This window comes from Phocoena sinus, chromosome 4 (assembly GCF_008692025.1).
Source record: "Phocoena sinus isolate mPhoSin1 chromosome 4, mPhoSin1.pri, whole genome shotgun sequence".
Lineage (NCBI taxonomy): Eukaryota > Metazoa > Chordata > Mammalia > Artiodactyla > Phocoenidae > Phocoena > Phocoena sinus.
This window is the reverse complement of record NC_045766.1, coordinates 34954955-35027043: the sequence shown is the minus strand read 5'-3', so window position 1 is coordinate 35027043 and position 72089 is coordinate 34954955. Positions and strand designations below refer to the sequence as shown.

Genomic DNA, 72089 nt, shown 5'->3' with positions numbered 1-72089 from the left:
TGTTTGAAATATTTAGGGATTTTGGGGAGGATCATAATTGAACTTAGTAACTTCTGTCCACCTTTTAACCAAGCCAAAAGAGATATTCAGCTGAGACTCTTGGTATCTGCCTCTTAGAGAAAATATTGGGTTTTTAGTATTATGATCTCTTGCTAGATTTAGAAATTAGCAAACAAAACAGAGTGGACTTTATATAAAAGCAATGCCTAGAAATTTTGATTGATATACATTTAAAATATATATATGACATATAGAAATTTTATTTCTCTAATAAATAGAGGAATTCATAATTTTGTAATATCTTTTATGAAACAAAATTATGACTCTTCAGTACTGAAATCAATGTACCTTTAAAATGTATTTTAGGCTGAATTTCCCAAAATTTATGTAGCACTTTTCTAAGTTGTTTGATCACAAAATCTTTTTTGTGGGTACACCATTCATTAATATGTATTAGAAAGAGGGATTTGTGGATCAGTTTTGGAAATGCTGACCTATAGTTTTGTTTTTGATTATAGTTTTTTGAAAGCTTTTCTAGCTCTGTAGAATGAATGGGAAACTTTAGATTTTTTTTTCCCCCAATGCTTTGAAAGTCACTATAATAATGCAAATAATTTGTACCTCTTTCAGTTTCTTCTCTGGTAAGATGGGCCAGTCAACAAGTCATTCCACATTTAAGGATCAATGAGAATTATTTATTGAGCAACACAACTTTCTTTTCTTCTTTTTGTTTCTTTTTTTTTTTTAAAAAAACAACTATCTTAAACAACATAATTTTTTTTTGTTTGATTTCCTGACTGGCAAACAAACAATTCAGAGGATAATAAAGAGAATTATTATTATTCTCTTTATTCTTCAAGGGGAATAAAAATTCATGATGGTGTGAGTGCACTGGGCTTTCTGGCACCACCTTTGTTCCCCATGGAGGGATGCTGCCCTCTTATGGCCTCAGCTGTCCACATGGAGGCAGGGGTCTGTTAGGTTGGACCCCAGGCAGCTGACTGACTGCCTGATATCACCTCCCGTGTTGGGGAAGTGTAGGTGGGTTCTCAGGAGTTTATACTAAAAATTGCATTTCTATTTTATTTAAACTATGTTACTTAGGCCCATTTTCTGGGTTCCAGATTTAAATTTTTTTGAGTACCACTTTGTACCACTGAAGTACCTAATATTTACCAAGTGCTTTTTATATAACCTAGTTTTTAATTTCTTACTGTGCTATTGTACCCACTTAAGATTTTGATGAAACAGGCCTGGCCGTGGTTTACTACACTGTGATTATTGATCTATATTTGTGCTTTTTTACTTATTTGGGGGTCACTTTTGAAAATTTATGCTGTTGAAATAAATTTCTAGGTCCAAGACAGATCAGCTCCTGCCCACGGTACTATGTCAGCAAACTGCACTTTTGTGCTCCTGTAAATGCTTTGCTTGACCAGAAACACAGTATATCCAGTCAGCCAATCCCCAAATGCCAAGCTAACTCTGGGCTTTATAGTTATTTCCTTGTTCCTTGATCTTTCTAGATAAGGTCAGATATGCAACCTCAGCCAATTAGCCCTGTTTCCTCATTGCTGCTTCTAATGCCCTGTAAAACTCACTCTCACCCAAAATCCCCGGAAAGAGTGAGCCACTTGCCTGGGAGGTACTGTGCTCCCCCAATCCATGGACTGTTTTCCCGTGAATAAAGGACATCAAACTTGTTACTAAACTGTTTTAGTTTTGCCATTTGACAATGCTTTTGCATAAAATTATTTACTTCATGGTCTTTTAAAAATCCTACTTCTCGACAGACTGAGCAACAGAAGTCCTGTCTTTTCTATCTCTCCATCCATGTCACCAGCAAAATGCCTTGCACACTGTAGATATTTTTAAAATGTGGTGAAACTGTGCCTATAGGTCAGTGTTGTCATTTTTTTTTAGCATCACCCAGCACACAGTATTGTGACATTGTGACAATAAGAAATGTGTATGTGGTCTTGTGCTGGGAACCACAGCACCAATGTGCTGTGGTTCCCAGCATGGTGGAGGTCCTAAAGCCCTTAGAATTTCCTGACTGGGGAGAGGGTAACATCTTTTGTTATTCATAACTAGACTCTTTCAACTAATACCTGAGTTTATGCTAATGAGGTGATTCTTGGAGCACGGGGGCCTTGTTGCTAGAGAAACCAACCATGTGATTAGAGGGTTGGAACTTTCAGCTCCACCCCCATGTGTCCAGGGAGGGGAGAGGGGCTGAAGATTGAGTTAATCTTTCAATCATCTTTAATCAATCATGCCTATGTAAATGAAGTAATGAAACCTTTATAAAAATCCTAAACAATGGAGTCCAAAGAACCTCTGGGCTGGTGAATACATCATGTGCTGAGAGGATGGGGCACCCAAGAGAAGGCATGGAAGCTCCATACTGCCTGCCATACTTTGCCCTTGCATCGTTTTTTTTTTTTGCGGTACGCGGGCCTCTCACTGCTGTGGCCTCTCCCGTTGTGGAGCAGAGGCTCCGGACGCGCAGGCTCAGTGGCCATGGGTCACGGGCCCAGCCGCTCCGCGGCAGGTGGGATCTTCGCGGACCGGGGCACGAACCCGTGTTCCCTGCGTCGGCAGGCAGACTCTCAACCACTGCGCCACCAGGGAAGCCCTGCCCTTGCATCTTTTCCATTTATCTGTTCCTGAATTATAAGATTTATGATAAACCAGTAATAGTAAGTAAACCGTTTTCCTGAGTTCTGAAAAATTAGCAAACCTGAGGGTCATGGGAACCCTTGATTTACAGCCAGTGAATCAGGAGTACAGAAAGCCCAGACTTGCGATTGGTATCTGAAGCGGGGGTGGGGGTGGGGCAATCTTGTGGAACCGAGCCCTCAACCTGTGGGGTCCGCACTAACTCCAGGTAGTGAGTGTCAGAATTGAATTGTAAGGCACAGGATTTGGAGAATTTGTCGTTGCGGGAAAAACCCCCACACATTTGGTGTCAAAGGTGTTCTGGGAGCAGAAACAGATCACGGTATTAGTAATAGCTATCATTTATGAAGGGCCAGATATTTTGCCAACGCTCACCATATATTGTTTCCAATTCCAATAATTTTTAAAGATCATTTTCTTGGCACCATTTTACAGATGAAAAAAACCAAGACTTAGTTACTCAGCAAAGGCTATATTTCTAATAAACTGGATTTTCAGTTCTCTCAGACTCACAATCCCTGCCTTCCCTCCTCTTCTCACCCGTAGTAGGCTACTACATGCCTCTATAACTATATGAAATCTACTATGGCCAATTTATTCAATAAATATAACTGAGTGCTTCCTGTGGCGTCATTGTTCTGCAGGATGCTGTGTGTGAGAACATACAAAAGGAGAATAATAATAATAGGAGCAAATACTTAATTGATCCTCACAAAATGGATATTTTTATCATCCTCCCTTCACAGAGCAGGACAGTGAGGCACAAGATTGCTTTGTAACTTGTCCAAGGCCACATAGCTAATTAAGCGGCAGAGCCATTGTTTAAACCCAGGACATCTGACTCCAAAGCTGAACTGCCTCTTGCGAATATGTGATCCTTTATATCAATGTGTTTTTCATTCAAATTTGGAAACAAAACAAACACATATGATACAAAGAACTATGATTTCACAGTGCCCATACAAATTTGAAAGAATCATTTATAAACTTCATATGCAAGGGATTCAAGATAGAAAAATATCTTCATGGATTTCACATGCTATTTTCAGGAGCTGCAATATGATTCAGTTGCTAATAAAGATCAGTTCAGTTACTACTTGGCTTAACTACCCATTCTTGTTCAGTGAATTTTTTATGTCATCTTTTGATTGAAATTCTCTAAATAAAAGAAACTCCTATCATGACTATTCCTGCTTTTACTAATCTCAAAAAGACCAAAAGGACCAAGAAAATCACATATGAGCCTCTGAATGGAATATAATATCTTTGGTGAAACGCAGTTGGCTCATTTAGACATAGTTCTGCCCAAAATAGCCTGGATGGACTGGGTGGAATTTATTGCATTACTAATGTTCTAAAGGCAGATTTCCCAGTAATAACTTACCCATAAACTCTACTTTAACAAAAGGCTACTTGATAGCATAGAATAAACGGGAATGCGTTTTTATAGCCAGAGATTTCCAAACCATAAATACTTCCATCCCTGTAAGCAAATGGGTCAAAAATATTTATGAGTCCCCCTGCATTTTTATCACTTCTGCAATGGAATACAGCAATTTCATCACGAGCACATTCTATCTCTACCTTTACTCTAGGCTGGTGATGGACTCCTTAGCATATCATAAGCAATCCATTAGTGAGAGGAACTTTGGCGTTCAGAAAGGAATGAAGAGAAAAATATCATATAGAAGTTGTTGAAACTGGTTATTTTTGAGCAATATACTATTCATGGCTAAACTAAATCCAGTAGTTAATTTCAGAACCGTGTCAATATAGGCAGCTGAGAAGATGATTGACGGCTAATTTAGTTTACCTGCTGATGGTACTAAAATTTATTTTTCTCCCTTATAGAAATAAACATGCAACTGGGCTTGGAAATTTCCAGATCACTGATATTTGGGGTATGGTGCAAGACTCATAATTTTTAAGTTAGCCTTTTCTTTTCCTTTTAAAGGAAGCATATGGAAGTATGCTTAAAAATATCTCTTCAAAGACGTCAAAAGGTCAAATTAAAACATTATGCTGTCAATCATTGTTGCTGTTTTGTCTCTTCCTTGTAAGAATGGTAGATAGAGAAAGCCAATATTTGATTTTACATTAATTTTAAAAGAATGATAATTTTGCTTTTTATGTAAATGTTGCATGCTTTTTATTTTAAAATTCAAGCAATTAAAAAATTCACAAAGAAGGAATCTTAAAAAATGAATTAGAAAAGAAACATAGATTACATTAGCTAATATAGATAAGAATATGGTAAGTCTAAGATATGAAATAAATATCGAGTAATACATACAATTTTGTTTTAGAAACAGTGCTTAAAAATCTGGTCAAGCATCAAATCTTGTTATAGTGTGACATAACATTGTTTAGAATAAAATTTGTAGATGCCCTTGTATTAACTGTTAGTTTCAGATTCTTCTAGTTCCTATTTTTTAAAAGGAAATATCACTTTGTATTAATACAAGTTTCTTTGTATTAATTAATATTATTAATTTATTGTTAATAAGCACCCATGAGCAGAATATTTTGTTAGTCACAAAGATAGCCAGACATGATGGCAGAGATGAGTAGGCACTCATCAAACTTATTTCCACTTTTTAAACACACAGCTAAGTTACATTTCCTGGCCTCCCTTGGCATTAGATACAGACATGTGGTGGAGTTCTAGCCAGTGGAATGTGGGTAGATTGACATACATCACTTTTAGGGAGAGCCCAAGAGTTCTCCCATGTACTTCTGTAAAGGCTCTTTTCCTGTCTTTGCCTCCCGTAAAGATCTATGGAAGATTTTGAAGCCTTAGGGGTAAGTGGCTGTAATTACAGGGGTAATGCCTGTAAGGAGAAGAGCCCCCCACTGCCAATCCACATTGGATTATGACAGAGGCAATAAACCTTTGGTATTGTCACAGAGACAGCAGGTCTTTTGTTTGCTTGGTTGGTTTTTTTACAGCTTTTTTCTTACCCTAAGCCAAAGGTTTCTCTACCGTGTGCTATTAACTTATTGGACTAGATAAATCTTTGTTGCGGGAGCTATGCATTATAGCATCCCCGGTTTCTACTCACTAGGTGCGCATAGCAACCCCCCTCTTCCAGCCATGATAATCGGAAGTGTCTCCAGACATTCTAAGTGTCCCCTTGAGGGTAAAATTGCCCCTAATTGAGGACTGCTGGTCTAATGTAGTCATGTTTCTGTTCTTAAGGTTTTACACAGAGAGTTCTCTACTTTTTTATATAATGAGTTTCTGAAAAATCTGTTTGAAGTCAAAAGTCTGAAAGGTGAACAATATATTTATGTGTTATAAAGAGTTTTGTTATAGAAGACAAATAAAAGGAAGATAAACATTTTTAACTTACCATTGCATTCAGTAGCACATTATGAAGCTGTTGTTGCAGCAATTTTTACATGTTTTTAAACTTTGCATTTTTCCTTCACAGTTGAACCCATACTTGATCACCTTATATCCAGTGAACTGTAGTTTGAAGCTAAAGAGTTATCACTTAAGACACAGGAAAGGACTTTCATCTGTGTCACAATTTTTTTTTTTTTTTTTTGCGGTATGTGGGCCTCTCAATGTTGTGGCGTCTCCCGTTGCGGAGCACAGGCTCCGGAGGCGCAGGCTCAGCGGCCATGGCTCACGGGCCCAGCCGCTCCTCGGCATGTGGGATCCTCCCGGACCGGGGCACGAACCCGTGTCCCCTGCATCGGCAGGCAGACTCTCAACTACCGCGCCACCAGGGAAGCCCCTGTGTCACAATTTTATAAGACCTGAGCTTTTTGTTTCTTTAATAAGGTACATTGCAATTTTCCATTTTCCACTCATTTTTATGAAATGGAAATAAATATTAAAATAATTGAATAAATATCTCTGTATAACAAAGATGGCCACATAGCCAGAATGGAATTGGTGACAGTTATTTTTCTTTTACAAATTAAATTTTTATTTTATTAGAGTATAGTTGATTTACAATGTTGCGTTAGTTTCAGGTATACAGCAAAGTGATTCAGTTATACATATACATATATCCATTTTTTTATTCTTTTCCCATATAGGTTATTACAGATTATTGAGTAGAGTTCCCTGTGCTGTACAGTAGGTCCTTTTTGATTATCTGTTTTATATATAGTAGTGTGTATACGTTAATCCCAACTCCTAATTTATACCTCCCCACTTTTCCATTTTGGTAACCATAAGTTTGTTTTCGAAGTCTGTGAGTCTGTTTCTGTTTTGTAAATAAGTTAATTTGTATCATTTTTTCAGATTCCACATATGAGTGATATCATACGATATTTGTTTTTCTCTGTTTGACTTAACATCACTTGGTATGATAATCTCTAGGTCCATCCACATTGCTGTAAATGGCATTATTTCATTCTCTTTTAATGGCTGAGTAGTATTCCATTGTATATATGTACCACATCTTTATCCATTCGTCTGTCGATGGGCATTTAGGTTGTTTCCATGTCCTGGCTACTGTAAATAGTGCTGCTATGAACATTGGGGTGCATGTATCTTTTTGAATTATGGTTTTGTCCAGATGGATGCCCAGGAGTGGGACTGCTGGGTCATATAATATTTTTCTTTTTAGTTTTTTAAGGAACCTCCCTACTGTTCTCCATAGTGGTTATACCAATTTACATTCCCACCAACAGTGTAGGAGGGTTCCCTTTTCTCCACACCCTCTCCAGCATTTATTGTTCCTAGACTTTTTGATGATGGGCATTCTGACTGGTGTGAGGTGATACCTCATTGTAGTTTTAATTTGCATTTCTCTATTACATAGCGATGTTGAGCATCTTTTCATGTGCTTTTTGGCCATCTGTATGTCTTCTTTGGAGAAATGTCTATTTAGATATTCTGCCTATTTTTTGACTGAGTTGTTTGTTTTTTGATATTGAGCCGCATGAGCTCTTTGTATATTTTGGAGATTAATCCCTTGTCAGTTGCTTCATTTGCAAATATTTCTCCCATTCTGTGGGTTGTCTTTTTTTTAATTAAATTTTTATTGGAGTATAGTTGATTTACAATGTTGTGGGTTGTCTTTTTGTTTTGTTATGGTTTCCTTTGCTGTGCAAAAGCTTTTAAGTTTAATTAGGTCCCATTTGTTTATTATTGTATTTCTTTTCATTACTCTAGGAGGTGGATCCAAAATGATATGTGATTTATGTCAAAGAATATTCAGCCTATGTTTTCCTCTAGGATTTTTATAGTATGTGGTCTTACATTTACTTAGGTCCTTAATCCATTTTGAGTTTATTTTTTCATATGGTTTTAGAGAATGTTCTAGTTTCATTCTTTTACATGTAGCTGTTCAGTTTTCCCAACACCACTTAATGAAGAGACTGTCTTTTCTCCATTGTATATTCTTGCCTTATTTGTCATAGATTAATTGAGCATAGGTGTATGCATTTATTTCTAGGCATTTAATCTTGTTCCATTGATCTAGATTTCTGTTTTTGTGCAAGTACCATTACTGTTTTGATTACTGTAGCTTTGTAGTATAGCCTGAAGTCAGGGAACCTGATTCCTCCAGCTCCATTTTTCTTTCTCAGGATTGCTCGGGCTATTCTAGGTCCTTCGTGTTTCCGTACAAATTTTAATTTTTTTTGTTCTAGTTCTGTGAAAAATGCCATTGGTAATTTAATAGGGATTGCACTGAATCTGTAGATTGCCTTGGGTAGTATAGTCATTTTGACAATATTGGTTCTTCCAATCCAAGAACATGGTATATCTTTCCATCTGTTTGTGTCATCTTTGATTTCTTTCATCAGCATCTTATAGTTTTCAGAGTACAGGTATTTTGCCTTCTTAGGTAGGTTAATACCTAGGTATTTTATTCTTTTTGATGTGATGGTAAATGGGATTGTTTCTTTAATTTCTTTCTGATCTTTCATTGTTAGTGTATAGAAATGCAAGAGATTTCTGTGTATTAAATTTGTATCCTGCAACCTTACCTAATTCATTGATGAGCTCTACAGGTTTTCTGGTAGCATCTTTAGGTTTTTTGATGTATACTATCATGTCATCTGCAAACAGTGACAGTTTTACTTTTTGTTTTCCAATTAGGATTTCTCTTATTTCTTTTCCTTCTCTGAACATTATGGCTAGGACTTCCAAAACTATGTTGAATAAAAGTGGCAAGAGTGGACATCCTTGTCTTATTCCTGATCTTAGAGGAAATGCTTTCAGCTTTTCACCATTGAGTATGATGTTAGCTGTGGGTTTGTCATATATGCCTTTATTGTTGTTGAGGTAGGTTCCCTCTATGCCCACTTTCTGAAGAATTTTTTTTTTATCATAAATGGGTGTTGAATTTTGTCAAAAGCTTTTTCTGCATCTATTGAGATGATCTTATGGTTTTTATTCTTCAATTTGTTAATGTGGTGTATCACACTGATTGATTTGCTGATACTGAAAAATCCTTGCATCCCAGGGGTAAATCCCATTTGATCATGGTGTATGATCCTTTTAATGTATTGTTGGATTTGGTTTGCTAGTATTTTGTTGAGGATTTTTGTGTCCATGTTCATCACTGATACTGGCCTGAATTTTCTTTCTTTGTGATATCTTTGTCTGGTTTTGGTATCAGGGTGATGGCAGCCTCATAGAATGAGTTTGGAAATGTTCCTTCCTCTGCAATATTTTGGAATACTTTTAGAAGGATAGGTGTTAACTCTTCTCTAAATGTTTGATAGAATTCGGCTGTGAAGCCATCTGGTCCTGAACTTTTGTTTGTTGGAAGCTTTTTTTTTTTTTTTCTTTTTGTGGTACACGGGCCTCTCACTGTTGTGGCCTCTCCCGTTGCGCGGCACAGGCTCGGGACACGCAGGTTCAGCGGCCATGGCTCACGGGTTCAGCCGCTCTGCGGCATGTGGGATCTTCCAGGACCAGGGCATGAACCCGTGTCCCCTGCATCGTCAGGCGGACTCTCAACGACTGCGCCACCAGGGAAGCCCGGTTACAGCTGATTTTCAATGCTCTGTTTCTTGCTGCTGTACTTCCGCTTGATTGATGTACAGAGAGACATCAATAAATTCTTTTTCAGATTCTTACCAGTCATATATATTCTTATCCGGTGACCTGAGTGTGCTAAGCACAGTTCTTTGAGGTACCGTGTAGGCCTTTTTGATTATCAATTTGGTATTTGGAACGGTACCTTTGCTAATTTCAACCTCCTGGATAATGCCTCACCCCTCCCCACCTTTCCCCTTTAGCAGCCTTATGTGTGTTTTCTACATATTTCACTATATTTCTGTTTTGTAATTTATTTCATGTGTAGCCATTTTTGATTCCACCTTTAAGTGATATCTTATGTGTCTTTTTTTTTCTGACTTATTTCACTTAGAATGATCGTACGCAACTCCTCCCGAGTTGTTGCAACTGGTTTTATTTCATTGATTTCCTGACTGAGATAATATTCCACTCTACATAAGTACCACGTCTCTTTTATCCATTTTTTCCTTCCAGGGACATTTAGGTTGTATCCAAGTCGAGGCTCTTAAACAGAGAGGCCGTAAATGTTGGGGTGCCTGTGTCCTGTCGATTGTTTTCCCCGAGATATATGCCCATGAGTGCAAGTGCCCTATGCTCTGTAGCTCATTTTTAAAGATTATTTAGTAAACACAATACACTTCTCCAGAGTGGCCGTTGGCAATTTACATTTCCACTATCAGCCTCACAGGGCTCCCTTTTCTCCTCGCCCTGTCCTGCATTTCTGGTGTTTACACTTTATGAGGATGGCTCTTCTGACTGATGCGAAGTGATACCCTTTGTAGTACTGATTTGCAACGCCCACCTGTTTGGTTGGTTGAAAAGGGTGTATGCCCTTTTTTAAATATATTCAGAAAAAACGCATACGCCCTTTTTGGCCAACGGCATCGTTGGCGATGTTCAGCCCCTTTTCTTGTGGCAAGTCCTTTCTACCTCTTCAAATCCCTTTCCTGCCATTGTCCCTTGCTTACAAGTCCTTTTTGGTGACTTACCTCAAGACATTTTTCGACAATAGATACTTTCAACTCTGCAGTTTCGTGAATTTTAGTGCCCCTGAGTTACATTTTTCAACTTGTATTTTTGGGAGCTGGCCACAAAACAGCGGGATTTCCTCAAGGCCTATTCTGTTTCCGGGGGTAATCTTACCTTTGGTCAATACGTCTTCCTGATTGGAAATTAGAGTGACATGTGCCTGTCCAAACACTAGAACTTGTCTCTCATTGCTCCTCATCCTTCCGCTTCATCCTCTGGACAAATTCCAAACTGTACGCAACAGGATGTTGACGGTGCTGACATCCCCAAGTGGGGAGATTGTTAGGAAAGACGCTGGCGGGGTGAACCCGACTACCTGGAGATGAGGAGATGACGTGTCTTTTCCAAACTCTTCTTGATCAAATGGTGTACCATCTTCTGGGTATCACAGGCATGTTTTAGCTGTAGGAAGGGTCCCGTCCATGTAAGGAGAGCACCAGGGATTTTTCCGAATCCGTGTCTCCCCGAACCCCAAACTGGGGAATTTTTAAGCTACGGCTACACGTATGTTCGTTAAGGGCCTTGGGCAGTAGTAGGCAGAGTCCGAACTTTAGATGATTGAAGTCTTCAGGGTCAGAAGCGCTCACCATCGGCCTCCCTTAGGTTACATTTTATCTGTCGTTGATTGATGATGTTGATAAAAATATCTATTTTTTTCAGATTATTTCCCCTTATAGGTTATTACAAAATATTGAGTGTAGTTCCCTGTGCTATACAGTAGTTCCTTGTTGATGATCTATTTTATACATAGCAGTGTGTATGTGTTAATCCCAAACTGTTAATTTATCCCTCCTCCCACCTTTCCCCTTTGGTAATAATAAATTATAAGATTTTATACTTCTCAGAATTGGGGGAGCTGAAAGAGAGGTATCATTTTCAATGGAAAAGCATTCAAAACAAGACTGAAGCTTCAGCCAAGATTATTAGATGTACATCCTTGGAAAGAAATCACTTCATTTCTCTAATGTTGACCTGACAATTAAGACAAACCTCTTCACTGAACTTGCTTATAATAAAGTGATGGAAATATCCAATGGAAGTGTTAGAAACATCTTATTTTACCCGAGCCTTATACACTGCTCTATGTTAATTACAGTTTGGCTCACACATCTGTTCATTGAAGTTACAATGTTTTCAATTTCTGTTACTGATCCTACAGAGTGGGCCCCAACAAGGGTCCCCCTGCCCAGTGTCATTGGAGTCAAAAGATCAAGACTGAGTTTTGTTCAGAAGCAAAGGAAAATTTATATTTTGATCAGAGAATGGAGAGGTGAGAGTGTGCGCTCCCCCGTGGGCTGCGGGCCGGGCTGCTGTGTAGGGATCCCCTCAGCGTCAGCGGGAGGGAGGGGGCGGAGCTCTCGAGGGCCGGGTTGGCTGCAGCTCAGGCTCTATATCGCGGAGTCTGCACGGGGGCCCGCGAGCTGAGGTGTCGGCCCAGCCATTTTGCACTAGGAAGTCAGGTCTGAAGTACCGGGTGTGGGACCTCTGCATGCAGAACCCTAAGAGCACGTGAAATTAGACAAAGCACAAAGGAAAAAAAGGTTAGACTCTATTTTATTGCCCAGATTCTATTTTTATCTCCCAGGAATTTTTAATGGGCTTTGCCTGGGACAAACCCCTCTTCTGCCTTTTGTCCCGTTCCTCATTGTTGGGGTGCTGAGGGTGCAGACCTCTCTTCTGTAACTGCTTCGTGCTGAGTTGGGAGTCCTCGTACCCGGGGGGAGGGGCAGAACTTCTCCCCAGCAGCCTCCAGGTGACGTTGATTGTCCCCAGGTCTCCTGACTGACTGCTCGTTCGCCTGAGCACCAGCATCAGAAGTGTTACAGATTCCAGTGACCTTTAAGGGTCCAGGAAAGAGATGCGCAGAGACGCTGGCGGGGGGCCGGTTTTACCCTGCCCAACATTTGTTCGGCCCCCTTAGGCTGACGGTTTCTGCCAGCCTAGATGCTCTGACCAGTAGTCTGTGCTTTCTGCAATTAGGCCCCTGAATTAACGTACAAACAGCACCAGGTGTCAGAGCCCTGCCTGCTCAACTCCCAGACAGTCCAGGGCCGGTGGTGATCCAGGACCATGACGGCCACTGAGTCAACGGCCTTTTGAAGTAGCCAGGAGTCCAGCCGGTCTTATTGGCCGCCGTCACCGAGGTGTCTGTAGGCTTTTCTATGGTGACAGCGTGATATACGTTTCCCATACCAAGCTTATTAGCTCCCCTCTGGGTGCAGTAAGTCCTGCAAGCAGTAGTCTGCTCTTTCGGGGCACACTCTTGTTGTTTTCTGAGGGAAACTCCAGGTCAAGTGATGGTCACACGAGTCGGCATGGGGGCCCGTTGCCGCCGGTTGTCTCTCTGGAGGCTGGAGTTGGAGGGCCTCCTCACCCGAGGTCAGTGTGCCCACGGAGCCACCCCTGCCACTTCAGGGCATGGTGGGTGGTTAGGATCACCACGTGGGGTCCTTTTCCCTTGGGAGGGAGCTGGCCTTGTGGGCTGCTGATTTCCAGGTTTTTAGATACCCCCAGTATCCTGTTCGGATGGGGCTGTGGGCCAAGCCCTTGGTGACCGTAGTTTATCCTACCTGGAGGGCATTCTTGCGTTGTTCCATTTCAAGTGGTCCCAGTTTTTGCACTAATCCTCCAAGGGCAATTCACCTTCGACCGGGAATAAAAAGGTCAAAGGGTTTAGCTAAATTAGGGAGTTCCAGGACAAGGGTCTGAATTGACTGCTCTTTCCATTCTTGAAAGGCTGCTTCTGGATTCTATTCAAAAGGATCATCATCTTTTCCTTTCAGTGTTTCATATAGAGGCCCAGCTAGTAGACTGTAGTTAGGGATCCAGTTGCAGCAAACCCCAGCCTCCCCAGGAACCCGTAAGCTGTCTTCTAGTTTTAGAAGGGGTAAGGCTTCAAATGGCTTCTTCCCTTTCCAGGGATGGGCTTCTCCGACCTTCTGTGAGAATGAAGCCCAGGCAGGTCACCTTAGTCTCTGATATCTGAGCCTTTTTCTTGGACACCTTCTATCCTTTATTGGCTACATAGTTCAGAGGATTCCTTAGTAGGGCTGGCGATCAGAATGTCATCTGCATATTGAAGAAAGGTTCCCTTTTCCAGAGGTAGAACTTTTAGATCTTTAGCTAACGTTTCCTCAATGATGTTGTGGGAATTTTTGAACCCTTGGGGCAGGACGGCCCAGCAGTATTGTTTTTGTTGTATGTTGAGTCCTGCCACTCACAAGCCAAAATTTCTTGTGACTCTGGGACTAATGGAATACAGAAGAAGGCATCATTGAAGTCTAATACAGAATACCATGTCCTGGTGGATGGTAGAATGACCAGCAGGGTGTAGGAATTAGTAACTACTGGATGTATATGCTCAGTGGCTTCACTGACTGTCCTGACATCCTTTATCAGGTCCCCAGAAGCCCACGGGGCTCTCGTGGTCAGGCCCCTCCCAGGGTATGGAGCTCCCCTGGGCAGGTACCCCGGCATGGCTGGGCACACAGGAACTGTGCACATAGCCCTCATTGCAGAGCACCCCCAGCCCACCTGTTGGTCAGAGCGGACACAGAGCACCTCAGAGCAGGACTTGAACTAACAAACAGCAGCTCCGACAGGTCTGTGACCCTGGGCATCACTCTGTGCGGCCTCCCTCCGCCTGGTCTTCAAGAGACTTCCACTGCACCCGGGCCACCAGGCCTCTGTCTCCACCCACCACCCACCCCTCCTCTCCCTGACTCCTGGGTTCCTCTCATTAGGAGAGGGTCTTCTTGAAATTGTCTCCCACTCATGGGCCAGATAAAATGATTAGAAAACAAGCCAGGGCTGCAGCCCCTTGTCTATCCTGACCCTCAGGACGCCACACCAGTTCCTTGGACTTGGCCGGTTCAGCAAGGTCCATTTTCTGCAACTGTGAGCCCCTGAGGGGTGAGGATTGGCTGACCTCGGCTGCCTGACCCTGCCGGCCAGCCCTCCCCAGGTGTGCCTGGGTTGAGGTCAATATAAACACCGCTCCAGGCAGCAAGAGCCCCTGCAGCTGTGCTTGACGCCATATTCTCTATCCTGTCAGCAGTCTCGGGGCTGGGCTGGTGGGAGGGAGTGAGGGGCCACGGCTTTGTGGGTGGCCCGGTGTGAGTGGGGCTCTGCTGGACTTTCTGCAGGAGTTGCCAGGCTTCCACCTGCTAAACAAGAGGATGTGTCACCCATACCTGCCGCTGGAATTTCTCCCCAGGCAGAGGTGAGGAAGGCAAAAAGCACTGGGGGCCGGGACAGGAGGGGGAAGGGAAATGGAAAGCTTCCAGAAGTGCGCCCGGGGCCGGGACCATCCTCGTTGGCCTGCAGGCACCAAGTCGGCCTGCGTGCTGTCGCTGGTGTGGCTCCACGGCCCTTCCTCTAAGCTTTCAAGTCCTTGCACACATTCAGGTGTTTTACCTGGGAAGGGCGGGAAAAGTTCAGCAGCAGCTGGCCTGGGGCTCAGCTCACGTTTACTCAGAGACGCCTCGGCATGGTCCCCCAGCTTTGCAATGAGGACGCTCCTTGCGGGGTTGCTGCTGGGTGCATGGGAGACAATTCCCCACCTCTGACCAACTTCAGCATTGTTTACCACTGGAGCAAGTGCCCTGATAGGGTTTTCCTCTGTATAACTGGTGGGTTCTGTTTGTTTTTTTTTTTCGTTTTTGGTTCAAGGTATATTTTATTCCTCTTTTTTGTATTTATAGATATAAGCATGGAAATAATTCATTCATATAAATACATCTATGCGAAGGGAAGAACTTTTTTTCTATTTTAGTTTTTAAAAAAAATTTTTAAATTTAATTTTATTTATTTTTTTTATACAGCAGGTTCTTATTGGTTATCTATTTTATACATATAAGTGTATACATGTCAATTCCAATCTCCCATTTCCTCCCACCACCACCACCCCAAGGCTTTCTGCCCTTGGTGTTCCATACGTTTGTTCTCTACATCTGTGTCTCTATTTCTGCCCTGCAAACCAGTTCATCTGTGCCATTTTTCTAGGTTCCACATATACGCATCAATATACAATATTTGTTTTTCTCTTTCTGACTTACTTCACTCTGTATGGCAGTCTCTAGATCCATCGACGTCTCTACAAATGACCCAATTTCATTCCATTTTATGGCTGAGTAATATTCCATTTTATATGTGTACCACATCTTTATCCATTCTTCTTTCTGTGGGCATTTAGGTTGCTTCCATTACCTGGCTATTGTAAATAGTGCTGCTATGAATATTGTAGTGAATGTGTCTTTTTGATTTATGCTTTTCTCTGGGTATATGCCCAGTAGTGGTGTTGCTGGCTCGGGTTTAGTTTTTTAAGGAACCTCCATACCGATCTCCATAGTGACTGTATCAATTTACATTCCCACCAATAGTGGAAGAGGGATCCTTTTCTCCACACCCTCTCAAGCATTTGCTTTTTGTAGATTTTCTGATGGTGCCCATTCTAACAGGTGTGAGGTGACACCTCATTGTAGTTTTGATTTGCATTTCTCTAATAATTAGTGATGTTGAGCAGCTTTTCATGTGCTTCTCGCCCAACTCTATGTCTTCCTGGAAGAAATGTCTATTTAGATCTTCTGCCCATTTTTGTATTGGGTTTTTGTTTTTTTTAATATTGAGCTTACTGAGCTGTTTATATATATTGGAGATTAATCCTTTGTCCATTGATTGGTTTGCAAATATTTTCTCCCATTCTGAGGGTTGTCTTTTCATCTTGTTTGTAGTTTCCTTTGCTTTGCAAAGCTTGTACGTTTCATTAGGTCCCATTTATTTTTCTTTTTCATTGCATTACTCTAGGAGGTGGGTCAAAAAAGATCTTGCTGTGATTTGTCAGAGTATTCTTCATATGTTTTCCTCTAAGAGTTTTACACTTTCCCGTCTTACATTAACGTCTCTAATCCATTTTGAATTTATTTTTGTGTATGGTGTTAGGGAGTGTTCTAATTTCATTCTTTTACATGTAGCTGTCCATTTTTCCCAGCACCACTGATTGAAGATAGTGTCTTTTCTCCATTGTATAGTCTTGCCTTGTTTGTCATAGATTAGTTGACCATAGGTGTGTAGGTTTATCTCTGAGCTTTTTTTTTTTTCCTTTTACACCTTTATTGGAGTGCAATTACTTTACAATGGAGTGTTAGTTTCTGCTGTATCACAAAGTGAATCAGCTATACATATATGTATATCACCATATCCCCTCCCTCTTGCATCTCTCTCCCACCCTCCGTATCCCACCCCTTTAGGTGGTCACAAAGCACCGAGCTGATCTCCCTGTGCTATGTGGCTGCTTCCCAGTAGCTATCGATGTTACATTTGGTAATGTATATATGTCCATGCCACTCTCTCACTTCGTTCCAGCTTATCCTTCCCCTTCCCCGTGTCCACAAGTTCTTTCTCTACATCTGTGTCCTTAATCCTGTCCTGCCCCTAGGTTCTTCATAAACTTTCTTTTTTCTTTAGATTCCATATATCTGTGTTAGCATACAGTGTTTGTTTTTCTCTTTCTATATTCTCTTTCTCTTCTCTTCACTGTGTAGGACAGATTCTAAGTCCATCCACCTCACTACAAATAACTCAGTTTTGTTTCTTTTTATGGCTGAGGAATATTTCATTGTATACATGTGCCAGATCTTCTTTATCCATTCATCTGTTGATGGACACTTAGGTTGCTTCCATGTCCTGGCTGTTGTAAATAGAGCTGCAATGAACATTGTTGTACATAACTATTCTTTTTTAACATCTTTATTGGGGTATAATTGCTTTACAATGGTGTGTTAATTTCTGCTTCACAACAAAGTGAATCAGTTATACATATACATATGTTCCCATATCTCTTCCCTCTTGCGTCTCCCTCCCTCCCACCCTCCCTATCCCACCCCTCCAGGCGGTCACAAAGCACCGAGCCGATATCCCTGTGCTATGCGGCTGCTTCCCACTAGCTATCTACCTTACATTTGGTAGTGTATATGTGTCCATGCCTCTCTCTCGCTTTGTCACAGCTCACCCTTCCCCCTCCCCATATCCACAAGTCCGTTCTCTAGTAGGTTTGTGTCCTTATTCCTGTCTTACACCTAGGTTCTTCATGACGTTTTGTTTTTCTTAAATTCCATATATATGTGTTAGCATACGGTATTTGTCTTTCTCTTTCTGACTTACTTGACTCTGTATGACAGACTGTAGGTCTATCCACCTCATTACAAATAGCTCAGTTTCGTTTCTTTTTATGGCTGAGTAATATTCCATTGTATATATGTGCCACATCTTCTTTATCCATTCATCCAATGATGGGCACTTAGGCTGTTTCCATCTCTGGGCTATTGTAAATAGAGCTGAAATGAACATTTTGGTACATGACTCTTTTTGAATTATGGTTTTCTCACGGTATATGCCCAGTAGTGGGATTGCTGGGTCATATGGTAGTTCTATTTGTAGGTTTTTAAGGAACCTCCATACTATTCTCCATAGTGGCTGTAACAATTCACATTCCCACCATCAGTGCAAGAGTGTTCCCTTTTCTCCACACCCTCTCCAGCATTTATTGTTTCTAGACTTTTGATGATGGCCATTCTGACCAGTGTGAGATGATATCTCATTGTAGTTTTGATTTGCAATTCTCTAATGATTAATGATGCTGAGCATTCTTTCATGTGTTTGTTGGCAGTCTGTGTATCTTCTTTGGAGAAATGTCTACTTAGGTCTTCTGCCCATTTTTGGATTGGGTTTTTTGTTTGTTATTGAGCTGCATGAGCTGCTTGTAAATTTTGGAAGTTAATCCTTTGTCAGTAGTTTCATTTGCAAATATTTTCTCCCATTCTGAGGGTTGTCTTTTGGTCTTGTTTATGGTTTCCTTTGCTGTGCAAAACCTTTGAAGTTTCATAAGGTCCCATTTGCTTGTTTTTATTTCCATTTCTTTAAGAGGTGGGTCAAAAAGGATCTTGCTGGGATTTATGTCATAGAGTGTTCTGCCTATGTTTTCCTCTAAGAGTTTGATAGTTTCTGGACTTACATTTAGGTCTTTAATCCATTTTGAACTTATTTTTGTGTATGGTGTTAGGGAGTGATCTAATCTCATACTTTTACATGTACCTGTCCAGTTTTCCCAGCACCACTTATTGAAGAGGCTGTCCTTTCTCCACTGTACATTCCTGCCTCCTTTGTCAAGGATAAGGTGACCATATGTGCCTAGGTTTATCTCTGGGCTTTCTATCCTGTTCCATTGATCTATCTTTCTGTTTTCCTACCAGTACGATACTGTCTTGATTACTGTACCTTTGTAGTATAATCTAAAGTCAGGGAGCCTGATTCCTCCAGCTCCGTTTTTCATTCTCAATATTGCTTTGGCTATTCGGGGTCTTTTGTGTTTCCATACAAATTGTGAAATTTTTTGTTCTAGTTCTGTAAAAAATGCCAGTGGTAGTTTGATAGGGATTGCATTGAATCTGTAGATTGCTTTGGGTAGTGTAGTCATTTTCACAATGTTGATTCTTCCAATCCAAGAACATGGTATATCTCTCCATCTATTTGTATCATCTTTAATTTCTTTCATCAGTGTCTTATAATTTTCTGCATACAGGTCTTTTGTCTCCTTAGGTAGGTTTATTCCTAGATATTTTATTCTTTTTGTTGCAACAGTAAATGGGGTGTTTTCTTGATTTCACTTTCAGATTTTTCATTAGTGTGTAGGAATGCAAGATATTTCTGTGCATTAACTTTGTATCCTGCAACTTTACCAAATTCATTGATTAGCTCTAGTAGTTTTCTGGTAGCATCTTTAGGATTCTCTATGTATAGTATCATGTTATCTGCAAACAGTGACAGCTTTACTTCTTCTTTTCCGATTCGGATTCCTTTTATTTCCTTTTCTTCTCTGATTGCTGTGGCCAAAACTTCCAAAACTACGTTGAATAAGAGTGGTGAGAGTGGTCAACCTTGTCTTGTTCCTGATCTTAGTGGAAATGCTTTCAGTTTTTCACCATTGAGGATGATGTTGGCTGTGGGTTTGTCATATATGGCCTTTATTATGTTGAGGAAAGTTCCCTCTATGCCTACTTTCTGGAGGGTTTTTATCATAAATGGGTGTTGATTTTTGTCAAAAGCTTTCTCTGCATCTATTGAGGTGATCATATGGTTTTTCTCCTTCAATTTGTTAATATGGTTTATCACATTGATTGATTTGCGTATATTGAAGAATCCCTGCATTGCTGGAATAAACCCCACTTGATCATGGTGTATAATCCTTTTAATGTGCTGTTGGATTCTGTTTGCTAGTATTTTGTTGAGGATTTTTGCATCTATATTCATCAGTAATATTGGCCTGTAGTTTTCTTTCTTTGTGACATCCTTATCTGGTTTTGGTATCAAGGTGATGGTGGCCTCGTAGAATGAATCTGGGAGTGTTCCTCCCTCTGCTATATTTTGGAAGAGTTTGAGAAGGATAGGTATTAGCTCTTCTCCAAATGTTTGATAGAATTCGCCTCTGAAGCCATCTAGTCCTGGGCTTTTGTTTGTTGGAAGATTTTTAATCACAGTCTCAATTTCAGTGCTTGTGATTGGTCTGTTCATATTTTCTATTTCTTCCTGATTCAGTCTTGGCAGGTTGTGCTTTCTAAGAATTTGTCCATTTCTTCCAGGTTGTCCATTTTATTGGTATAGAGTTGCTTGCAGGAATCTCTCATGATCTTTTGTATTTCTGCAGTGTCAGTTGTTACTTCTACTTTTTCATTTCTAATTCTATTGATTTGAGTCTTCTCCCTTTTTTTCTTATGAGTCTGGCTAATGCTTTATCTATTTTGTTTATCTTCTCAAAGAACCAGCTTTTAGTTTTATTGATCTTTGTTATCGTTTCCTTCATTTCTTTTTCATTTATTTCTGATCTGATTTTTATGATTTGTTTCCTTTTGCTAACTTAGGGGTTTATTTGTTCTTCTTTCTCTAATTGCTTGAGGTGCAAGGTTAGGTTGTTTATTCGAGATGTTTACTGTTTCTTAAGGTGGGCTTGTATTGCTATAAACTTCCCTCTTAGAACTGCTTTTGCTGCATCCCATAGGTTTTGGGTCATCGTGTCTCCATTGTCATTTGTTTCTAGGTATTTTTTTATTTCCTCTTTGATTTCTTCAGTGATCACTTCGTTATTAAGTAGTGTATTGTTTAGCCTCAATGTGTTTGCATTTTTTACAGATCTTTTCCTGTAATTGATATCTAGTCTTATAGCATTGTGGTTGGAAAAGATACTTGAAACAATTTCAATTTTCTTAAATTTACCAAGGCTTGACTTGTGACCCAAGATATGATCTATCCTGGAGAATGTTCCATGAGAACTTGAGAAAAATGTGTATCCTGTTGTTTTTGGATGGAGTGTCCTATAAATATCAATTAAGTCCATCTTGTTTAATGTATCATTTAAAGCTTGTGTTTCCTTATTTATTTTCATTTTGGATGATCTGTCCATTGGTGAAAGTGGGGTGTTAAAGTCCCCTACAATGAATGTGTTACTGTTGATTTCCCCTTTTATGGCTGTTAGTATTTGCCTTATGTATGGACGTGTTCCTATGTTGGGTGCATAAATATTTACAATTGTTATATCTTCTTCTTGGATCGATCCCTTGATCATTATGTAGTGTCCTTCTTTGTCTCTTGCAATAGTCTTTATTTTAAAGTCTATATTGTCTGATATGAGAATTGCTACTCCAGCTTTCTTTCGGTTTCCACTTGCATGGAATATCTTTTTCCATCCCCTTACTTTCAGTCTGTATGTGTCTCTAGGTCTGAAGTGGGTCTCTTGTAGACAGCATATATATGGGTCTTGTTTTTATATCCATTCAGCCAATCTGTGTCTTTTGGTGGGAGCATTTAGTCCTTTTACATTTAAGGTAATTATTGATATGTATGTTCCCATTCCCATTTTCTAAATTGTTTTGGGTTCGTTATTGTAGGTCTTTTCCTTCTCTTGTGCTTCTTGCCTAGAGAAGTTCCTTTAGCATTTGTTGTAAAGCTGGTTTGGTGGTGCTGAACTCTCTCAGCTTTTGCTTGTCTGTAAAGGTTTTAATTTCTCCATCAAATCTGAATGAGATCCTTGCTGGGTAGAGTAATCTTGGTTGTAGGTTTTTCTCCTTTATCACTTTAAGTATGTCCTGCCACTCCCTTCTGGCTTGCAGAGTTTCTGCTGAAAGATTGGCTGTTTACCTTATGGGGATTCCCTTGTGTGTTATTTGTTGTTTTTCCCTTGATGCTTTTAATATGCTATCTTTGTATTTAATTTTTGACAGTTTGATTAATATGTGTCTTGGCGTGTTTCCCCTTGGATTTATCTTGTATGGGACTCTCTGTGCTTCCTGGACTTGATTAACTTTTTCCTTTCCCATATTAGGGAAGTTTTCAACTATAATCTCTTCAAATATATTCTCAGTCCCTTTCTTTTTCTCTTCTTCTTCTGGAACCCCTATAATTCGAATGTTGGTGCATTTAATGTTGTCCCAGATGTCTCTGAGACTGTCCTCAGTTCTTTTCATTCTTTTTTCTGCTCTGCATTAGTTATTTCCACTATTTTATCTTCCAGGTCACTTATCTGTTCTTCTGCCTCAGATATTCTGCTATTGATCCCATCTAGAGTCTTTTTCATTTCATTTATTGTGTTGTTCATCATTGTTTGTTTCATCTTTAGTTCTTCTAGATTCTTGTTAAATGTTTCTTGCATTTTGTCCATTCTATTTCCAAGATTTTGGATCATCTTTACTATCATTATTCTGAATTCTTTTTCAGGTAGACTGCCTATTTCCTCTTCATTTGTTAGGTATGGTGGGTTTTTATCTTGCTCCTTCATCTGCTGTGTGTTTTTCTGTCTTCTCATTTTGCTTATCTTACTGTGTTTGGGGTCTCCTTTTTGCAGGCTGCAGGTTCGTAGTTCCCGTTGTTTTTGGTGTCTGTTCCCAGTGGCTCAGATTGGTTCAGTGGGTCGTGTAGGCTTCCTGGTGGAGGGGACTAGTGCCTCTTTTCTGGTGGGTAAGGCCGGACCTTGTCTCTCTGGTGGGCAGGTCCATGTCTGGTGGTGTGTTTTGAGGTGTCTATGGACTCATTATGATTTTAGACAGCCTCTCTGCTAATGGGTGACATTGTGTTCCTCTTTTGCTAGTTATTTGGCATAGGGTGTCCAGCACTGTAGCTTGCTGGTTGTTGAGTGAAGTTGGGTGCTGGCATTGAGATGGAGATCTCTGGGAGATTTTTGCCATTTGACATTATGTGGAGCTGGGAGGTTTCTTGTTGACCAGTGTCCTGAAGTTGGCTCTCCCACCTCAGAGGCACAGCACTGACTCCTGGCTGCAGCACCAAGAGCCTTTCATCCACACAGCTCAGAATAAAAGGGAGAAAAAGTAGAGAGAAAGAATTAGTAGAAGTAGGAAGAAAGAAAGGAAGGAAGGAAGGAAGGAAGAAAGAAGAAAAGAAGAAAGGAAAAAAGAAAGGAAGGAGGGAGGGAAGGAGGGACAGTGGGAGAAAGGAAGGAAGGAGGGAAGGAAGGAAAAAGAAAGAAAGAAGATAAAGTAAAATAAAACAGAGTAAAATATACTAAAGCTATTAAATTAAAAAATAATTATTAAGAAAAAAAAATAAACAGACGGATAGGATCTTAGGACAAATGGTGGAAGCAAAGCTATACAGACAAAATCTCATACAGGAGCATATACATACACACTCACAAAAAGAGGAAAAGGGGAAAAAATCATTAATCTTGCTCTCGAAGTCCACCTCCTCAATTTGGGATGATTTGTTGTCTAAAGGAGGGAGGGAGGGAGGGAGGGAAGGAAGGAAGGAAGGAAGGAAGGAAGGAAGGAAGGAAGAAAGGAAAGAAAGAAAGAAGATAAAGTGAAATAAAATAGAGTAATTAAAATTAGAATTAAGAAAGAAAAAAAATTTTTTAAAAACCGTACAGATAGAACCCTAGGCCAAATTGTGGAAGCAAAGCTATACAGACAAAATCTCACACAGAAGCATACACATACACACTCACAAAAAGAGGAAAAGGGGAAAAAAGTCATAAATCTTGGTCTCAAAGTCCACCTCCTCAATTTGGGATGATTCGTTGTCTATTCAGGTATTCCACAGATGCAGGGTACATCAAGTTGATTGTGGAGCTTTAATCAGCTGCTTCTGAGGCTGCTGGGAGTGATTTCCCTTTCTCTTCTTTGTTCTCACAGCTCCCAGGGGCTCAGTTTTGGATTTGGCCCCGCCTCTACATTGAGGTCGCCGGAGGGCATCTGTTTTTCGCTCAGACAGGACGTGGTTAAAGGAACTGCTGATTCGGGGGGTCTGGCTCACTCAGGCTGGGGGTAGGGAGGGCATGGAGTGCGGGGCGAGCCTGTGGTGGCAGAGGCCAGCGTGACGTTGCACCAGCCTGAGGCTTGCCGTGCGTTCTCCCGGGGAAGTTGTCCCTGTATCCCGGGAACCCGGCAGTGGCGTGCTGCACAGTCTCCCTGGAAAGGAGGTGTGGATAGTGATGCGCGCTCGCACAGAGGCTTCTTGGTAGCAGCAGCAGCAGCCTTAGCGTCTCCTGCCCATTTCTGGGGTCCGCACTTTTAGCCGCGGCTCGCGCCCGTCTCTGGAGCTCCTTTAAGCAGCGCTCTTAATCCCCTCTCCTCACGCACCAGATAACAAAGAGGGAAGAAAAAGTCTCTTGCCTCTGCGGCAGCTCCAGACCTTTGCCTGGACTCCCTCCCGGCTAGCCGTGGTGCACTAAACCTCCTAAGGTGTGTTCACACCGCCAACCCCAGTCCTCTCCCTGCGCTCCGACCAAGCCCGAGCCTCAGCTCGCAGCCCCGCGCGCCCCGGCAGGTGAGCAGACAAGCCTCTCGGGCTGGTGAGTGCTGGTCTGCACCGATCCTCTGTGTGGGAATCTCCCCGCTTTGCCCTCCGCACCTGTTGCTGTGCTCTCCTCCACGGTTCTGAAGCTCCCTCCTTCCACCACCCACAGTCTCCACCTGTGAAGGGGCTTCCTAGTGTATGGAAACCTTTCCTCCTTTGCAGCTCCCTCCCACTGGTGCAGGTCCCGTCCCTATTCTTTTGTCTCTGTTTTTTCTTTTGCCCTACCCAGGTACGTGGGGAATTTCTTGCCTTTTGGGAGGTCTGAAGTCTTCTGCCAGCGTTCAGTAGGTGTTCTGTAGCAGTTGTTCCACGTGTAGATGTATTTCTGGTGTATCTGTGGGGAGGAAGGCGATCTCCGTGTCTTACTCTTCCGCCATCTTCCCCCTGCCGCCATAACTATTTTTGAATTATGGTTTCCTCAGGGTAAATGCCCAGTAATTGGATTGCTGGTTCGTATGGTACTATTATTTTTAGTTTTTTTAAGGAACCTCCATACGGTCCTCCCTAGTGGCATATCAATTTACATTCCCACCAACAGTGCAAGAGGGTTCCCTTTTCTCCAATAAATGCCTCTCCAGCATTTATTGTTTGTAGATTTTTTGATGGTTGCCATTCTGACTGCTGTGAGGTGATACCTCACTGTAGTTTTGATTTGCATTTCTCTAATGATTAGTGATGTTCAGCATACTTTCATGTGTTTGTTGGCAATCTGTATATCTTCTTTGGAGAAATGTCTATTTAGTTCTTCTGCCCATTTTTGGATTGGGTTGTTTGTTTTTGTGATATTGAGCTACATGAGATGCTTGTAAATTTTGGAGATTGATCCTTTGTCATTTGTTTCATTTGAAAATATTTTCTCCCATTCTGAGGGCTGGCTTTTTTCTTGTTTATGTTTTCCTTTGCTGTGCAAAAGCTTTTAAGTTTCATTAGGTCCCATTTGTTTATTTTTGTTTTTATTTCCATTTCTCTAGGAGGTGGGTCAAAAAGAATCTTGCTGTGATTTATGTCATAGAGTGTTCTGCCTATATTTTCCTCTAAGAGTTTTATAGTGCCTAGTCTTACATTTAGATCTCTAATCGAGTTTGAGTTTATTTTTGTGTATGGTGTTATGGAATGTTCTAATTTCATTCTTTTACATGTAGCTGTCCAGTTTTCCCAGCACCACTTACTGGAGAGACTGTCTTTTCTCCATTGTATATCCTTGCTTCCTTTGTCATAGGTGAGTTAGCCATAGCTACGTAGGTTTCTCTCTTGGCTTTCTATCCTGTTCCATTGATCTATATTACTGTTTTTGTGCCAGTACCATATAGTCTTGATTACTGTAGCTTTGTAGTATAGTCTGAAGTCAGGAAGTCTGATTCCTCCAGCTCTTTTAATTTCCCTCAAGACTGCTTTGGCTATTCGGGGTCTTTTGTGTTTCCATACAAATTTTAAGATTTTTTTCTTCTAGTTCTATAGAAAATGCCACTGGTAATTTGATAGGGATTGCATTGAATCTGTAGATCGCTTTGGGTAGTATAGTCATTTTCACAATATTGATTCTTCTAATCCAAGAACATGGTTTATACCTCCATCTGTTTATATCATCTTTGATTTCTTTCAGCAGTGTCTTATAGTTTTCTGAGTACAGGTCTTTTACCTCCTTAGGTAGGTTCATTCCTATGTATTTTAATCTTTTTGTTGCAATGGTGAATGGGATTGTTTCCTTAATTTCTCTTTCTGATCTTTCATTGTTAGTGTATAGGAATGCAAGGGATTTCTGGGCATTAATTTTGTATCCTGCAACTTTACCAAATTCATTGATTAGCTCTAGTATTTTTCTGGTGAAATCTTTAGGATTCACTATGTATAGTATCATGTCATTTGCAAACAGTGACAATTTTACTTCTTTTCCAATTTATATTCCTTTTATTTCTTTTTCTTCTCTGATTGCTGTGTCTAGGACTTCCAAACTATGTTGAATAATAGTGGTGAGAGTGGACATCCTTGTCTTGTTCCTGATCTTGGAGTAAATGCTTTTAGTTTTTCACCATTGAGAATGAGGTTTGCTGTGGGTTTGTCATATACGGCCTTTATTATGTTGAGGTAGATTCCCTCTATCCCCACTTTTTGGAGACTTTTTATCATAAATGGGTGTTGAATTTTGTCAAAAGCTTATCCTGCATTTATTGGGATGATCATATTTTTATTTTACAATTTGTTAATATGGTGTATCAGATTGATTGATTTGTGTATATTGCAGAATCCTTGCATCCCTGGGATAAAACCCACCTGATCATGGTGTATGATCCTTTTAATGTGTTGTTGGGTTCTGTTTGCTAGTATTTTGTTGAGGATTTTTACATCTATATTCTTCAGTGACATTGGTCTCTAATTTTCTTTTTCTGTAGTATCTTTTTCTGGTTTTGGTATCAGGGTGATGGTGGCCTCATAGAATGAGTTTGGGAGTGTTCCTTCCCCTGCAAACTTCTGAAGAGTTTGAGAAGGTTGGGTGTTAGCTCTTGTCTAAATATTTGATAGAATTCACCTCTGATGCAATCTGGTTCTGGACTTTTGTTTGTTGGAAGATTTTTAATCACAGTTTCAATTTCATTACTTGTGATTGGTCTGTTCATATTTTCTGTTTCTTCCTGGTTCAGTCTTGGAAGGTTTTACCTTTCTAAGAATTTGTCTATTTCTTCCAGGTTGTCCATTTTATTGGCATAGAGTTGCTTATAGTAGTCTCTTAGGATGCTTTGTACTTCTGTGGTGTCTGTTGCAACTTCTCCTTTTTCATTTCTAATTTTATTGATTGGATTTCTATCCCCCTTTTTCTTTTTTTTTCTTTTTTTGTGGGATGCGGGCTTCTCACTGTTGTGGCCTTTCCCGTTGTGGAGCACAGGCTCCGGATGCACAGGCTCAGCAGCCACGGCTCACAGACCCAGCAGCTCCACAGCATGTGGGATCTTCTGAGACCAAGGCACGAACCAGTGTCCCCTACATCAGCAGGTGGACTCTCAACCACTGTGCCACCTGGGAAGCCCTCTCCCTCTTTTCTTGAGTCTGGCTAAAGGTTTATCGTTTTTGTTTATCTTCTCAAAGAACCAGCTTTTAGTTTTATTGATCTTTGCTATTGTTTTCTTTGTTTTCTATTCATTTATTTCTTCTCTGATATTTATTATTCTTTCCTTCTACTAACTTTGAGGTTTTGTTATTCTTTCTCTAGTTCCTTTAGGTGAAAGGTTAGGATTGATTATTTGAGATTTTTTCTTGTTTCTTGAGGTAGGCTTTTATTGCTATGGACTTCCCTCTTAGAATTGTGTTTTGCTGCATCCCCTAGTTTTGGATCATCGTGTTTTTGTTGTCATTTGTCTCTAGGTAGTTTTTGATTTGTGCTTTTATTTCTTCAGTGATCTCTTGGTTATTTAGTAACGTATTGTTTAGCCTCCATGTGTTTGTGTTTTTTTACGTTTTATTCCCTGTAATTGATTTCTAATATCTTAGGCATTGTGGTCGAACAGCTGCTTGATATGATTTCAGTTTTATTAAATTTACTGAGGCTTGATTTGTGACCCAAGATGTGATCTATCCTGGAGAATGTTCCGTGTGCAGTTGAGAAGAATGTGTAATCTGCTGTTTTTGGATGGAATGTCCTATAAATATCAATTAAATCTATCTAGTCTATTGTGTCATTTAAAGCTTGTGTTTCCTTATTAATTTTCTGTCTGGATGAGCTCCATTGGTGTAAGTGAGGTGTTAAAGTCCCCCGCTATTATTGTGTTACTGTCGACTTCCTTTTTTTTTTTTTTTTTGCGGTATGCGGGCCTTACTTTTGTGGCCTCTCCCATTGCGGAGCACAGGCTACAGACACGCAGGCTCAGTGGCCATGGATCACAGGGCCAGCCACTCCATGGCATGTCAGATCTTCCCAGACCAGGGCATGAACCCATGACCCTGCATCAGCAGGCAGACTCTCAACCACTGCACCACCAGGGAAGCCCTTGATTTCCCCTTTTATAGCTGTTAGCAGTTGCCTTATATATTGAGGTGCCTCTGTGTTGGGTACATATATATTTATAATTGTTATATCTTCTGGATTGATTCCTTGATAATTATGTAGTGTCCTTCCTTGTCTCCTGTAACATTCTTTAATTTAAAATATATTTTATCTGATATGAGTATTGTTACTCCAGCTTTATTTTGATTTTCATTTGCATGGAATATATTTTTCCATTCCCTCACTTTCAGTCTGTATGTGTCCCTAGGTCTGAAATGGGTCTCTTGTAGACAGCATATATATGGGTCTTGTTTTTGTATCCATTCAGCGAGCCTGTGTCTTTTGGTTGGAGCATTTAATCCATTCACGTTTAAGGTAATTATCAATATGTATCTTCCTGTTGCTATTTTCTTAATTGTTATGGGTTTGTCTTGGTGGGTCCTTTTCTTTTGTGTTTCCCACTTAGAGAAGTTCCTTTATCTTTTGTTGTAGAGCTGGTTTCATGGTGCTGAATTCTCTTAGCTTTTGCTTGTCTGTAAAGCTTTTGATTTCTCCATCAAATCTGAATGAGATCCTTGCTGTGTGGAGTACTCTTGGTTGTAGGTTCTTCCCTTTCATCACTTTAAACTTATCATGCCACTCCCTTCTGGCTTGTAGATTTTCTGCTGAGAAATCAGCTGTTAACCTTATGGGAGTTCTGTTGTGTTGTCATTTTTCCCTTGTTGCTTTCAATAATTTTTCTTTGTCTTTAATTTTTGTCAATTTGATTACTATGTGTCTTGGCATTTTTCTCCTTTGGTTTATCCTGCCTGGGACTCTCTGCGCTTCATGGACTTTGGTGGCTATTTCTTTTCCCATGCTAGGGAAGTTTTCGACTATAATCTCTTCAAATATTTTCTTGGGTCCTTTCTCTCTTCTCCATCTGGGACCCCTATAATGCGAATGTTGTTGTGTTTAATGTTGTCCCAGAGGTCTCTTAGCATGTCTTCATTTATTTTCATTCTTTTTCTTTGTTTTGTTCCATGGCAGTGATTTCCACCTTTCTGTCTTCAAGGTCACTTATCCGTTCTTCTGCCACAGTTATTCTGCTGCTGATTCCCTTTAGTGTATTTTTCATTTCAGTTATTGTATTGTTCATCTCTGTTTGTTTGTTCTTTAATTCTTCTAGGTGTTTCTTGCTTAATTTTTCTAGGTCTTTGTTAAACATTTCTTGCATCTTCTCAATCTTTGCCTCCATTCTTTTCCCATGGTCTTGGGTCATCTTCACTATCATTATTCCGAATTCTTTTTCTGGAAGGTTGCCTATCCCTACCTCATTTAGTTGTTTTTCTGGGGTTTTATCTTGTTCCTTCATCTGGTACAAAGTCCTCTGCCTTTTCATTTTGTCTATCTTTCTGTGAATGTGGTTTTCCTTCCATAGGCTGCAGAATTGTAGTTCTTCTTGCTTCTGCTGTCTGCTCTCCGGTGGATGAATCTATCTTAGAGGCTTGTGCAAGCTTCCTTATGGGAGGGACTGGTGGTGGGTAGAGCTGGGTGTTGCTCTGGTGGGCAGAGCTTTAATCTGCTTGTCTGTGGATTAAATAAAACTTTAATAAAAAGTTTAATCCACTTGTCTGCTGATGCATGGGGCTGGGTTCCCTCCCTGTTGGTTGTTTGGCCTTAGGCTACCCAGCACTGGAGGCTACCTTGCTCTTGGTGGGACTAATGGCAGACTCTGGGAGGGCTCACGCCAAGGAGTATTTCCCAGAACTTCTGCTGCCAGTGTCGTTGTCCCCATGGTGAGCCACAGCCACACCGTGCCTCTGCAGGAAACCCTCTAAAACTAGCAGGTAGGTCTGTCATTCGCCTACGGGGTGACAGCTCCTTCCCCTGGGCCCTGCTTTGAACACTACTTTGTGTGTGCCCTGCAAGAGTGGAGTCTCTGTTGAGACTGAGTCTCTGAGTGCAGTTCAGACTCTGAGACTTGGAGTGGAGTCGTACAGACTCTGGGTCCTGTGAAGCTTCGATGCTTTGTCATTCTAGATATCCTATAGGAGACAGTCCACAGCAGGTGAAGCTAATGCTGTCAGTAGAGGTGGTGAACCCAAAGATCTGCAGTTCCGACGATAGGTGCTGATGTACATACAGGACAAAATATCTCGTGTGAATGTAGTTCAGGCACTTTTAAGATGAATGCAGTCATGTTAATGCCTAACATCTTCTATCTTGTGCCTGTCTTCAGGGACAACCTCCTCAGTTCCTGAGGCTCCTGTAAGTCATGTACAGGGGAATGGAGAGTGGGCTCTGTCCAGTCTGAGCCCTGAGTTACCCTGTGTGTATCTTAGGATACTTTGTATTTCTGTGGTGGCTGTTGTAACATCATCTCTTTCATTTCTGATTTATTTGGACCCTCTCTTTTTAAAAAAAATACTACTGTTGTCTTTTATTCTTTACAGAAGTTTAATAAGTGTTTGATCTACTACCCTTACTTTATGTATACTTTTTGCAGTGAGATTTTTACTTTTGTTTGTTTTCTTGTTACTATCAATAATTAGTGAGACTTCTTTTAAGTTACCTTCAACATTGCTTATAAGGCTGCTTTATTAATGATGACAGAGCTTTAATGGAAGTCGTGTTCTGTCTGTAAATTAGAATACAGTGTGGCAGCAAAAAGTCCCTTAAGTGTATGTCTCATTACTTCTTGTTCTTTTTTTAATTTAATTTTTATTTTTTACCAGAGCAAATTTGATTAAAATGTTTTGTTTGTTCTAGGTGTGCAAGATGTGGTTCTTTTACACATATACATGTATCTATACTTCTTCAGATCGTTTTCTCATGTAGGTTGTGACACAATGTTGAGTAGTCTTCTCGGTATTCTGTAGGTCCTTGGTGATTATATATTTCACATGTGTTTCTATATCTATGTTAACCCCAATATCCTAATGTATCCAATCCTCACACCTTTCCATTGGTGAACCATAAGTTTGTTTAATGAATCTGATTGCCTTTCTCTGTGGAAATATCTTCATTGGTATCAATTTTTAGCTAACACCTATAAGTGAAATTATAGGATATGTGTCTTTTGCTGTCTGACTTAGAACAATTTGCCTGATTACCTCTAGAATCATCTACGGTGCTGCAAATGGCATTGTTTCATTTTTTTTCCCTGGCTAATATTCCATCTGTACATGTACCAGTTCTTCTTTTTTCACTCACCTCTTGATGGACTTTTTGGTTGCCTCCATGTCTTGGCTATTTTAATACTGCTGCAATGCACATTTGCTTGCCTGTGTCTTTCCAATTCTGTCTTCTTATGTTATAGGCCCAGGAGTGGGCCTCCTGCATCATACGGTTTCTCAGGGTTTACTTCTTAAAGGCACCACGATTCTGTTCCCATTAGTGGCTCTTTCCAGGTTACATCCCACTTAAAGTTGAGGGTATGCATTTCTCTACAACACCTTCAGCATTTATTGTTTGTAGTTTTCTTGCTGATGGATATTCTGACTGCTGTGAGCTGATACCTCTTTGTGGTTAAATTTGCATGTGACTCATAATCCACTGTAATTGAGCTTTAAGGCATGTCCTTTTTATTTTTCAGACTGTGATTACAGCTTAGTTCTTCAAAGTGTTTTCTTAAAGTATGTGTCATAGTTTGAAATTTATTGGCCATTACCTCCCTCAAGACATTTTGAGGGCAGGTTTCATTTACAGCCCTGCAGTACTTGTTCACATGAAGTGACCATTAGCACAGGCTTTAAAGCTGCTTTTGCAGGTAATGGCCAGAGTGCAGCAGCCTTTCTTCATTCTCCATGCTGGTACTAGGGAAACAGACCTTCCGGCCAGTGGTCTTCCTTGGTTATAAATTAGAGTGGAATTTGCCTGGAAAAACCCCCAAAAGCTGATGTCTACTTATTTTTGTTTGTTTTTTAATTTTTTAAATGTTTTTTTTTAAATTTTTTTGTGGTACGTGGGCCTCTCACTGTTGTAGCCCCTCCTGTTGCGGAGCACAGGCTCTGGACGCGCAGGCTCAGCGGCCATGGCTCACGGGCCAAGCCGCTCCGCATCATGTGGGATCCTCCCAGACCGGGGCACAAACCCGTGTCCCCTGCATCAGCAGGCGGACTCTCAACCACTGCGCCACCAGGGAAGCCCTAACTTATATTTTTATTGTAAATATATATGTGTATTGTGTATACACATATATATACACACATTGTGTATATGGACCACTTCTTGGTGCATTCCTCTGTTGATGGACGTTTTCGTTGCTTCCAATTGTTGGCTATATTAAATATTGTTGGAGTGCAAGATTGCCAGCTTGTGACTTTTTGATTCTCATTTTCTCAGGTGATAGGCCCAGCAGTGGGTGTGACTGATTGACTAGTGGCTCAACGTTTACCTTTTCAAAGCACCTCCATTGTGTTTTCATTAGCGGCTCTTACCACGTCCCCCTTAGAACCGAGGGTACGCATTTCTCCACAAGCACTTCAGCATTTATTGTTTGCAGCATTTTTGCTAATGGCCATTCTGACTGCTGTGACCTGATAGGTTTTTGTAATTTGGGTTTGCATGTCTTTAAAAATTCCTAATATTCAGCATTTTTCCACGCCTTTTTCTTTTCTGTTAAAAAAAACGTGTGAGTACAATATATCTCTTGAAATTGCCTTCTTGGATGGTTGCCCTCTTTTGAATTTTGTGGTTGATTTTCGACCCCGGGTTTTTTTTTGAGAGCAGGTGCCATTTACATGCCTGCAATGATTGTGAATATTTAGTGACCATTAGCACTGGGTTTAAAGCTGGTGTTGTGGGAAACGGCCACAAGGCGGCAGCATTTTTCCATTCCCAAATCTGGCTACTAGGGCCGCAGAGCCTTTCTGGAAGTCCTGTTCCTAGGTTGTAAATTCGAATGGAATGTGCCAGGAAAAAGCCCCTGAAGTTTATGTCTCATTACGTCTTGTTCGTTGTTTAAATTGATTTAATCAGAGTAATGATTAGAATACAGTTTGTCCTAGGTGTACACAATCTGGTTCATTTGTACATCATATGTACCTATTCATGTACAGATCCTTTTCCCATGTAAAGGATTACAGCGTGTTCTGTAGCCCTCCCTTGCTATGTGCTCGGGCTTTTTGATATATGTACTTAATCTGTATTTGCATAGGTATGGTAAACCTAATCTTAATTTATCCATTTCCACCACCTTTCCTTTTAGATACGCATAGTTTGTTTTTTAAGTCTGTGTGTGTCTTTCTCTGTGAAAATATGTCCATTTTTGTCAGTTGTTAGGTAACACCTACAAGTGATATCATAGGATATATGTCTTTTGTTTCCAACTTACCTCATGTTCTGTGATTTTGTCTAGCTCATCTATGGTACCTCAGAAAGCAGTGTTTCATTGTTTTCCAAGGCTAATATTCCATTGTGTACATGGACCACTTCTTCTTTATCCATTCATCTGTTGATGGACATTTAGGTTGCTTCCATGTCTTGGCTATTGTGAATAAGGCTGCAGTGCAGCTTTTACAGCCTGTGTATTCTGGATGCTGGTCTTCTCAGGTGAGAGGCTCAGTGGTCTGCCTGCTGCATCGAATGGTAGCTCAATTTTTACTTTTAAATGCAGCTCCCTTCTTTTCTCATTATTGGCTGCTACCACTTTACATCTCACCAGCAGCTAGAGGGCACACAGTTCTCAAAAACCACTTCAGCATTTATTATTTGTAGACTTTTTGCTGATGGTCAGTTGACCTGTGTGAGTTGAAACCTTTGTGTAGATTAGATTTGCATGAATGTAATAATTCCTGAGGTTGAGCTTTTATCCATTTTCCGTTTTTTAAAAGACAGTAAAACTTACGTCTTCATACTATCTTCTTGAAAATTTTGCCTGTTTTGAATTTTTTTGGTCATTCCCTACCTCAGCACAATTTTTTAGGGCAGGTGTCCTTTACAGCCCTGAGTGCATGTGAACGTTAAGTGACCATTAGCTGCGGGTTTAAATCCGCTCTTGCGGGATACGGCCACAAGGCGGCAGCATTTCTACATTTCCAACTCTGGGTTTTTGGGCAACACAGCCTTCCTGGCAATTGTGGTAGTAGGCTGCAAATTAGAGTGGAATGTGCCAGGGCACACCCTCAAGAGCTTATATCTCCTTACCTCTTGTTTGTTTTATAAATTAAATTTTATTTATTTTCAGAGCAAATTTGATTAAAATGTTGTGTTTGTTCTAGGTGTACAGAATCTGGTTCATTATATCTATGTATCTATCTATTCATCTTTGGTTCCTTTCCCGTGTAAGTTATTACAGAGTGATGAGCTCAATTTTTAACTTTAAACACAGTGCCATTCTCTTCTCACTACTGGCTGTTAGCAGTTTACATCCCAGCAGCAGCTAGAGGGTACAGAGTTCTCTAAAACCCTTTCAACATTCATGTTTTGTAGACTATTTTGCTGATTATCAGTCCGACGGTGGTAAGGTGAACGTTTTTGTAGACTGGATTTGCATGGTTTTATTAGTTCCTGATATTGAGCATTATTCCATGCATTTTTTAAAACAAAAAGAAAAGACAAAATGTGTGCAAAATATGCCTCTTGACATTGTCTTTTTGAAATGTTGACGTCTTTTGAATTTTCTGGTCGACTTACGACCCCAGGAATTTTTTGAGGCCCGGTGTCCTTTACAGTGCTGCACATACTTTGAATATTAAGTGACCATTAGCGCTTTGTTTAAAGCTGCTGTTGTGTGAAACAGCCACAAGGCGGCAGCATTTCTCCTTTACCAAATCTGGTTACCAGGGCAACAGAGCCTTAATGGAAGTCGTGTTCTAGGTTGTAAATTAGAATGGAATGTGCCAGGAAAAATTCCTTTAAGCTTATGTCTCATTATTTCTTGTTCATATTTTTAATTTTTATCGCAGCAAATTTGATTACAATGTTTTGTTTGCTCTAGGTGTGCAAGATGTGGTTCTTTCACACATATACATATATCTATTCTTCTTCGGATCCTTTTCCCATGTAGGTTATGACACAATGTTGAGTAGTCTTCTCTTGGTATTCCATAGGTCTTTGGTGATTATATATTTCACATGTGTTTGTATATCTCTGTTAACCCCAATATCGTAATGTATCCAATCCTCACACCTTTCGATTTGGAGCAACCGTAAGTTTGTTTAATGAATCTGTGATTGCCTTTCTCTGTGGAAATATCTTCATTGTTAACAATTTTTAGGTAACACCTATAAGTGGTATCATATGATAGGTGTCTTTCGCTTTCTGACTTACTACAAGTTGTGTGATTACCTCTAGACTCATCTACGGTGCTGCAAATGGCATTGTGTCATTTTTTCCTTGGCTAATATTCCATCTGTACATGTACCAGTTCATCTTTGTCCACTCATCTGTTGATGGACTTTTTGGTTGCTTCCATGTCTTGGCTCTTGTAATACTGCTGCAATGCACATTTGCCTGCCTGTGTCTTTCCAATCGTGTCTTCTTAGGTTATAGGCCCAGGAGTGGGGCTCCTGGATCATATCATAGCTCAATGTTTACCTTGTAACGGCACCTCCATTCTGTTCTCATTAGTGGCTCTTACCAGGTTACGTCCCACTTAAAGTTGAGGGTATGCATTTCTCCACAACCTCTTCAGCATTGATTGTTTGTAGGTTCTTTGCTGATGGTTATTCTGAGTGGTGCGAGCTGATACCTGTGTGTGGTTCGATTTGCATGTGTCTCATAATCCCTTGAAATTGAGCTTTCAGGCATGTCCTTTTATTTTTCAAACTGTTATTACAGCTTACTTCTTCAAATGGTTTTCTTGAAAAATGTGCCAATGGTTAGTATGGTGTAGGGTACGGGTTAGGGTACAGTTTAGGGTACAGCTACAGGTTAGGTTTAGGGTACGGGTTACAATATGGGTTAGTGTTAGAGTACGGGTTACAGTTGGGTTAGTGTACAGGTTAGGGTACAGCTATGATTTAGGGTTAGGGTATGGAGTAGGGTACAGGTTAGGGTATGGGTTAGGATACGGGTTACGGTTAGGGTACGGTTTAGTGTTAGGGTACATGTTAGGGTTAGGGTATGGTTTAAGGTTAGTGTACAGTTTAGGGTACGGCTACAGGTTAGGTTTAGAGTATGGGTTAGGGTATGGGTTAGTGTTAGGGTACAGGTTAGGATTAAGGTACGGGTTAGGGTATGGGTTAGGGTATGGCTATGGGTTAGGTTTAGGGTATGGTTTAGGGTTAGGGTATGCTTTAGGGATAGGGTTAGGGTATGGGTTAGTGTTCGGGTATGGGTTGTGGTTAGGGTTAGGGTACGCATGAGGGTTAGCATATTTATTAAGCCTTTCCCACTCTCTAGATATCACTTCGAACGTAAGGGAATATTATTTGGGGTCCAACCATGGAGAAGACTTTACACACTAGGATAAGACAAAGAACACACACATTATAAATAAATCACATTAGGATTTTGTTTTTAACCTGTACATTAAAACACTAGTGCTTAGGAAATCTAATGGAGCAGAAACAGTAAAGGGTAGTTTTATGGTAATAACATCACAGATTTTCTGTAGAATACACAGATTTTGACTGGTTAGAAAGTCAAAGAGGAATGCTTTTGTTCTGAAGATATAAACCCTCTTCTAAATTGAGCTGTTATTGGAAGTTGTTAGAAATTTTTTGTTGCTGTTGTATTGCTTTGTGAATTCTTGATTATTCTGCTTGCATCTCCCTTGTTAAACCTGTGAATTGTGTAAGAGTGCCACTACTGGAAATCAGTTTAGAGAATTATTCTCAAAAACAGAAGGAAATGGTTCTCACCTAAATATTAGGGAAAAATCTCTATACTGGTGTACAAACAGAATTATGATTCAGGGATAATAAGTCTATGAAATACAATTAAACACACTATATATATATATTTTTAATTTCCATTGTTACTTTTTAAAAGTACAATTATAATTCAAGTATTTTGTATAAGGGAAATTTTAAAAGATTAAAGGAAAAGAATATTTTACCACTTGCCAACCTTTCCCACTCCCTGTAACGACCAGCATAATGGGTAGTTTTCTCATTTTATCCAGGTGTTCCTTACATCTGGAACATCCTGTTTCTCACTGTAGAAAAACAGATTTAGCTCTCACACTTTTTATAGGCTACATAACAGTCCATAGAACGGAAGTACCAAATATTTCAGACTTAGCGTTTTGAGGGACACTCAGGTTACGTTCTATTTTATTTTGTTCTTCTGCTAATTTGTTTTAAACCCCCCCCAAAATTTTTTAAAGTACAAAAAAAAATTAAGTTAGGGTTAAGGATTAAGATTTAGGGTATGGGTTAGTGTACAGGTTATGGTTAGGGTCCAGGTTAGGAATAGGGTACGGTTTAGGGTACAGGTTAGGGTATGGCTACTGGTTAGGGTATGGGTTAGAGTTAGGATGAGGGTACGGGTTAGCTTATGGGTTAGGTTTAAGGTTAGGATTAGGGTAGAGCTTAGGTTTAGGGTTAGGGTATGGGTTAGTGTACAGGTTAGGGTATGGCTACGGGTTAGGTTTAGGATATGGGTACGTGTACGGGTTAGGGTTAGAGTACAGGTAAGGGTTAGGGTACAGTTTAGGGTACAGCTATGGGTTAGGTTTAGGGTACGGGTTAGGATTATGGTACAGGTTACAGGTACGGGTTAGGGTAGGGGTTAGTTTATGGTTTAGGGTACAGGTTAGAGTACGGTTTAGGGTTAGGGTACGGGTAAGGGTTAGGGTATGGGTTAGCGTTAGGGTTATGGTTAGAGTATGCTTTAGGCTTAGGGTACGGGTATGGGTAAGGGTTAGGGTACAGGTTAGGGTACGTCTACAGGTTAGGGTATGGGTTAGTGTACGGTTTAGGGTTAGAGTACGGTTTCAGGTTAGGGTATGGGTAAGGGTACAGTTTAGAGTACGGCTACGGGTTAGGGTATGGTTTAGATTTAGGGTACGGGTTAGGGTTAGGGTATGCATTAGGGTTAGGGTATTTATTAAGCCTCTCCCACTCTCTAGATATCACTTAGAACGTAAAGGAATATTATTTGGGGTCCAGCCATGGAGAAGACTTTACACACTAGGATAAGACAAAAAACACACACATTATAAATAAATCACATTAGGATTTTGTTTTTAACCTGTACATTAAAACACTAGTGCTTAGGAAAACCAATGGCAGCAGGAACAGTAAAGGGTAGTTTTATGGGAATAAAATCACAGATTTTCTGTAGAATACACAGATTTTGACTGGTTAGAAAGTCAAGGAGGAATGCTTTTATTCTGAAGATATAAACCCTCTTCTAAATTGAGCTGTTATTGGAAGCTAGAAATTTTTGTTGCTATTGTATTGCTTTGGGTTTTCATGATTATTCTGCTTGCATCTCCCTTGTTAAACCTTTGATTTGGGGATGGGTGCCATTACTGGAAATGAGTTTAGAGAATTATTCTCAAAAACAGAAGGAAATGGTTCTCACCTAAATATTAAGAAATAGGGCTTCCCTGGTGGCGCAGTGGTTGAGTCCGCCTACTGATGCAGGGGACACGGGTTCGTGCCCTGGTGCAGGAAGATCCCACATGCCGCGGAGCAGCTGGGCCCGTGAGTCATGGCCGCTGAGCCTGCGCATCTGGAGCCTGTGCTCCGCAACGGGAGAGGCCACAACAGTGAGAGGCCCGTGTACTGCAAAAAAAAAAAAATAATAATAATTTTAAATATTAAGAAATAATGCTTATACTGGTGTACTAACAGAATTATGATTCAGGGATCATAACTCTATGAAATGTAATTAAACAAACAATATATTTTTTTCTACATTTGCATTGTTACTTTTTTTTTTTTTTTTTTTTTTTTTTTTTTTTTTTTTTTTTTTTTGCGGTATGCGGGCCTCTCACTGTTGTGGCCTCTCCCGTTGCGGGGCACAGGCTCCGGACGCGCAGGCCCAGCGGCCATGGCTCACGGGCCCAGCCGCTCCGCGGCATGTGGGATCTTCCCGGTCCGGGGCACGAACCCGCGTCCCCTGCATCGGCAGGCGGACTCTCAACCACTGCGCCACCAGGGAAGCCCTGCATTGTTACTTTTTAAAAGTACAATTATAATTCAAGTTCTTGGTAACAAGTGAAATTTAAACAGATTAAAGGAAAAGATAATATTTTACCACTTTCCCACCTCCCTGAAATGACCAGCATAATCTGTAGCTTTCTTATTTTATCCAGGTGTTACTTACATCTGGAACATCATGTTTGTCACTGTAGAAAAACAGATTTAGCTCTGACACTTTTTATAGACTACATAACAATCGATAGAACAGAAGTGCCAAGTATTTCAGACTTAGATTTTTGAGGGACACTCAGGTTACTTTGTTTTATTTTGTTGTTCTGCTAATTTGTTTTAACCACAGAAAACTTTTTTTTAAAATCCAAAAAAAAAATTAAGTTAGGCATAAGGATTAGGGTTTCAATTTGAAAAACAAATATAAGTAAGGAGACATCAGCTTTTGGGGGTTTATCCAGCCACATTCCCCTCTAATGTGTTCTTCTCGAGGAACACCACTGGCAGGAAGGTCTGTTTCCCTAGTTACCAGAGTGGGGAAAGCAGATATGCTGCCGCCCTCTGGCCGTTACCTGCAACAGCAGCTTTAAAATCTGTGCTAAGTGTCACTTCATATGCACAAGTACTGGAGGGCTGTCAATGAAACCTGCCCTCAAAATGTCTTGAGGGAGGTAATGGGCAAAATACTTCAAAATGTGGCACATACTTCAAGAAAACAATTTGAAGAGGTAAGCTGTACTCACAGTTTGAAGAAAAAAGGGACATACCTGAAAGCTCAATTGCAGGGGATTATGAGATGCATACAAGTCCGACCAGAAAGAGGTATCAGCTCACACCAGTCAGAATAACCATAAGCAAAAAAAACTACGAACAATAAATGATGAAGTGGTTATGAAGAAGTGCATACCCTCAACTTTAAGTGGGACTTTACGTGGTAAGAGCCACTAATGAGAACAGAATGGAGGTGCCGTTACAAGGTAAACACTGAGCTATGATATGATCCAGGAGCCCCACTCCTGGGCCTATAGCCTAAGAAGGCACAATTGGAAAGACACAGGCAGGCAAATGTGCATTGCAGCAGTATTAAAATAGCCAAGACATGGAAGCAACTAAAAGTCCATCAACAGATGGGTGGACAAAGAAGAACTGGTACATGTACAGATGGAACATTAGCCAAGGAAATAAATAGCACAATGCCATTTGCAGCACCGTACGTGAGTCTAGAGGTAATCACGCAACTTGTAGTAAGTCAGAAAGCAAAATACACATATCCTATGATATCACATATAGGTGTTACCTAAACATTGGTAACAATGGAGATATTTTCACAGAGAAAGGCAATCACAGATTCATTAAACAAACTTATGGTTCACCAATGGAAAGTTGTGAAGATTGTATACATTAGGATATTGGGTTTAGAAGAGATATACAAACACAGCTGAAATATATAATCACCAAAGACCTAAGGAATACAAATAGAAGACTATTAAACATTGTGCCCTAACCTACATGGGAAAAGGATCCAAAGAAGAAGAGATATAGGTATATGTGTAAAAGAACCACATCTCGCACACCTAGAACAAGCAAAACATTGAAATCAAAGTTGCTGTGATTAAAAATTAAATTAAAAAAACGAACAAGAAGTAGTGAGACATAAACTTAAGGGGCTTTTTCCTGGCACATTCCATTCTAATTTACAACCAAGAACACGACTTCCAATGAGGCTCTGTTGCCCTCGTAACCATATTTGGTAAAGGAGAACTGCTGCTGCCTTGTGGCCGTTTCTCAAAACAGCAGCTTTAAAAATAGCGCTAAAACGGGGCTTCCCTGGTGGCGCAGTGGTTGGGGGGCCGCCTGCCAATGCGGGTTCGTGCCCCGGTCCAGGAGGATCCCACATGATGCGGAGCGGCTTGGCCCGTGAGCCATGGCTGCTGAGCATGCGTGTCCAGAGCCTGTGCTGTGCAACGGGAGAGGCCACAACAGTGAGAGGCCCACATACCGCAAAAAAACCCCAAAACAACAACAACAACAACAACAAAAAACAGGGCTAATGGTCACTTGATACTCAAAATAATTGCAGGCCTGTAAATGACACCTGCCCTCAAAACAAATCCTTGGGTCGTAAATTGAGCAAAAAACTCAAAAGACGTGCACATTTTCAAATGACAATTTCAAGAGGCATATTTTTCGCACCTTTTGTCTTCTCTTTTTCTTTCTTTGTTTTTGTTAAAAAAAAAGGGCAAGGGAAAATACTCAACATCAGGAATTAATAAAGCCATGCAAATCCAGTCTACAAAAATGTTCACCTCAGAGCTGTCAGAATGATCATCAGCAAAAACGTCTACAAACAATAAATGCTGGAGGGGTTTTAGAGAACTGCGTACCCTCTAACTGCTGGTGGGATGTAACCTGGTAACAGCCAGTAGTGAGAACAGAATGGAGGTGCGTTTAAAGGTAAACATTGAGCTACCATGTGATCTGGTAGGCCCACTGATGGGCCTATCACCTGAGTAGACCAGAATCAAAAAAACACAGGCTGGCTATCCTTCACTGCAGCAACATGTACCACGGCCAAGACTTGGAAGAAACCAAAATGTCCATCAACAGAAAAATGCACCAAAAAGAAGTGGTCCATGTACACACGGAATATTAGCCATGGAAAAGCATGGAACAATGCTGTTGGCACCACCATAGAAGGATCTAGGGATAATCACCCAAGTTGAAGTAAGAAAGAAACCGAAAGACAGATATCCTATGACATTACCTGTAGATGTTACCTAAAAATTGTTACCCATGAAATAATTTCCAAGAGAAGGACACGCATAGAGTCAGAAAACCAAATTATGTTTAACCAAATGGAAAAGTGTAAGGAAGTTATGAATTAGCATACGGGGATTAACAGACATGTACTAATACATATGAAATACATAATCACAAAATACCTATAGAATACCAAGACAGGTCTACTCAACACTCTGTAATAACCTACACAGGAAAGGATCCAAAGATGAATAGGTCGATACGTACATATAATGAATCAGATTCTGTACACCTAGAACACACACAACATTTTAATCAAATTTATTATGATAATAAATAAAATTTAAATTTAAAAAACAAACAAGAAGTAAGGAAATATAAGCTCTTGGACGTTTGGCCTGGTGCATTCCACTCTAATTTGCAGCCTACTAACAGGATTTCCAGGAAGGCTCTGTTGCCCAAAATCCCAGAGTTGGAAACGTAGAAATGCTGCCGCCTTGTGGCCATTTCCCGAAAGAGCGGCTTTAAACCCACAGCTAACTGTCACTGAACATTCACAAACACTCAGGGTTGTAAAGGACACCTGCCCTCAGAAAACGTCCTGAGCTAGGGAATGGCCAAAAAAATTCAAAACAGGCAAATGTTTCAAATACATAGTATGAAGAGGTAAGTTTTACTCACTCTTCTTCCAAAGAGAGGTAAATGTATAAAAGCTCAACATCAGGAATTATTAGCCTCATGCAAATCTAATCTACAAAAAGGTTTCAACTCACACAAGTCAACTACCATCAGCAAAAGTCTACAAGCAATACATGCTGAAGGGTTTTTAGAGAACTCTGTACCCTCTAGCTGCTGGTGACATGTAAAGTGGTAACAGTCAATAATGAGAACAGAAAGGAACTGCATTTAAAAGTAAAAACTGGGGCTTCCCTGGTGGCACAGTGGTTGAGAGTCCACCTGCCGATGCAGGGGACACGGGTTCGTGCCCCGGTCCGGGAAGATCCCACATGCCTCGGAGCGGCTAGGCCTGTGAGCCATGACTGCTGAGCATGCGTGCCCAGAGCCTGTGCTCCGCAACGGGAGAGGCCACAACAGTGAGAGGCCCTCGTACGGCAAAAAAAAAAAAAAAAAAAAAGTAAAACCGAGCCACCATTCCAAGCAGCATGTCCAACGCTGAGCCTCTCAACTGAGAAGACCAGAATCGAGAAGAGAGAGGCTGCAACAGCTGCACTGCAGCCATTTTCACAACAGCCAGGATACAGAAGCAACCAAAATGTCCATCAGCAGATGAATGGATAAAGAAGAAGTGGTCCATGTACACAATGGAATATTAGCCTTGGAAAACAAAGAAACACTGCTCTTTGAGGCACCATAGATGAGCCTAGAGATAATCACAGAACATGAGGTAAGTCAGAAAGCAAAAGACATATCCAATGATATCACTTATCGGCGTTATCTAACAACTGACCCAAATGAACATATTTCCACAGAGAAAAACACTCAGAGAGTTAGAAAACAAACCATGCTTATCTAAAAGGAAAGGTAGGGGGAATGGATAAATTAAGATCAGGATTACCATATCTGTACAAATGCGTATTAAATATATATGTCAAAAAGACCAACCATATAGAAAGGGAGGTCTACAGGACACTCTTCAATAATTTACATGGGAGGAGGATCTGTACATCTATATCTGTATCTATATATACATATATATAAATATAATGTACAAATGAACCAGATTGTGTATACCTAGGAGAAACAATATTCTAATCATTACCCTGATTAAAAAAAGTAAAACAACGAACAAGATGTGACATAAACTTATGGGGGTTTTTCCTGGCACATTCCATTCTAATTTACAACCTGGGAACATGACTTCCAGAAAGGCTCTGCTGCCCTAGTAACCTGATATGGGAATGGAGAAATGCTGCCGGCTTGTGTGCACCATTTAGTGCTAATGGTCACTAAATATTCACACTCATTGCAGGCCTGTAAATGACGCCTGCCCCCCAAAAAAAATCCTGGGGTCGAAAATCGACCAAAAAATTCAAAAGAGGGCAACCTTCCAAGAAGACAATTTCAAGAGGTTTATTGTACTCACAGTTTTTTTCTGTTTTTGTTTAACAGAATAAAAAAAGGCATGGAAAAAAGCTGAACATTAGGAATTATTAAAGACGTGCAAATCCAAATTACAAAAACCTATCAGCTCACAGCAGTCAGAATAGTCATCAGCAAAAATTCTGAAAACAATAAATGCTGAAGGGGTTGTGGAGAAATGCGTACCCTAGGTTCTAAGTGGGACGTGGTAAGAGCCACTAATGAAAACACAATGGAGGTGCCTCGAAAGGGTAAACATTGAGCTACCGTTCAATCAATCATACCCACTGCTGGGCCTATCGCCTGAGAGGATGAGAATCAAAAAGACACAGGCTGGTGATCCTGCGCTCCAGCAATATTTACCATAGCCAACACTTGGAAGCAACGAAAATGTCCATCAACAGAGGAATGCAGAAAGAAGAAGTGGTCCATGGACACAATGGAATATTACTCCAATAAAAAATATAAATTCAATGAAAAAAACAAACATAAGTAAGGAGACATCAGCTTTTGGGGGTTTATCCGGGGACACTCCACTTTAATTTATAACCAAAGAACACCACTGGCAGGAAGGTCTGTTTCCCTAGTTACCAGAGTGGGGAAAGCAGATATGCTGCCGCCCTCTGGCCGTTACCTGCAACAGCAGCTTTAAAATCTGTGCTAAGTGTCACTTCATATGCACAAGTACTGGAGGGCTGTCAATGAAACCTGCCCTCAAAATGTCTTGAGGGAGGTAATGGGCAAAATACTTCAAAATGTGGCACATACTTCAAGAAAACAATTTGAAGAGGTAAGCTGTACTCACAGTTTGAAGAAAAAAGGGACATACCTGAAAGCTCAATTGCAGGGGATTATGAGATGCATACAAGTCCGACCAGAAAGAGGTATCAGCTCACACCAGTCAGAATAACCATAAGCAAAAAAAACTACGAACAATAAATGATGAAGTGGTTATGAAGAAGTGCATACCCTCAACTTTAAGTGGGACTTTACGTGGTAAGAGCCACTAATGAGAACAGAATGGAGGTGCCGTTACAAGGTAAACACTGAGCTATGATATGATCCAGGAGCCCCACTCCTGGGCCTATAGCCTAAGAAGGCACAATTGGAAAGACACAGGCAGGCAAATGTGCATTGCAGCAGTATTAAAATAGCCAAGACATGGAAGCAACTAAAAAGTCCATCAACAGATGGGTGGACAAAGAAGAACTGGTACATGTACAGATGGAACATTAGCCAAGGAAAAAAGTAGCACAATGCCATTTGCAGCACCGTACGTGAGTCTAGAGGTAATCACGCAACTTGTAGTAAGTCAGAAAGCAAAATACACATATCCTATGATATCACATATAGGTGTTACCTAAACATTGGTAACAATGGAGATATTTTCACAGAGAAAGGCAATCACAGATTCATTAAACAAACTTATGGTTCACCAATGGAAAGTTGTGAAGATTGTATACATTAGGATATTGGGTTTAGAAGAGATATACAAACACAGCTGAAATATATAATCACCAAAGACCTAAGGAATACAAATAGAAGACTATTAAACATTGTGCCCTAACCTACATGGGAAAAGGATCCAAAGAAGAAGAGATATAGGTATATGTGTAAAAGAACCACATCTCGCACACCTAGAACAAGCAAAACATTGAAATCAAAGTTGCTGTGATTAAAAATTAAATTAAAAAAACGAACAAGAAGTAGTGAGACATAAACTTAAGGGGCTTTTTCCTGGCACATTCCATTCTAATTTACAACCAAGAACACGACTTCCAATGAGGCTCTGTTGCCCTCGTAACCATATTTGGTAAAGGAGAACTGCTGCTGCCTTGTGGCCGTTTCTCAAAACAGCAGCTTTAAAAATAGCGCTAAAACGGGGCTTCCCTGGTGGCGCAGTGGTTGGGGGGCCGCCTGCCAATGCGGGTTCGTGCCCCGGTCCAGGAGGATCCCACATGATGCGGAGCGGCTTGGCCCGTGAGCCATGGCTGCTGAGCATGCGTGTCCAGAGCCTGTGCTGTGCAACGGGAGAGGCCACAACAGTGAGAGGCCCACATACCGCAAAAAAACCCCAAAACAACAACAACAACAACAACAAAAAACAGGGCTAATGGTCACTTGATACTCAAAATAATTGCAGGCCTGTAAATGACACCTGCCCTCAAAACAAATCCTTGGGTCGTAAATTGAGCAAAAAACTCAAAAGACGTGCACATTTTCAAATGACAATTTCAAGAGGCATATTTTTCGCACCTTTTGTCTTCTCTTTTTCTTTCTTTGTTTTTGTTAAAAAAAAAGGGCAAGGGAAAATACTCAACATCAGGAATTAATAAAGCCATGCAAATCCAGTCTACAAAAATGTTCACCTCAGAGCTGTCAGAATGATCATCAGCAAAAACGTCTACAAACAATAAATGCTGGAGGGGTTTTAGAGAACTGCATACCCTCTAACTGCTGGTGGGATGTAACCTGGTAACAGCCAGTAGTGAGAACAGAATGGAGGTGCGTTTAAAGGTAAACATTGAGCTACCATGTGATCTGGTAGGCCCACTGATGGGCCTATCACCTGAGTAGACCAGAATCAAAAAAACACAGGCTGGCTATCCTTCACTGCAGCAACATGTACCACGGCCAAGACTTGGAAGAAACCAAAATGTCCATCAACAGAAAAATGCACCAAAAAGAAGTGGTCCATGTACACACGGAATATTAGCCATGGAAAAGCATGGAACAATGCTGTTGGCACCACCATAGAAGGATCTAGGGATAATCACCCAAGTTGAAGTAAGAAAGAAACCGAAAGACAGATATCCTATGACATTACCTGTAGATGTTACCTAAAAATTGTTACCCATGAAATAATTTCCAAGAGAAGGACACGCATAGAGTCAGAAAACCAAATTATGTTTAACCAAATGGAAAAGTGTAAGGAAGTTATGAATTAGCATACGGGGATTAACAGACATGTACTAATACATATGAAATACATAATCACAAAATACCTATAGAATACCAAGACAGGTCTACTCAACACTCTGTAATAACCTACACAGGAAAGGATCCAAAGATGAATAGGTCGATACGTACATATAATGAATCAGATTCTGTACACCTAGAACACACACAACATTTTAATCAAATTTATTATGATAATAAATAAAATTTAAATTTAAAAAACAAACAAGAAGTAAGGAAATATAAGCTCTTGGACGTTTGGCCTGGTGCATTCCACTCTAATTTGCAGCCTACTAACAGGATTTCCAGGAAGGCTCTGTTGCCCAAAATCCCAGAGTTGGAAACGTAGAAATGCTGCCGCCTTGTGGCCATTTCCCGAAAGAGCGGCTTTAAACCCACAGCTAACTGTCACTGAACATTCACAAACACTCAGGGTTGTAAAGGACACCTGCCCTCAGAAAACGTCCTGAGCTAGGGAATGGCCAAAAAAATTCAAAACAGGCAAATGTTTCAAATACATAGTATGAAGAGGTAAGTTTTACTCACTCTTCTTCCAAAGAGAGGTAAATGTATAAAAGCTCAACATCAGGAATTATTAGCCTCATGCAAATCTAATCTACAAAAAGGTTTCAACTCACACAAGTCAACTACCATCAGCAAAAGTCTACAAGCAATACATGCTGAAGGGTTTTTAGAGAACTCTGTACCCTCTAGCTGCTGGTGACATGTAAAGTGGTAACAGTCAATAATGAGAACAGAAAGGAACTGCATTTAAAAGTAAAAACTGGGGCTTCCCTGGTGGCACAGTGGTTGAGAGTCCGCCTGCCGATGCAGGGGACACGGGTTCGTGCCCCGGTCCGGGAAGATCCCACATGCCTCGGAGCGGCTAGGCCTGTGAGCCATGGCTGCTGAGCATGCGTGCCCAGAGCCTGTGCTCCGCAACGGGAGAGGCCACAACAGTGAGAGGCCCTCGTACGGCAAAAAAAAAAAAAAAAAAAAAAAGTAAAACCGAGCCACCATTCCAAGCAGCATGTCCAACGCTGAGCCTCTCAACTGAGAAGACCAGAATCGAGAAGAGAGAGGCTGCAACAGCTGCACTGCAGCCATTTTCACAACAGCCAGGATACAGAAGCAACCAAAATGTCCATCAGCAGATGAATGGATAAAGAAGAAGTGGTCCATGTACACAATGGAATATTAGCCTTGGAAAACAAAGAAACACTGCTCTTTGAGGCACCATAGATGAGCCTAGAGATAATCACAGAACATGAGGTAAGTCAGAAAGCAAAAGACATATCCAATGATATCACTTATCGGCGTTATCTAACAACTGACCCAAATGAACATATTTCCACAGAGAAAAACACTCAGAGAGTTAGAAAACAAACCATGCTTATCTAAAAGGAAAGGTGGGGGGAATGGATAAATTAAGATCAGGATTACCATATCTGTACAAATGCGTATTAAATATATATGTCAAAAAGACCAACCATATAGAAAGGGAGGTCTACAGGACACTCTTCAATAATTTACATGGGAGGAGGATCTGTACATCTATATCTGTATCTATATATACATATATATAAATATAATGTACAAATGAACCAGATTGTGTATACCTAGGAGAAACAATATTCTAATCATTACCCTGATTAAAAAAAGTAAAACAACGAACAAGATGTGACATAAACTTATGGGGGTTTTTCCTGGCACATTCCATTCTAATTTACAACCTGGGAACATGACTTCCAGAAAGGCTCTGCTGCCCTAGTAACCTGATATGGGAATGGAGAAATGCTGCCGGCTTGTGTGCACCATTTAGTGCTAATGGTCACTAAATATTCACACTCATTGCAGGCCTGTAAATGACGCCTGCCCCCCAAAAAAAATCCTGGGGTCGAAAATCGACCAAAAAATTCAAAAGAGGGCAACCTTCCAAGAAGACAATTTCAAGAGGTTTATTGTACTCACAGTTTTTTTCTGTTTTTGTTTAACAGAATAAAAAAAGGCATGGAAAAAAGCTGAACATTAGGAATTATTAAAGACGTGCAAATCCAAATTACAAAAACCTATCAGCTCACAGCAGTCAGAATAGTCATCAGCAAAAATTCTGAAAACAATAAATGCTGAAGGGGTTGTGGAGAAATGCGTACCCTAGGTTCTAAGTGGGACGTGGTAAGAGCCACTAATGAAAACACAATGGAGGTGCCTCGAAAGGGTAAACATTGAGCTACCGTTCAATCAATCATACCCACTGCTGGGCCTATCGCCTGAGAGGATGAGAATCAAAAAGACACAGGCTGGTGATCCTGCGCTCCAGCAATATTTACCATAGCCAACACTTGGAAGCAATGAAAATGTCCATCAACAGAGGAATGCAGAAAGAAGAAGTGGTCCATGGACACAATGGAATATTACTCCAATAAAAAATATAAATTCAATTAAAAACACAAACATAAGTAAGGAGACATCAGCTTTTGGGGGTTTATCCGGGGACACTCCACTTTAATTTATAACCAAAGAACACCACTGGCAGGAAGGTCTGTTCCCCTAGTTACCAGAGTGGGGAAAGCAGATATGCTGCCGCCCTCTGGCCGTTACCTGCAACAGCAGCTTTAAAATCTGTGCTAAGTGTCACTTCATATGCACAAGTACTGGAGGGCTGTAAATGAAACCTGCCCTCAAAATGTCTTGAGGAAGGTAATGGCCAAAATACTTCAAAATGTGGCACATACTTCAAGAAAACAATTTGAAGAGGTAAGCTGTACTCACAGTTTGAAGAAAAAAAGGACATACCTGAAAGCTCAATTGCAGGGGATTATGAGATGCATACAAGTCCGACCAGAAAGAGGTATCAGCTGACACCAGTCAGAATAACCATCAGCAAAAAACTACGAACAATAAATGCTGAAGTGGTTATGAAGAAGTGCATACCCTCAACTTTAAGTGGGACTTTACGTGGTAAGAGCCACTAATGAGAACAGAATGGAGGTGCCGTTACAAGGTAAACACTGAGCCACAATATGACCCAGGAGGCCCAGTCCTGGGACTATAACATAAGAAGAGGGAATTAGAAAGACACAGGAGGGCAAATCTGCATTGCAGCAGTATTACAATAGCCAAGACATGGAAGCAATCAAAAAGTCCATCAACAGATGAGTGGATAAAGAAGAACTGGTACACGTACAGATGGAACATTAGCCAAGGAAAAAAATAGCACAATGCCATTTGCAACATCGTACATGAGTCTAGAGGTCATCAAGCAACTTGTAGTAAGTCAGAAAGCAAAAGACACATATCCTATGATATCACTTAGAGGTGTTACCTAAAAATTGATAACAGTGAAGATATTTCCACAGAGAAAGGCAATCACAGATTTATTAAACAAACTTATGTTTCACCAATGGAAAGGTGTGAGATTGTATACATTAGGATATTGGGTTTAACAGAGATATACAAACACAGGTGAAATATATAATCACCAAAAACCTACGGAATACCAAGAGAAGACTACTCAACATTGTGTCATAACCTACATGGGAAAAGGATCCGAAGAAGAAAAATATATGTATATGTGTAAAAAGACCACATCTCACACACCTAGCACAAATAGAACATTGTAATCAAAGTTGCTGTGATAAAAAATATAAATTAAAAAAAACGAACAAGAAGTAGTGAGTCATAAACTTAAGAGGCTTTTTCTGGCACACTGCATTCTAATTTACAACCTAGAACACGACTTCCATTGAGGCTGTCTTGCCCTAGTAACCAGATTTGGTAAAGGAGAACTGCTGCCGCCTTGTGACCGTTTCTCAAAACAGCAGCTTTAAACACAGCGCTAATGATCACTTGATATTCAAAATAATTGCAGGCCTGTAAATGACACCTGCCCTCAAAACAAATCCTAGGGTCGTAAATAGAGCAAAAAACTCAAAAGACGTGCACATTTTCAAATGACAATTTCAAGAGGCATATTTTTCGCACCTTTTGTCTTCTCTTTTTCTTTCTTTGTTTTTGTTAAAAAAAAAAGGGCAAGGGAAAATACTCAACATCAGGAATTAATAAAGCCATGCAAATCCAGTCTACAAAAATGTTCACCTCAGAGCTGTCAGAATGATCATCAGCAAAAACGTCTACAAACAATAAATGCTGGAGGGGTTTTAGAGAACTGCGTACCCTCTAACTGCTGGTGGGATGTAACCTGGTAACAGCCAGTAGTGAGAACAGAATGGAGGTGCGTTTAAAGGTAAAGATTGAGCTACCATGTGATCTGGTAGGCCCACTGATGGGCTTATCACCTGAGTAGACCAGAATCAAAAAGACACAGGCTGGCTATCCTTCACTGCAGCAACATGTACCACGGCCAAGACTTGGAAGAAACCAAAATGTCCATCAACAGAAAAATGCACCAAAAAGAAGTGGTCCTTGTACACGTGGAATATTAGCCATGGAAAAGCATGGAACAATGCTGTTGGCACCACCATAGAAGGATCTAGGGATAATCACCCAAGTTGAAGTAAGAAAGAAACCGAAAGACAGATATCCTATGACATTACCTGTAGATGTTACCTAAAAATTGTTACCCATGAAATAATTTCCAAGAGAAGGACACGCATAGAGTCAGAAAACCAAATTATGTTTAACCAAATGGAAAGGTGTAAGGAATGTATGAATTAGGATATGGGGGTTAACAGACATGTAGTAATACATATGAAATACATAATCACAAAATACCTATAGAATACCAAGACAGGTCTACTCAACACTCTTTAATAACCTACATGCGAAAGGATCCAAAGATGAATAGATCAATACATTGATATAATGAACCAGATTCTGTACACCTAGAACAAACACAGTATTTTTATCAAAATTGCTGTCATAATAAATAAATAAATTTAAAAAACAAACAAGAAGGAAGGAGATGTAAGCCCTTGGGGTTTTTCCCTAGCACATTCCACTCTAATTTGCAGCCTGCTAACAGGATTTCCAGGAAGGCTCTTTTTCCCAAAAACCCAGAGTTGGAAATGTAGAAATGCTGCCGCCTTGTGGCCGTTTCCCGCAAGAGCGTCTTTAAACCCACAGCTAATGCTCACTTAACATTCACAAAGACTCAGGGCTGTAAAGGACACCTGTCCTCAAAAAATGTCCTGAGCTAGGCAATGGCCAAAAAAATTCAAAACAGGCAAATGTTTCAAGTACATAGTATGAAGAGATAAGTTTTACTCACTCTACTTCAAAAGAAAGGAAAATGGATAAAAGCTCAATATCAGGAATTATTAGCCTCATGCAAATCTAATCTATAAAAAGGTTTCAACTCACACAAGTCAACTACCATTAGCAAAAGGTCTACAAACAATACATGCTGAAGGGGTTTTAGATGAGATGTAAAGTGGTAACAGCCAATAATGAGAACAGAAAGGAGCTGCGTTTAAAAGTAAAAACTGGGGCTTCCCTGGTTGCACAGTGATTGTGAGTCCGCCTGCCGATGCAGGGGACATGGGTTCGTGCCCCGGTCCAGGAAGATCCCACATGCTGCAGAGCGGCTAGGCCCGTGGGCCATGGCCGCTGAGCCTGCACATCCGGAGCCTGTGCTCCACAACAGGAGAGGCCGCAACAGTGAGAGGCCCTTGTACCTCAAAAAAAAAAAAAAAAGAAAAGAAAAAGAAAAGAAAAGAAAAACCGAGCCACCATTCCATCCAGCATGCCCAACACTGAGCCTCTCAACTGAGAAGACCAGAATCGAGAAGAGAGAGGCTGCAACAGCTGCACTGCAGCCATTTTCACAATAGCCAGCATACGGAAGCAACCAAAATGTCCATCAGCAGATGAATGGATAAAGAAGAAGTCCTCCAGGTACACAATGGAATATTAACCATGGAAGACAATGAAACACTGCTCTTTGAGGCACCATAGATGAGCCTAGGGATAATCACAGTACATGAGGTAAGTCGGAAAGCAAAAGACATACAATGATATCACTTATAGGCGTTATCTAACAACTGACACGAATGAACATATTTCCACAGAGAAAGACACTGAGAAAGTCAGAAAACAAACTATGCTTATCTCAAAGGAAAGGTGGTGGGAATGGATAAATTAAGATCAGGGTTACCATATGTGTACAAATACATATTAAATACATATATCAATAAGGCCGACCATATAGCGAAAGAGGTCTACGAAACACTCTTCAATAATTTACATGGGAAGAGAATCTATCTATCTATCTATCTATCTATATATAATGTACAAATGAACCAGATTGTGTACACCTAGGACAAACAATATTCTAACCATTATCCCAATTAAAAAAATTAAAACAACGTACAAGAAGTAATGTGACATAAACTTATAGGTTTTTTTCCTAGCATATTCCCTTCTAATTTACAACCTGGGAACATGACTTCCAGAAAGGCTCTGCTGCCCTAGTAACCTGATATGGGAATGGAGAAATGCTGCCGCCTTGTGGCCGTTTCCCACAACACCAGCTTTAAAACCAGTGCTAATGGTCACTAAATATTCACACTCATTGCAGGCTTGTAAATGACACCTGCCCTCAAAAAAATAATCCTTGGATCGAAAATCGACGGGCAACCTTCCAAGAAGACAATTTCAAGAGGTTTATTGTACTCACATTTTTTTTTCTTTTTTGTTTAACAGAAATCAAAAAATGCGTGGAAAAATGGTGAACATTAGGAATTATTAAAGATATGCAAATCCAAATTACAAAATACTATCACCTCACACCAGTAAGAATGGCCGTCAGCAAAAATTCTGCAAACGAAAAATGCTGAAGGGGTTGTGGAGAAATGCGTACCTTCGGTTCTAAGTGGGACGTGGTAACAGCCAGCAATGAAAACACAATGGAGGTGCCTTGAAAAGGTAAATATTGAGCTACCATTCAATGAAGCATACCCACTGCTGGGCCTATCGCCTGAGAGGATGAGAATCAAAAAGACACAGGTTGGCAATCCTGCACTCCAGCAATATTTACCATAGCCAACACTTGGAAGCAATGAAAATGTCCATCAACAGAGGAATGCAGAAAGAAGAAGTGGTCCATGTACACAATGGAATATTACTCCAATAAAAAATATAAATTCAATTTAAAAGAAAAACGTTAGTAAGGAGACATCAGCTTTTGAGGGTTCATCTGGGCACATTCCACTCTAATTTATAACCGAGAAACACCACTGACAGGAAGGTCTGTTTCCCAAGTTACCAGAGTGCAGAAAGCCGAAATGCTGCCGCCCTCTGGCCGTTACCTGCAACAGCAGCTTTAAAATCTGTGCTAAGTGTCACTTCATATGCACAAGTACTGGAGGGCTGTCAATGAAACCTGCCCTCAAAATGTCTTGAGGGAGTTAATGGCCAAAATATTTCAAAATGTGGCACATACTTCAAGAAAACAATTTGAAGAGGTAAGCTGTACTCACAGTTTGAAGAAAAAAAGGACATGCCTGAAAACTCAATTTCAGGGGATTATGAGACGCATGCAAATCCAACCACAAAGAGGTATCAGCTCACACCAGTCAGAATAAACATGAGCAGAAAAACTACAAACAATAAATGCTGAAGTGGTTGTGAAGTGCATACCCTCAACTTTAACTGGGACTTAACGTGATAAGAGCCACTAATGAGAACAGAATGGAGGTGCCCTTACAAGGTAAGCCTTTTGCTACCATATGACAGAGCAGGACCACTCCTGGGCCTATAACCTAAAGACAGAATTGGAAAGACACAGGCAGGAAAATCTGCATTGCAGCACTATTACAATAGCCAAGACATGGAAGCAACCAAAAAGTCCATCAACAGATGAGTGGACAAAGAACTGGTACATGTACGGGTGGAGTATTAGCCAAGGAAAAAATTTACACAATGCCATTTGCAGCACCGTAGATGAGGCTAGAGGTAATCACGCAACAGGTAGTAAGTCGGAAAGCAAAAGACACATTTCCTATGATATCACTTATAGGTATGACCTAAAAATTGATACCAGTGAAGATATTTCCACAGAAAAAGGCAATCACAGATTCATTAAACAAACTTATGGTTCACTAATGGAAAGGTGTGAGGATTGGATACATTAGGATATTGGGGTTAACAGAGATATACAAACACATGTGAAATATATAATCACCGAAGACCTACGGAATACCAAGACTCCTCAACATTGTGTCATAACCTACATGGGAAAAGAATCTGAAGAAGAATAGATATATTTATATGTGTAAAAGAACCACATCTCGCACACCTAGAACAAGCAAAACATAGTAATCAAAGTTGCTGTGATAAAAAATAAAAGTTAAATTAAAAAAACCGAAGAAGTAGTAGTGAGACATAAACTTAAGGGGCTTTTTCCTGGCACACTGCATTCTAATTTACAACCTAGAACACGACTTCCCTTAAGGCTCTGTTGACCTAGTAACCAAATTTGTTAAGGAGAACTGCTGCCGCCTTGTGCCCGTTTCACACAACAGCAGCTCTAAACCCAGAGCTAATGTTTAGTTAATATTCTAAATAATTCCTGGCCTGTAAATGACACCTGCCCTCTAAACAAACTTTTGGGTCATAAATCGATCAAAAAACACAAAAAACGTGCACATTTCAAAACGACGATTTCAAGAGGCATATTTTACGCACATTTTGTCTTCTCTTTTTCTTTCATTTTTTTCTGTTAAAAAAAGGGCATGGAAAAATGCTAAACATCAGAATTAATAAAGCCATGCAAATCCAATCTACAAAAGCTTTCACCTCACAGACGTCAGAATGATCATCAGCAAAAAAGTCTGCAAAGAATAACTGCTGAAGGGGTTTTAGAGAACTACATACCCTCTAGCTGCTGGTGGGATGTAACCTGGTAACAGCCAGTAGTGAGAACAGAATGGAGGTGCGTTTAAAGGTAAAAATTGAGCTACCATGTGATCTGGTAGGCCCACTGATGGGCCTATCACCTGAGTAAACCAGAATCAAAAAGACACAGGCTGGCAATCCTGCACTCTAGCAACATGTACCATAGCCAAGACTTGGAAGAAACCAAAATGTCCATCAACAGGAAAATGCAACAAGAAGAAGTGGTCGATGTACACAATGGAATATTAGCCATGGAAAACTATGAAACAGTGCCATTGGCAGCACCATACTAGGATCTAGACATAATCACCCAACTTGAAGTAAGAAAGAAACCAAAAGACAGATATCCTATGACATCACTTATAGGTGTTACCTAATAAGTGATACCCATGAAATTATTGCAAAGGGAAGGACACGCATGTATTCAGGAAACAAAATTATGTTTAACCAAATGGAAAGGTTTAAGGAATATATGAATTAGGATATGGGGGTTAACCGACATGTACTAATACATATGAAATATAAAATCACAAAATACCTACGGAATACCAAGAAAGGTCTAATCAACACTCTGTAATAACCTCCACAGTAAAGCATCCAAAGATGAATAGATCGATACATAGATATAATGAACCAGATTCTGTACATCTAGAACAAACACAATATTTTTATAAAATTTATTGTGATAATAAATAAAAATTTAATTTAGGTCTATTTTGCAGTGTCTCTTAGAGCACAGTTGGTACTGACATACAAATTAAAGAACGAAAATTAACCTTCCTTTGAAGAATTGCAAACGATACCCCTTTTGGGTATATTAAGGAGAAAAAAAAGCCAGGTGTTTTCCCTCTGGGCAGAGATAGCCATATCACACAGAACACACGTTTGGCCAGAAAGGCAACAGCTACATTATAGTTCTTGCTCCTGGCCCCGTCGGCCAGGTACCATTAGATTCTGTGGAAGAAAGAATCTCCATCATTGCTCAGCAGATAACTTTCTGATGTTTAACAAAAGGGTGGGTGCCAACATTTGCCCTTCCCCACACAACCTAAAAGATATAAAATTATACCCCGGGCTCGGCGGGAAGATGGCGGAAGAGTAAGATGTGGAGATCGCCTTCCTCCTCACGGATACACCAGAAATACATCTACACGTGGAACAACTCCTACAGAACACCTACTGAAGGCTGGCAGAAGACCTCAGAGCTCCCAAAAGGCTCTTGGTGCTCCAGCCCAGGAGGCAGGGCTCTGCCTCTGAGGTAGGAGAGCCAACTTCAGGACACTGGTCAACAAGAGACCTCCCAGCTCCACATAATATTAAACGGTGGAAATCTCCCAGAGACCTCCATCTTAACACCAGCACCCAGCTTCACTCAACGACCAGCAAGCCACAGTGCAGGACAACCTATGCCAAACAACTAGCAAAACAGGAGCACAACCCCACCCATTAGCAGAGACGCTGCCTAAAATCATAACAAGGCCACAGACACACCAAAACACACCACCAGACGTGAACCTGCCCACTAGAGAGACAAGATCCAGCCTCATCCAGCACAACACAGGCACTAGTCCCCTCCACCAGGAAGCCTACACAACCCACTGAAACAACCTTAGCCACTGGAGACAGACATCAAAAACAATGGGAACTACGAACGTGCAGCCTGCAAAAAGGAGACCCCAAACACAGTAAGATAAGCAAAATGAGAAGACAGAAAAACACACAGCAGATGAAGGAGCAAGATAAAAACCCACCAGACCTAACAAACGAAGAGGAAATAGGCAATCTACCTGAAAAAGAATTCAGAATAATGATAGTAAGGATGATCAGAAATCTTGGAAGTAGAATGGACAAAACACAAGAAACAGTTAACAAGGACCTACAAGAACTAAAGATAAAACAAGCAACGATGAACAACGCAATAAATGAAATTAAAAGTACTCTAGATAGGATCAATAGCAGAATAACTGAGGCAGAAGAACGGATAAGTGACCTGGAAGATAAAGTAGTGGAAATAACTACTGCAGAGCAGAATAAAGAAAAAAGAATGAAAAGAACTGAGGACAGTCTCAGAGACCTCTGGGACAACATTAAACGCACCAACATTCGAATTATAGGGGTTCCAGAAGAAGAAGAAAAAAAGAAAGGGACTGAGAAAATATTTGAAGAGATTATAGTTGAAAACTTCCCTAATATGGGAAAGGAAATAGTTAATCAAGTCCAGGAAGCACAGAGAGTCCCATACAGGAGAAATACAAGGAGAAATACGCCAAGACACATATTAATCAAACTATCAAAAATTAAATACAAAGAAAGCATATTAAAAGCAGCAAGGGAAAAACAACAAATAACACACAAGGGAATCCCCATAAGGTTAACAGCTGATCTCTCAGCAGAAACCCTACAAGCCAGAAGGGAGTGGCAGGACATACTGAAAGTGATGAAGGAGAAAAACCTGCAACCAAGACTACTCTACCCAGCAAGGATCTCATTCAGATTTGATGGAGAAATTAAAACCTTTACAGACAAGCAAAAGCTGAGAGAGTTCAGCACCACCAAACCAGCTTTACAACAAATGCTAAAGGAACTTCTCTAGATAAGAAATGCAAGAGAAGGAAACGACCTATAATAACGAACCCAAAACAATATAGAAAATGGGAATAGGAACATACATATCGATAATTACCTTAAATGTAAATGGACTAAATGCTCCCACCAAAAGACACAGATTGGCTGAATGGATACAAAAACAAGACCCTTATATATGCTGTCTACAAGAGACCCACCTCAGACCTAGAGACACATACAGACTGAAAGTAAGGGGATGGAAAAAGATATTCCATGCAAATGGAAACCAAAAGAAAGCTGGAGTAGCAATTCTCATATCAGACAAAATAGACTTTAAAATAAGGACTATTAAAAGGGATAAAGAAGGACACTACATAATGATCAAGGGATCGATCCAAGAAGAAGATATAACAATTGTAAATATTTATGCACCCAACATAGGAGCACCTCAATACATAAGGCAAATACTAACAGCCATAACAGGGGAAATTGACAGTAACACATTCATAGTAGGGGACTTTAACACCCCACTTTCACCCATGGACAGATCATCCAAAATGAAAATAAATAAGGAAACACAAGCTTTAAATGATACATTAAACAAGATGGACTTAATTGATATTTATAGGACACTCCATCCAAAAACAACAGAATACACATTTTTCTCAAGTGCTCATGGAACATTCTCCAGGATAGATCATATCGTGGGTCACAAATCAAGCCTTGGTAAATTTAAGAAAATTGAAATTGTATCAAGTATCTTTTCTGACCACAACGCCATGAGACTAGATATCAATTACAGGAAAAGATCTGTAAAATATACAAACACATGGAGGCTAAACAATACACTACTTAATAATGAAGTGATCACTGAAGAAATCAAAGAGGAAATAAAAAAATACCTAGAAACAAATGACAATGGAGACACAACGACCCAAAACCTATGGGATGCAGCAAAAGCAGTTCTAAGGGCGAAGTTTATAGCAATACAAGCCCACCTTAAGAAGCAGGAAACATCTCGAATAAACAACCTAACCTTGCACCTCAAGCAATTAGAGAAAGAAGAACAAAAAAGCCCCAAAGCTAGCAGAAGGAAAGAAATCATAAAAATCAGATCAGAAATAAATGAAAAAGAAATGAAGGAAACGATAGCAAATATCAATAAAACTAAAAGCTGGTTCTTTGAGAAGATAAACAAAATAGATAAACCAGTAGCCAGACTCATCAAGAAAAAAAGGGAGAAGACTCAAATCAATAGAATTAGAAATGAAAAAGTAGAAGTAACAACTGACACTGCAGAAATAAAAAAAATCATGAGAGATTACTACAAGCAACTCTATGCCAATAAAATGGACAATCTGGAAGAAATGGACAAATTCTTAGAAATGCACAACCTGCCAAGATTGAATCAGGAAGAAATAGAAAATATGAACAGACCAATCACAAGCACTGAAATTGAAACTGTGATTAAAAATCTTCCAACAAACAAAAGCCCAGGACCAGATGGCTTCACAGGTGAATTCTATCAAACGTTTAGAGAAGAGCTAACACCTATCCTTCTCGAACTCTTCCAAAATATAGCAGAGGGAGGAACACTCCCAAATTCCTTCTACGAGGCCACCATCACCTTGATACCAAAACCAGACAAGGATGTCACAAAGAAAGAAAACTACAGGCCAATATCACTGATGAACATAGATGCAAAAATCCTCAACAAAATACTAGCAAACAGAATCCAACAGCACATTAAAAGGATCATACACCATGATCAAGTGGGGTTTATTCCAGGAATGCAAGGATTCTTCAATATACACAAATCTATCAATGTGATAAACCATATTAACAAATTGAAGGAGAAAAACCATATGATCATCTCAATAGATGCAGAGAAAGCTTTCGACAAAATTCAACACCCATTTATGATAAAAACCCTCCAGAAAGTAGGCATAGAGGGAACTTTCCTCAGCATAATAAAGGCCATATATGACAAGCCCACAGCAAACATCATCCTCAATGGTGAAAAACTGAAAGCATTTCCACTAAGATCAGGAACAAGACAAGGTTGCCCACTCTCACCACTCTTATTCAACATAGTTTTGGAAGTTTTAGCCACAGCAATCAGAGAAGAAAAGGAAATAAAAGGAATCCAAATCGGAAAAGAAGAAGTAAAGCTGTCACTGTTTGCAGATGACATGACACTATACATAGAGAATCCTAAAGATGCTACCAGAAAACTACTAGAGCTAATCAATGAATTTGGTAAAGTAGCAGGATACAAAATTAATGCACAGAAATCTCTGGCATTCCTATATACTAATGATGAAAAATCTGAAAGTGAAATCAAGAAAACACTCCCATTTACCATTGCAACAAAAAGAATAAAATATCTAGGAATAAACCTACCCAAGGAGACGAAAGACCTGTATGCAGAAAATTATAAGACACTTATGAAAGAAATTAAAGATGATACAAATAGATGGAGAGATATACCATGTTCTTGGATGGGAAGAATCAACATTGTGAAAATGACTCTACTACCCAAAGCAATCTACAGATTCAATGCAATCCCTATCAAACTACCACTGGCATTTTTCACAGAACTAGAACAAAAAATTTCACAATTTGTATGGAAACACAAAAGACCCCGAATAGCCAAAGCAATCTTGAGAACGAAAAAAGGAGCTGGAGGAATCAGGCTCCCTGACTTCAGACTATACTACAAAGCAACAGTAATCAAGACAGTATGGTACTGGCACAAAAACAGAAAGATAGATCAGTGGAACAGGATAGAAAGCCCAGAGATAAACCCACGCACATATGGACACCTTATCTTTGATAAAGGAGGCAGGAATGTACAGTGGAGAAAGGACAGCCTCTTCAATAAATGGTGCTGGGAAAACTGGACAGGTACATGTAAAAGTATGAGATTAGATCACTCCCTAACACCATACACAAAAATAAGCTCAAAATGGATTAAAGACCTAAATGTAAGGCCAGAAACTATCAAACTCTTAGAGGAAAACATAGGAAGAACACTCTATGATATAAATCACAGCAAGATCCTTTCTGACCCACCTCCTAGAGTAATGGAAATAAAAACAAAAATAAACAAATGGGACCTAATGAAACTTCAAAGCTTTTGCACAGCAAAGGAAACCATAATCAAGACCAAAAGACAACCCTCAGAATGGGAGAAAACATTTGCAAATGAAGCAACTGACAAAGGATTAATCTCCAAAATTTACAAGCAGCTCATGCAGCTCAATAACAAAAAAACAAACAACCCCATCCAAAAATGGGCAGAAGACCTAAACAGACATTTCTTCAAAGAAGATATAAAGAATGCCAACAAACACATGAAAGAATGCTCAACATCATTAATCATTAGAGAAATGCAAATCAAAACTACAATGAGATATCATCTCACACCAGTCAGAATGGCCATCATCAAAAAATCTAGAAACAATAAATGCTGGAGAGGGTGTGGAGAAAAGGGGACACTCTTGCACTGCTGGTGGGAATGTGAATTGGTTCAGCCACTATGGAGAACAATATGGAGGTTCCTTAAAAAACTACAAATAGAATTACCATATGACCCAGCAATCCCACTACTGGGCATATACCCTGAGAAAACCAAAATTCAAAAAGAGTCATGTACCAAAATGTTCATTGCAGCTCTATTTACAATAGCCCGGAGATGGAAAGAACCTAAGCGCCCATCATCGGACGAATGGATAAAGAAGATGTGGCAGATATACACAATGGAATATTACTCAGCCTTAAAAAGAAATGAAATTGAGTTATTTGTAATGAGATGGATAGACCTAGAGTCTGTCATACAGAGTGAAGTAAGTCAGAAAGAAAAAGACAAATATCATATGCTAACACATATATATGGAATTTAAAGGAAAAAAATGTCATGAAGAACCTAGGGATAAGACAGGAATAGAGGCGCAGACCTACTGGAGAACGGACTTGAGGATATGGGGAGGGGGAAGGGTGAGTTTTGACAGGGCGAGAGAGAGTCATGGACATATACACACTAACAAACGTAGTAAGGTAGATAGCTAGGGGGAAGCAGCCGCAAGGCACAGGGATATTAGCTCGGGGCTTTGGGACAGCCTGGAGGGGTGGGAGGGGGAGAGTGGGAGGGAGGGAGACGCAACAGGGAAGACACATGGGAGCATATGTATATGTATAGCTGATTCACTTTGTTATAAAGCAGAAACTAACACACCATTGTAAAGCAATTATACCCCAATAAAGATGTTAAAAAAAAAATTTAATTTAAAAAACAAACAAGAAGTAAGGAGAGATAAGCTCTTGGGGGTTTGCCCTGACACATTCCACTCTAATTTGCAGCCTGCTAACATGACTTCCAGGAAGGCTCTGCTGCCCAAAAACCCAGAGTTGGAAATGTAGAAATGCTGCCGCCTTGTAGCCGTTTCCCGCAAGAGCGGCTTTAAACCCACAGCTAACGCTCACTTAACATTCACAAGGACTCAGGGCTGTAAAGTACACCTGCCCTCAAAAAAAGTCCTGAGGTAGGAAATGGCCAAAAAATTCAAAACAGGCAAATGTTTCAAGGAGATAGTATGAAGTAGTAAGTTTTACTCACTCTTTTTCATAAAAAAAGAAAATGGATAAAAGCTCAACATAAGGAATTATTATATTCATGCAAATCTAATCTACAAAAAGGTTTCAACTCACACAAGTCAACTACCATCAGCAAAAGGTCAACAAACAATAAATGCTGAAGGAATTTTTAGAGAAGTGTGTACCCTCTAGCTGCTAGTGAGATGTAAAGTGGTAACAGCCAATAATGAGAACAGAAAGGAGCTGCGTTTAAAGGTAAAAATTGAGCCACCATTCCATCTAGCAGGCCCACCAGTGAGCCTCTCAGCTGAGAAGACCAGAATCGAGAAGACACTGGCTGCAATAGCAGCACTGCAGCCATTTTCACAACAGCCAAGACACAGAAGCAACCAAAATGTCCGTCAACAGATGAATGGATAAAGAAGAAGTGGTCCATGTACACAATGGAATATTAGCCTTGGAAAACAATGAAACACTGCTCTTTGAGGTACCATAGATGAGCCTAGAGATAATCACAGAACATGAGGTAAATCAGAAAGCAAAGACATATATACTATGATATCACTTATAGGCGTTATCTAACAACTGACACAAATGAACATATTTCCACAGAGAAAGACACTCACAGACTTAGGGAAAAAAAACTGCGCTTATCTAAAATGAAAAATGGGGGAATGGATAAATTAAGATCAGGTTTACCATATGTGTACAAATACGTATTAAATATATATAACAAAAAGATGGACCATATAGCAAGGGAGGTCTACGGAACACTCTGCAATAATTTACATGGGAAGAGGATCTCTACATCAATATATATATAAATATAAATAATAAATATATATAGTGTACAAATGAACCAGATTGTGTACACCTAAGACGAACGATATTGTAATCATTACCCCGATTAAAAAAATTAAAACAATGAACAAGAAGTAATGTGAGGGCTTCCCTGGTGGCGCAGTGGTTGAGAGTCCGCCTGCCGATGCAGGGGACACGGGTTCGTGCCCTGGTCCGGGAGGATCCCACATGCCGCGGAGCGGCTGGGCCTGTGAGCCATGGCCGCTGAGCCTGCGTGTTTGGAGCCTGTGCTCCACAATGGGAGAGGCCACAACAGTGAGAGGCCCGCATACCGCAAAAAAAATAAAAATAAAAAAAAAAAAAAAAAAAAGAAGTAATGTGACATAAACTTATGGGGGGTTTTCCTGGCACATTCCATTCTAATTTACAACCTGGGAACACGACTTCCAGAAAGGCTCTGCTGCCCTAGTAACCAGATTTGGGAATGGTGAAATGCTGCCGCCTTGTGGCCGTTTCCCACAACAGCTAAAACCAGTGCTAATGGTCACTAAATATTCACACTCATTGCAGGCTTGTAAATGACACCTGCCCTCAAAAAAAATCCTGGGGTCGAAAATCGACCAAAAAATCCAAAAGAGGGCAACTTTCCAAGGAGACAATTTCAAGAGGTTTATTGTACTCACAGTTTTTTTTTTTTTGTTTAACAGAAATAAAAAATGGCATGGAAAAATGCTGAACATTAGGAATAATTAAAGACATGCAAATCCAAATTACAAAATACTATCACCTCACACCAATCAAAATGGCCATCAGCAAAAAGTCTGTAAACAATAAAGGCTGAAGGGGTTGTGGAGAAATGCGTACCCTCGGTTCTAGGTTCTAAGTGGTACGTGGTAAGAGCCAGTAATGAAAACACAATAGAGGTGCCTTAAAAAAGTAAACATTGAGCTACCATTCAATCAAGCATACCCACTGCTGGTCCTACAGCCTGAGAGGATAAGAATCAAAAAGACACAGGCTGGCAATCCTGCATTCCAGCCATATTTACTATAGCCAACACTTGAAAGCAATGAAAATGTCCATCAACAGAGGAATGCAGAAAGAAGAAGTGGTCTATGTACACAATGGAATATTACTCCAATAAAAAATATAAATTCAATTAAAAAAACATAAGTAAGGAGACCTTAGCTTTTGGGGGTTTATCTGGGCACATTCCACTCTAATTTATACCTGAGGGACACCACTGGCAGGAAGGTCTGTTTCCATAGTTACCAGAGTGCAAAAAGCAGAAATGCTGCTGCCCTCTGGCCATTACCTGCAACAGCAGCTTTAAAACCTGTGCTAATCGTCACTTCATATGCACAAGAACTGGAGGGCTGTAAATGTAACCTGCCCTCAAAATGTCTTGAGGGAGGTAATGGCCAAAATACTTCCAAATGTGGCACAGACTTCAAAAAACAATTTGAAGAGGTAAGCTGTACTCACTGTTTGAAAACAAAGGACATGCCTGAAAGCTCAATTTGAAGGGATTATGAGACACATGCAAATGCCACCACAAAGAGGTATCAGCTCACACCAGTCAGAATAACCATCAGCAAAAAAACTAAAAACAGTAAATGCTGAAGGGGTTGTGGAGAAATGCATACCCTCAACTTTAAGCGGGACTTAACCTAGCAAGAGCCACTAATGAGAACAGAATGGAGGTGCCCTTACAAGGTAAGCATTGAGCTACGATATGATCCAGGAGGCCCACTCCTGGGCCTATAACCTAAGAAGACAGAGTTGGAAAGACACAGGCAGGTAAGTCTGCATTGCAGCAGTATTACAATAGCCAAGACATGGAAGCAACAAAAAAGTCCATCAACAGATGAGTGGACAAAGAAGAACTGGTACATGTACAGATGGAATATTTGCCAAGGAAAAAAATAGCACAATGCCATTTGCAGCACTGTACATGAGTCTAGAGGTAATCACGCAACTTGTAGTAAGTGAGAAAATGAAAGTCACATATCCTATCATATCACTTATAGGTGTTACCTAAAAATTGATACCAGTGAAGATATTTCCACAGAGAAAGGAAATCACAGATTCATTAAACAAACTTATGGTTCACCAATGGAAAAGTGTGAGGATTGGATACATTAGGATATTGGGTTTAACAGAGATATACAAACACAGGTGAAATATATAATCACCAAAGATCTACGGAATAGGAAGAGAAGACTACTCAACATTGTATCATAACCTTCATGGGAAAAGGATCTGAGGAAGAATAGATATATGTATATGTGTAAAAGAACCACATCTTGCACAGGAGAAAAAAATAAATCATTGTAATCAAACATGTTGTGATAAAAAATAAAAATTAAATTAATAAAACGAAAAAGAAGTAGTGAGTCATAAACTTAAGGGCCTTTTACCTGGTACATTCCATTCTTTTTTACAACCTAGAACATGACTTCCCTTAAGGCTCTGTTGCCCTGGTAACCAAATTTGTTAGGGAGAAATGCTGCTGCCTTGTGGCCGTTTCACACAGCAGCAGCTTTAAACCCAGCACTAATGGTGACTTAATATTCAAATCAATTGTAGGCCTGTAAATGACACCTGCCCTCAAAACAAATCTCGGGTTGTAATAAGACCAGGTATTTCAAAAGACCTCCACATTTCAAGAACACAATTTCAAGAGGCACATTTTATGCACAATTTGTCTTTTCTTTCTTCTTTTAATTTTTTTTTTAAAAAGGGTATGAAAAAATGCTAAGCATCAGGAATTAATAAAGCCATGCAAATCCAATCTACAGAAACGTTCACCTCACAGCCGTCAGAATGATCATCAGCAAAAAATCTACAAAGAATAACTGCTGAAGGGGTTTTAGAGAACTGTGTACCCTCTAGCTTCTGGAGGGATGTAAACTGGTAACAGCCAGTAGTGAGAACATAATGGAGGTGCAATTAAATAGTAAAAATTGAGCTACCATGTGATCTGGTAGGCCCTTTGATGCGCCTATCACCTGAGCAGACCAAAATCAAAAAGACACAGGCTTGCAATCCTGCTCTGTAGCAACATTTAACATAGCCAAGACTTGGAAGAAACCAAAATGTCCATCAACAGTAAAATGCACAATGAATAACTGGTCCATGCACACATGGAATATTAGCCATGGAAAAGAATGAAACAGTGCCGTGTGCACCACTATAGAAGGACCTACAGATAAACAACCAATTTGAAGTAAGAAAGAAACCAAAAAACAGATATCCTATGATATCACTTATAGATGTTACGTAAAAATTGACACCCATGAAATTATTTCCAAGAGAAGGACATGCATGGATTAAGAAAACAAAATTATGTTTAACCACATGGAAAAGTGTAAGGAATGGATGAATTAGGATATGGGGGTTAACAGACATGTACTAATATATATGAAATATATATCACAAAATACATATGGAATACCAAAGAGAGGTGTACTCAACACTGTAATAACCTACACGGGAAAAGATCCAAAGATGAATAGATACATAAATATAATGAATCAGATTCTGTACACCTAAAACAAACAACATTTTTATCAAATTTGCTGTGATAATAAATAAAAATTAAATTTAAAATACAAACAAGAAGTAAGGAGATATAAGCTCTTGCGTGTTTGCCCTGGCACATTCCACTCTAACTTGCAGCCTACTAATACGATTTCCAGGAAGGCTTTGTTACCCAAAAACCCAGAGTTGGAAATGTAGAAATGCCGCCGCCTTGTGGCCGTTTCCCGCAAGAGCGGCTTTAAACCCACAGCTAATGGTCACGTAACATTCATAAGGGCTGTAAAGCACACCTGCCCTCAAAAAATGTCCTGAGGTAGGGAATGGCCAAAAAAATTCAAAACTGGCAAAATTTTCAAAAATACAGTATGAAGAGGTAAGTTTTACACCCTCTTTTTTTCAAAAAAGGGAAATGGATAAAAGCTCAACATCAGGAATTATTAGACCCATGCAAATCTAATCTACGAAAATTTTTCGAGTCACATCAGTCGAATGACCATCAGCAAAATGTCTACAAACAATAAATCCTGAAGGGGTTTTAGAGAACTGTGTACCCTCTAGCTGCTGGTGAGATGTTAAGTGGTAAGAGCCAGTAATGAGAACAGAAAGGAGATGAATTTAAAAGTAAAAATTGAGATGCCATTCGATACAGCACGCCCACCACTGGGCCTGTCACCTAAGAACAGAATCGAGAAGACACAGGCTGACAAATCTGTACTGCAGCAATATTCAAAATAGGCAAGACATGGAAGCAGCCAAAATGTCAATCAACAGATGAATGGACAAAGAATAAGTGGTACATGAACCTAATGGAAGATTAGCTTTTGAAAAAAATGAACAATGCCGTTTTCATGACTACAGGTGAGTTTAGAAATAATCATATTACGTTAAGTCAAAAGTGTATGATATATACATGAATGTATACATTCATGATATATACATTCATATATATGATATATACATAACTGAACAAGATTCTGTATGCCTACCACAAACAGAATATTTTAAATCAACTTTACTTCAATAAAAAAGAAAAATTAAATTAAAACAACAAAAAAAGAAGTAACAAAACAGAAGATTTTTGGTGTTTGTTCTGCCACAGCCCACACTAATTTACTATCCAGGAGCCCGTCTTCCACAGTGGGTCTGGTTACCCAAGTAACCAGAGAGGGGCATGAAGGAAATCCTACCGCCTGTGCCCATTTCCACAACAGCAACTTTAAAACATGTGCTTATGGACACTTAATATTCACAAGGACTGCCAGGGTGTAAATGACACCTTCCCTTTAACAAATGTCCTGTGGTAGTTATCGAACAAAAATTCAAAATAGTCAGACTTTCAAAAAGCCAATGTCAACTGTAACTTTTTCTCACAGTGTTTAAAAAAAAAACACATGCAAAGATGCTCAACATCTCGAATTATTAGACACATGCAAATCAAAACCAAAACAAGGTATCACCTTGCACAGTCAGAATGGCCATCATCAAAAAGTTTACAAACCATAAATACTGGAGAGGACATGGACAAAAGGGAACCCTCCTATGCTGTTGGTGAGCTGTAAGCTGGTAACAGCCACTATAAAGCACAGTATGGAGATGCCTTTAAAAAGTAAAAATAGAGTTACCATATCATCCAGCAGTCCTACTTCTGGGCATACAGCTGTAGAAAGCCAGAATTCAAAAAGACAAATGCACCCAAACCCAAACATGCACTGCAGCACTATTTACAATAGCCAAGACATGGAGGCAACCAAAATGTCCATCAACAGATGAATGGATAATGAAAAAGTGGTACACGTACACAATCAAATATCACTCAGAAATGAAAAAGCATGATCATCTCTAGGTCCATTCCTGTTGCTGCAAATGACATTATTTTATTCTAAGTGAAGTAAGTCAGATAGAAAAAGACAAATATCATATATCACTTATAGTGGAGTCTAAAAAGTGATAGAAATTAACAAATTTATAAAACAGAAACAAACAACAGACTTCAGATATCCTTCAGGGAGAAAAAATTTTAAATCTGTTACCAATCATTAAACGTCAACCTGAAAAATGTAAGCAATAAATAACATTGTAAAGGTATTAATTCTCCCCAAATTAACCTATACCAGGCATTAGCAAACTAAACCTGGAGATCACACCCAGCCTATCACTTTCTTTTGTAAATTAAATTTAATGAATGATCCACAAGAAAACCCATAATGAGACGTCAGGTCACACTTCTCAACGTGGCTATTATTCCAAAGTCTACAAATATGAAATGTTGTTCATGACATGGAAAAGGGAGCCCTAGTACACTCTTGGTGGGATTGTAAATTGGTACACCCACTATGAAAAGAATATGGAGGTCCTGAGAAAAGCTAAAAGTAGAACTATCATATTAGCCAACAATTCCACTGCTTGGTATATGTTCAAAGAAAATAAAGGCACCAATTTGACAAGATACATGCATCCCAATGTTCATAGCAGCATTATTTACAATTGCCAACATATGGAAGCAAACTAAATGTCCATCAACAGATGAGTGGATAAAGAAGATGTGGTATGTATACACAATAGACTATTGCTCAGCCATTAAAAAGGATCAAATTCTGCCACTTGCAACAACGTGGATAGGCCTAGAATATTTATACCTACTTAAATAAGTTAGAGAAAGACAAATATTCTATGTTCTCACTTCTCTGTAGAATCTAAAAATGCAAGAAAGGAATGTATATAACAAAACAGAAATAGACTCACAGAGAACAAATTAGTGGTTACTGGTGAGGCGAGTGAAGCGGGGAGGGAAATACAGTAGTTTGTTTCTCTAAATCTAATACCCCTATGTATGAAATAAACAAACAAGGATATATAGTACAACACAGGGAAATACAGCCATTATTTTGTAATCATTTTAGTGGAGCATGATCTATAAAAATATTCAATCCATATGTTGTACCCCTGAGACTAATGTAATATTGTAAATCGACTATACTTTAATTTAAATAATCCATAGGGTGGCTGAATGGATTAAAGAAAGTTCAATTATGCTGTGTACAAGAGATTCATGTTAACTTCTAATCCATATATAGCATAAAATTGAATGATTGGAAAAAAATACTCCATGAAATGATACTTGCCTGACTAGTCTATTATCAGGTAAAAAAGACTTGAAGTCAAACCTCTCAAAGGAAAGAAGGTTATCATATAATGATAAATGGATTAATTCATCAAGAAATCATGACAATTATAAATGTGTATGTATCCAGCTTTGGAGCCTCTCAACATATAAAGAATATATTAACCCACGTGAAGGGGAAAATGTGCAGAAATAAAATAATGGTAAGAAACATCGATACCCAACTTTCCACACTGTATAGTTCATCCGGACAGAATATCAAGCAGGAAACACTGAACTTGAACACACACTTGATATCAAATGAACCTAACATACATCTACAGTATATTCCACTCAACAGCAGCAAACTTTCCATTGTTCTTAAGTACACATAGAACATTGCCTAGGGTAGATCCTATGTTAAGCCACAAAACAAGTCTTCAAAAATCCAAGAATATTGAAATCATATCAAGGATCATTTCCAACCACAATGGTATGAAACTGAAATTCAATATTAAAAAGAATAATTGAAAATTCAAGAACACTTAGAAATTGAACAATAAGCTCCTGAATAGCCAATGCATACAGGAATAAATCAAAAGGGAAATTTAAAAGAAATCTTAAAGCAAACAAAATTGGAAACACAAAGTACCTAAATTTATGGAATACAGGAACAAGACTGCAATTCAAAGAGTTATGTTTACAGTAATAAATGCATATATTTTCAAAGAATTCTTGAGAGGGGATCAAGAAGATAGAGTAGGAAGATACTGATCTCCCCTCCTGCCACGGACACACCCAAATTACAACAACTTACATGGAAATTATCTCTGAAGACTAGCAGTACGTTTTCCACAACTAAAGATATAAGGAAGGAGAAACCACAAGGCAGGTAGGAGGACTGGAAACACAGTCTAACTGCAACCCACACATGGAGCACAGTGACCCACAGCTGGAAGACATCACAATTGCAGAGGTCCTCCACATGGAGGGAAGGGTCTGAGCCTGGCATCAGACTGCTCAGCCCAGGAAGAAAAGAACACAGCAGGTCTGGCTCTGAAAACCTGCAGGGCTTATTTTCAGGAAAGCTGGAGGCTAAAGAAAACTGAGACTTTGCTCTCCTAGGGCACACACAAATCTCACATGTTCTCAGTCCCTGTGCAGAGCCAATAGTGTGAAAGACACGTGTGTCAAACCCACTTGCTAATCTCAGAGAGCTTCTTGGAAAAGCAAGAGGCAGCTGGG

The 72089-nt window shown here is 39.9% G+C and overlaps 2 long non-coding RNA genes across 2 annotated transcripts; one reads left to right on the top strand and one right to left on the bottom strand.

Moving 5' to 3' along the window:
• Window positions 1-48489: 48489 nt before the first annotated feature.
• LOC116752533 lies at window positions 48490-49781 on the bottom strand. Its single transcript, XR_004349546.1, has 3 exons — window positions 49714-49781; window positions 49635-49637; window positions 48490-48585 (listed from the first exon to the last, which is right to left on the bottom strand). It is a non-coding gene; the product is annotated as an uncharacterized LOC116752533 (long non-coding RNA).
• Window positions 49782-63685: 13904 nt separating this feature from the next.
• LOC116752534 lies at window positions 63686-66059 on the top strand. Its single transcript, XR_004349547.1, has 3 exons — window positions 63686-63926; window positions 65015-65020; window positions 66047-66059. It is a non-coding gene; the product is annotated as an uncharacterized LOC116752534 (long non-coding RNA).
• The last annotated feature ends 6030 nt before the right edge of the window (window positions 66060-72089 follow it).